The sequence below is a fragment of the Cavia porcellus genome, unplaced genomic scaffold (genome assembly GCF_034190915.1).
Source record: "Cavia porcellus strain 051 isolate PalLab524CR breed Dunkin Hartley unplaced genomic scaffold, mCavPor4.1 scaffold_24, whole genome shotgun sequence".
Taxonomy (NCBI): Eukaryota; Metazoa; Chordata; class Mammalia; order Rodentia; family Caviidae; genus Cavia; species Cavia porcellus.
The window spans coordinates 54,148,111-54,219,009 of NW_026947507.1; the positions used below are offsets into that span (position 1 = coordinate 54,148,111).

The 70,899-nt window shown below is 44.2% G+C and overlaps 2 protein-coding genes and 3 long non-coding RNA genes across 5 annotated transcripts in view; 2 read left to right on the forward strand and 3 right to left on the reverse strand.

Moving 5' to 3' along the window:
* LOC134472774 (uncharacterized) overlaps positions 1-11,115 on the forward strand; it is a 16,036-nt gene extending 4,921 nt beyond the window's left edge. The window contains exon 3 of the long non-coding RNA XR_010042744.1: positions 10,830-11,115. This is a non-coding gene — a long non-coding RNA (uncharacterized LOC134472774). The remainder of the gene's footprint in view (positions 1-10,829) is intronic.
* Positions 1-11,143, reverse strand: part of LOC134472773 (uncharacterized) — a 17,956-nt gene extending 6,813 nt beyond the window's left edge. The window contains exons 1-2 of the long non-coding RNA XR_010042743.1: positions 11,009-11,143; positions 10,248-10,342 (exon numbers count right to left, since the gene is read on the reverse strand). This is a non-coding gene — a long non-coding RNA (uncharacterized LOC134472773). The remainder of the gene's footprint in view (positions 1-10,247; positions 10,343-11,008) is intronic.
* Positions 11,144-31,605: 20,462 nt separating this feature from the next.
* On the reverse strand, positions 31,606-46,883 carry Smpdl3a (sphingomyelin phosphodiesterase acid like 3A). Its single transcript, XM_063235079.1, has 8 exons — positions 46,727-46,883; positions 40,212-40,425; positions 39,135-39,279; positions 37,492-37,588; positions 35,699-35,868; positions 34,720-34,900; positions 33,337-33,461; positions 31,606-32,238 (listed from the first exon to the last, which is right to left on the reverse strand). Exons 1-8 carry the CDS (start codon positions 46,797-46,799, stop codon positions 31,921-31,923), a joined length of 1,323 nt encoding a protein of 440 aa, XP_063091149.1. The 5' UTR covers positions 46,800-46,883; the 3' UTR covers positions 31,606-31,920.
* A 4,208-nt stretch (positions 46,884-51,091) lies between these two features.
* On the reverse strand, positions 51,092-54,983 carry Fabp7 (fatty acid binding protein 7). Its single transcript, XM_003479736.5, has 4 exons — positions 54,774-54,983; positions 54,203-54,375; positions 53,566-53,667; positions 51,092-51,399 (listed from the first exon to the last, which is right to left on the reverse strand). The coding sequence occupies exons 1-4, from the start codon at positions 54,844-54,846 to the stop codon at positions 51,349-51,351; spliced, it is 399 nt and encodes a 132-aa protein (XP_003479784.1). The 5' UTR covers positions 54,847-54,983; the 3' UTR covers positions 51,092-51,348.
* Positions 54,984-69,478: 14,495 nt separating this feature from the next.
* LOC134472627 (uncharacterized) overlaps positions 69,479-70,899 on the forward strand; it is a 3,208-nt gene continuing 1,787 nt past the window's right edge. Inside the window, exons 1-2 of the long non-coding RNA XR_010042513.1 lie at positions 69,479-69,839; positions 70,360-70,418. This is a non-coding gene — a long non-coding RNA (uncharacterized LOC134472627). The remainder of the gene's footprint in view (positions 69,840-70,359; positions 70,419-70,899) is intronic.

A 70,899-nucleotide genomic window follows, 5' to 3' on the forward strand; every position in this document is an offset into this window, starting at 1 on the left:
GGCTGGCGAACTGACAGAGCTGGCGTGCTGGGCCCACGCTTCGGGAAACTGGAAATTATCTCTTACCTGGAGTCCTGTCTCCTCCTCTCCCCTCCTGTCACAGAATCTCATTTAACAGCAGATGGCAAACAGCACTCAGTGATGCTCAGAGAAAGGCAGGCAGGGCTTGCTCTGTTCCCAGGCTGCCTTCTCCCTCATGAGAGATAAAAGTAAAAGCCAGCGGTGAGCTGGCTGAGCCACATGGCCATTGCAGGGCGACACTGATGCCAGGAGGGGGGCACTGACAGCCTGCCTCTGGGCTGGAACTGGCTGTGGTCACGAGGCACTCACACAGGAGCAGCAATCAGCTCATGGCCGCAGCCGTTCTGAGCAGGGCAGTGCCACACAGGAAAAGAGGCCGCTCTCAGAGGCCGGCAGAGCCTCGAGGAAAGGAACCTGAGCTTCGGAGGGAAGGCTGCCCGCTGCCACTGCCCAGCGGTCTGCACAGGATGCAGACAGCCCAGCTGCACTCCACAGGGAGAAGCTTCCCCTGTGGGACAAAATGTAGACAGACAAGCAGAGGGAGAGGAATAAGAAGGGAAGATCTGGGTTTGGTGGCACACACATGTAATCCTAGCACTCATGAGGCTGAGGCAGGAGGGTCATTGCAAGTTCCAGATCAGCCTGGGTTACAAAGTGAGCTCAGGGGCAGCCCGAACTGCATAGTGAGACACTGTCTCAAAAATAAAAATAAAATTAAAAAAAGAAGGGAAACACAGTACCATGCAGAGTGCCCAGAACTGACTGCAGCAGCTGGGTGTTTGCTCTCAGCAACCTAAGTGACTATCCCTGCACAGGAGCTGCATGACCTGCATCAGGCTGCTGTCACTCGCTGGTCTTTAGCATAAGCTTTAAGAAGAGAGCGGCATCTTGCAGTTGCAGTGTCTTCCTTTGGAAACATTTTTTAAAATGATAGTATCCAAAGGTCACCGAATGACATCTAAATTATTGACCCTAGGGTAAATCAATTATTTCTCAGTGTAGACTGTCAGTTAATACCTTAGAGATAATCCACATCGCCTCGCTGGAGCTCAGCACAGCCCCCGAGATCGGAGCCCCTTCTCTCACTGCTAACCTCGCCTCCCCATTGCCCACCTGTCCTTCCTTCGTCTTTCTGTCTAGTCAGGTGAGACCCGCCGCCGCTTGGCCATGTCTGCCTCATCCTTTTTGGGGGGGTGGATGGGGGAGGAGACTCAGACATTGCATGAAAGATCCAAGAGGCGCTGGTAGGACCTGTACATGGAGACTTGCTTAATTCCAACCCCTGAGGCACCAGTGTTCGCTTCCTCCTACGCCAGAAGGAGCGTGCAAACACTGCGCCTGCTAACAGTTAAAAGTGAGAGAGGTAAGGTTTTAGCTCTAAGACGAAAAGAAAGATAAGAGATAGTTTATCCAGGCGCAGCTTCCTTCATTTATTTAATCGTGCCCATGAGCAGTATTCTCGCTTGCCAGAATCTACATTATAGAGAAGGAAATTGAGGCCCAAAGACCTGTAGAAGTCTTATAACTAAACTATGTTGGATGCAGGGTTGGAAATGTAGCTCCAAGGTGGAGCTCTTGTGAAGATGTATAAAGCCAGGGGTTAGATTTCCAGTGGTACTAAAAAAACGCTATGAGTGGAACCTTGGAGATCCATATCTCAAAGTTCAGTTCTTATCCTCCACACTACCCAGCATTCTGGCTAAGATGTATTTAAATGATCGATCAGGCCCTTTCGACTTTTGACACCTTAGTGTTTTTTTACAATTAAAACTAAATGTCATTTTATAAACTTCCAAAAAAGAAATGGAAGCATTAAACAAATCCAGCTGTGATTCTAGCTAGCTGGGCAGTGGAACCAGTGGACAAATGCTGGATAAAGAAGGAATGAGGAGAAGAGGGTTAGCTACCAGACTCCAGCAGCGGACAGCTTTGAACCCCCACACCCTGCTCATCCCTCTCCACCCATGCTGAAGCAAAGCCTTTTTCTAAGAATGGGCCTTGAGAAGGCAAAACGCCCCCTACTGGATACGGGCATTTCACATACTCTCTCGTTTATATATCTCCCTGTGTCAGTCACACAACCAAAGAAGGCAGGACACAGAGGCAGGAGTGGCAGGCCAACCAGAAAGACAGCGCTGGGCAGTTTGTTTGTTTGTTTGTTTGTTTGTTTGTTTTAGACAAGGTCTCGCTATGCAATTCAGACTGGACTTGGGTTCACTTTGTAGCCCAGGCTGGTCTCCAACTTGCAAACAATTCTGGCTCAGCCTTCCAAGTGCTGATATTACAGGAGTGCGCCATCATGCCTACCTTTTTTTTTGAGAAAAAAAGAAAAACAGAAAAAGGGGTAGAAATAATATAGACTTTAAAAAAATATTAACACTAAGAAATTACTAGTTGATAAATTACATAGTAATCTTAGAAATAGTTGTTCAAGTTATAAAATCAAAGCATAAAAAGTGGACAAACAATGACAGTGCAACCATTCTGTTCAATGATCCAACAAAAACTTAGTAATATGGCCATCTATCTCACACATTCAAGCATACATACAGTTATATCCTTTAGAGCACTTGCCTTCCCTTTCATTTTTACATTATCTATTATACATTTTGGGTCTTACTACTCATTCAGGTTTATTATTTTTTACACTAGAGAGAAATATGATATTTACAACATGAGTCTTATTTATTTCACTTGTGAGGATAATCTCAAGTTGCCTCCATTTACCTATAAAGGCCTCAAGATCATCCCTTTTTATAGCTGAGTGATATTCCATTGTATAAAAATACCACATCTTTTTCATCTACTCTGCGGTTTGATGGGCATTTTGGTTGTTTCCAAGACTTAGCCATTATGAATTGTGCTGCTATAAATATGAGTGCACATATATCACTGTGACATGACCTTTTCAAATTTTCTGGGGAAATACCCAGGAGGGGAATAGCTGGGTTGAATGGGACTTGCAAGCCTAGTTTTTTGCGGAATCTCCTTACTGATTTCCACAGTGGTTGCACCAGTCTACACTCCCACCAACAGTGGAGAAGTGTTCCTTTTTCTCCACATCCTTGTCAACATTTGTTATTAGTTGATTTCTTGACAGCAACCATTCTTTCCAGAGTGAGATGAAATCTCAGTGCTATTTTAATGTGCATTTCTTGAATGACCAGTGATGGTGAACACTTCTTCATGTATTTACTTGCCATTAGTATATCTTCACCTGAGAAATGTGTTCATCTCAGATGCCCATATATGGAGACAGTCTTTGAATTTGGGGGGCTTGATATTTTTCAATTCTTTATATGTTCTGGATTTAAGTCCTTTATCTGAGGGGTTGCTGGCTAAAATTCTTTCCCATTCTGTGGGTTTTCTTTTTACTCTGTTGGTGATTTCTTTTGAAGTACAAAAACTTTTTAATAATATGAGATCCCAGTTGTGGGTTCTTTGAAGTATTTCCTATGTGGTTTGCATTTTGTTCATGAATTCTCTGCCCCATGTCGCCAAGATTTGTACCTACCTTGTCTTCCAGTAGATTTAGTGTTTCTGTTTTAATGTTTAGATCCTTGACCCATTTTGACTTCAGTTCAATGAATGCTGATAGGCATAGGTCTAGTTTCAGTATTCAGCATGTGGAAAGCCAAGTTTTCCAGCACCATTTATTATTTATCCTTCTTCCAGTGAATATGGTTAGCCCCTTTGTCAAATATCAGCTTGCTGAGTGTCTTTGTAGATATGTTTGCATCTTCTGATATGTTCTTTTGATCCTTAGATCTATATCTTTGCCAGTACCATGTTGATTTTTATCACTGTAGCTTTGTACTATAGTTTCAAGTCAGGAATTGAGATGCCTCCTGCCTTGCCTTTGTTGCCCAGAATTGTCTTTGCTATAGGTTTCTTCTATTTCCAAATGAATTTTAGGATTGTTTTCTCTTGATCTGTGAGGTATGTTAATGGTATTTTGATGGGGATTGCATTAAATCTGTATAACAGTTTTGGGAGTATGGTCGTTTTCACAATGTTGATTTTCCCTAACCAAGAGCTAGGAATATCCTTCCATTTTTAAAAATCCTCTTCAGTCTCCTTTTTTAGAATAGTATAATTTTCAGCATATAGATCTTTTACATTCTAGGTTAGATTGATTCCTAAGTATTTCATTTTTTTAGATGCTACTGTGATGCCATAATTTCTCTCTCAATGAGTTTTTTGTTTGTGTACAGGAATGCTATTGATTTGGGGGCATTGACTTTGTATTCAGCTATACTGCTGAATTTGTTTATTACTTCTAGTAGTCTTTTAATGGAGTTTTTTTGGGGGGGTCTTCTACATTAAGTATCATGTCATCTGCAAATAGTGATAATTTAACTTCTTCTTTCCTATCTTTATTCCTTTTATTTCTCTCTTTTGTCTGATTGCTCTGGTTAATATTTCCAGAACTATATTGAATAGGAGTGGCGATGGTGGACATCCTTGTCTTGTTCCTGATTTACAGGTAAAACTTTCAGTTTTTGTCCATTTAGTGTATTGTTGGCTGTTGGTTTTTCACAGATGGCTTTTATTAGATAGAGATAGATACCATCTATTCTGAGTTTCTGTGGGATTATTTAGCACACTCAAGTGTTGGCCTTTATCAAAAGCTTTTTCTGCGTCTATTGAGATGATCATATGGTTTTTGTTTTTGGCTCTGTTGATGTGGTGTTTTACATTTATTGATTTGTGTATGTTAAACCATCCCTGCATTCCTGGAATAAATCCAACTTGGTCATGATGTGTAGTCTTCTCGATGATTTGCTACATTCTATTTGCCAGTATTTGATTGAGAATCTTTGCATCCAATGCTTGTTAGTGAAATTGGCCTATAGTTCTCCTTTTTGGTTGGGTCTTTCTCTGGTTTTTGGTATCAGAGTGATACCTGCCTCCAGGAATAAGTTAAGAAGGATTGCTTTCCTTTCAATTTCATTGAAGAGTTTGAGGAGTATTGGCATCACATCTTCCCTAAATTTCTTGTAGAATTCAGCTGTGAATCTTTCAGGACCTGGGCTTTTCTTTGTTGGTAAGTTTTTAATCATGTTTTCAATTTCAGTTACTGTTATTGGCTTATTCAAAATTGTTATATCTGCTGGATTGAGCTTTGGTAGTTCATACATTTCTAAAAATCTATCCATTTCCTCTGTGTTTTCTACCCTATGTGAATAGAGATTTTCAAAGTAGGTATTCATGATCTTTTGAATTTCCAATGGATCTGTAGTAATTTCTCTTTTCAGTCCTTATTGCATGAATTTGATTTTTTTTCTTTCTTTTTCTTAATAAGATTGGCTAGAGCTTTATCAATTTTGTTTATTCTCTCAAAAAGACCAGCTTTTTGATTCATTAATTCTTTGTATTTTTTTTAGTTTCAATTTCTGATATTTTTACTATTTCTTCTCTTCTATGAGCTTTAGGCTTGACTTGCTGTTTCTTTTCTAGAAGCTTGAGATGTAGCACTAGGTTGTTTATTTGTGCTCATTACATTTTCTTGATATGACAATTTAGTGCTATATATTTCCCTCTTAAGACCACTTTCATTGCATCCCACAGATTACAGTATGTTGTATCCACATTGTCATGGTTTATGTCTGTGTCCCCCAGGCCTCATGAGTTTGCATTGTGTATTTGTGATGGTTCATTTTCTAGTGTTTGGATTGATGATGTCAGTGTGCAACCCACATAGGGATGGAGCCAGGATGTGATGTAATGGCAGGAAAAAGGTGTGTCTTGCTCTTTGCTGGTTCGAGTTTGTTGTCGGTGGCTGCCATGAACTGCGGTCCAGCCATGCCCGTCTGTCTTGGAGCCAACTGACCGTGGACTGAAACCTCCAAAAACTGCAAGAAATAAACCTTTCCTTTCCCAACTTTGGGCTTCAGGTATTTTGTCTCAGCGATGAGCATAAAGTAACTAAGACAGAATTTGGTACCAAGGAGTGGGGTCATTTGCTGTGACTATACCTGGCCATGTTTTTCAAGAGGCTTTGAAAATGGATTGTGGGCGGAGTTTGGAAAGGTTTGGACATGTTGCCTGGATGCATAGAGCTGGAGCAGCTTTAGGGTGTTCTGTAGAGGAGTTTCTGGTCAGAGCTCAGGAGACCAGAAGGCTGATGATAGAAAGCCTCATGGTAAAGACCAGGCTTGGGAGGTTTCTGCTGGGAAGAAAGACTGCATTGGTCATTGGACTCCACATGATGTGTGTTATGGCATGGCAGAAAGTTTGTCTGCATTGTGCTCCTGTCCAGAGACTTTGCCTGAGACTGAGACAAAGTGCAATGCACTGATTAATCTTGAAAAGGAAATTAAAAAGCAATCGAACATTGAGGCTGTGGCATGGCTATTGTTGGGGGCTTTCAGCCAGCCTTATGTTTCTAATCAGGAGCAAAGAGCCCAGCAGGATAATGTACCATGCTGTGAGTTTGGCCCGAAGGAAAATTCCAGGAAGGCTGTGGATTTTAAAGACAGAGTTGAGATTTTGATTCCTGAGAAAAACAGAGAGATAAGAAAGATGGCCCCGGGGCATCCCAGGAAGCGGGGTCCCCACCCTGTGCAGCCTCACAGCAAAGATGAAAAAATTTGCTCAGAAGGAAAAGCTGCAGAGTGCCATGTTCCAGAATGGTGACAGTGGCCACATGAAATTCCAGAATGGCAGCAACATAGAGAAGCTTTTTCTCACAATCAGTTAAACAGAGCCCTGCGATCCAGGCAACTGACCCCTACAGCCAAGAGAGAGAAAAGCCTGGCTACTGCTTCAGCTAGCAGCAAACCTTGGCGGCATCCACAAGGTGCTGATTTTAGGTGCAAGGAAAATGCACGAATTCTGAGTGTAAGACAGCTTCCACCTCGATTGCAAAGGGCCTGGGAGGTCAAGCAGTGTGCCCCTGAGAGGGCAATTTGTGAAGATGTAAAGGTGAAGCTGAAGGTGCAGTGGAGACCCCAGAAGTTTGGAAAAGCCAGGAACGTGGATGATCCAAGGGAAGCTGCAAAAAGCGAGCAGAGAAGATTTAAGAGAAAAGCTGCGGGAGTTGAAATCACTGGAAGTGCCCTGTGGGTGGAATCACCCAAGCTTTTTGGAGCTTGCAACCAGATTGCTTCAGATGCTGACTGTGGAACTCTAGGACTTAATGTTTGCCCTGCTGGATGTTGGACTTGCTTTGTTTCCAATGCTTTATATTCCCCTGTTTGTAACTTTTGGAATGGTAACATTTATCTTGTGCCTTTGCATTTCAGAAATGTTTAATCTTGTTTCATTTGTACAGGGGTTACATTTAACATCTTGCCATAGATCACGGAGGACACTTGGGACTTGGACTGCTCAGCAATGCTGAAACTGTTAGGACTTTGGCAACTCTGGGAGGTGGACTAAATGTCTTTTGTATAAAGGATGCACATGAGTCCTGGGGGCCAGGGGTGGAATGTCATGGTTTATGTCTGTGTCCCCCAGGCCTCATGAGTTTGCATTGTGTATTTGTGATGGTTCATTGTCTAGTGCTTGGATTGATGATGTCAGTGTGCTACCCACATAGGGGTGGAGCCAGGAGGTGATGTAATGGCAGGAAGAAGGTGTGTCTTGCTCTTTGCTGGTTTGAGTTTGCTGTCGGCGGCTGCCGTGAACTGGGGTCCAGCCATGCCCACCTGTCTTGGAGCCAACTGAGTGTGGACTGAAACCTCCAAAAACTGTAAAAAATAAGCCTTTCCTTTCCCAACTTTGGGCTTCAGGTATTTTGTCTCAGCAACAAGCATAAAGTAACTAAAACACACAATTTCACTGAATTGTAGGTATGGCTTTATTTCTTAATTTCACCTGTAACCCACTGCTTGTTCAGAAGGTTGTTATTTAATCTCCATGTATTTATGAAGGTTTTGCAATTTCTTTTGCCATTAATTTCTAATTTCAATGCACTATGGTCAAATAATATGCATGGGATAATTCCAGTCTCTTTGCATTTACTTAAGAACACTTTATGGGTTCGTGTATGATCTACTTTGGGGAATGTCCCTTGTGCAGCTGAGAAGAATTCATATTCTGATGTGGTTGGCTGGAACACTCTGTAAACATCTATAAGTCCATTTGTTCACAGGCATGATTCAGTTCTGTTATTTCTTTGCTAACTTTTTGTCTAGTTGATCTATTTCTTTGCAACAGTGGAGTATTAAGGTGCCCTATTACAATTGTGTTCTTATGTATTTGGTTTTTTCATATCCATTACTGTCTTATATAGTTGAGTGCCCCTTATTTGCTGCATAAATATTTATAATTGCTAGTTCTTCCTCTTGAAGTTCTCCACTAACAAGTATGTAGTGAACTTCTTTATCTCTTTTCATCATTTTAGGTTCTAAATTCACATTGTCTGCAAACACAGTAATTACCCCTGCTTTTTTCTGGGTTCCTGTTACATGGAATACTGTTTTCCATCCTTTGACTTTTAATCTATGAGTTTCCTTTTGGGTCAGATGTGATTCTTGTATACAGCATATTGTAGGATCATGTTTCTTGACCCATTCTGTCAGCCTATTTCTTTTGATAGGTGAATTGAGGCCATTTACATTGATGGATATAACTGGTATGTACGGGCTTGACTTTGTCATGTTACATTGCTGTTGTTGGTTTTCTGCTTTTCCTGCTTGTTTAATTGCTTGCCCTGGCTGGTGGCTTCTTTCTGTTGTTGTTCTGGGTATTGTGGTCATTTTTATCTCTATCTAGTATGTCTTTCAGTACTATTTCTAGGGCTGGTTTGGTGGACATGAATTTCTTCAGTTGTTCTTTATCATGGAAATATCTTGTTTCTCCATTAAATTTGAAAGACAGTTTTTCTGGGTACATCAATCTGGCCTAAAAGTTGTTTTCTTTCAGAGTTTGAAATACTTCTCTCCAAGCTCATCTTAACTTGAGGGTTTATGCTGAAAAGCCTGCTGTGATTCTAATGGGCTTTCCTTTATAGGTAAGTTGTGTCTTTAACAGCTTTTAGTATTCTCTTTTTATGCTGTATGTCTGAGATCTTCATTATTATATGTCTAGGTGTAGATTTATATTGGTTGTGGTGTTCTATATGCCTCACTTATCTGCATATCAGATTTTTCCCCATGTTTGTGAAATTTTCTGCTATTACTTCTGTGAATATTTTAGTTATGTCATTTGCATTGACTCCTGCATCTTCAGTGATGCCTATTAGTCTTATATTGTTTTTCTTGGCATTGTCTTGAAGCTGCTGGATTGTCATTTCATGCTGCTTTGTTATTTTTTAAGTTCTATCCTTTAATGATCACTAATTGCAATCCTCTCCTCAAGGTCCAAAATTGTATCCTCAGCTTTCTTTAAACAGTTTTGCAAGCTTTCAATAGAATTTTTTGTTTTTGGATGTCTCTTTGAATTTGATTCATGGATTCTGCTTGTTTTCTATATTGTTCATTCAAGGTTTCAATCAGTTTGCCATGCTCATGTACTTTTTTTTATCTATTTCTTCTCTAGCTACACTGAGCAGTTCCTTTTGTAAGGCTGTTATTTCTGTCTTTATGTGAGAAACTATTTCTAATTTGATTTCCTCTATGACCTCATGGATTTGTTTCTTTATTTCACTTGCTATCTTTTCAGAGACTTCTGGTGTATGACTTTTAAAGTCATATATTTCAGGGTCTCCTGTACTTTCTCCTGATGGACTAGATGTTTGAGATTTCATTTTGCTTTTTCATTTTGTCATTTTCACAATGTGGGCTATGTGTGGTCTTTCAATCCCAATATTCTCAACTGTTGGTGGTGTGTATCTTAGGGTCCTACTGTGTGGTTGATGTTTGTCCAGTTGTTGAGTACTACAATGAAGAAGAGGGTCAGTCACCTATATTTCTTCTGCAGGGCCTGTTGGGTGAGTCCTATATTCTTCCAGGCTGACTAGCCTAGGAGTATTTATGTAGGTCAACTCTTAGTTCCTGCTGTTGCTGTCTTCTGGTTGTTGCAGGTCACCAGATCTCCCTGTCTATAGTGTTTGTGTTGGCTGAGGCCCTACTGTGTCACAGGGTGTCTCATAAGCCCTTTTAATTTTCTCCAAGTTGGGGGAGGCCTTATTGGCACACTCCTCACCCTGCCTGATGTTCTCTGTGTGGAGGAGGGAATCACCCACACTCTTGCCACCTTGCCGAGGTCTTAGAGTTGGTTGGAGGTCCACTACTGCTCCTATTTACCCACTAAAGACCTCTATTTAGGGGCAAACTCACCACACTGACTGGAGCCGCATGAGGTCTTCTTTTGGGTAAGGTGTTACTGAGTCTCCCACCAATCCAACACAGTTAATCCACTGCAGTCCCAGGTTCTGGGAGGAGAAATGGGAGCCGAAAATCAATAGCAATTCTAGGTCTGGGGAGGGGGCAGGTCTGAGGGCAGCAGGTCAGGTGTGGTGCAGCAGGGAGCATGCTACAAAGGTGAGGCAGTCCAGGCCACTGCAGTCTGTATGCTGGGCACTCACTATTCAACCTGGGGGCCCTGCTTCTGCTGAGACGCAGAAAGGCACTCCTTGAAGCCAGGTCCAAGAAGACAAAGAGGTTCCTGTGGACACAGTCACCTCCCTCCATGTCTAGGAGTGCAGGGTCCTTTTACCCTAAGGAGGGGGACAGTGGGACAGATGATCTGGGCTTGTTTCCTAACTCCCCACCCTTGATATGTCCCTCCCTTGCTTACACAACCAAAAACTGGGCTCTGGCCTGTGGGAGTCCCTGTCTACCTATTTTGTCCTTGTGTCCACCTGCAGGAGGAGGGGTTTTGCATTTCACTTTTAAACTTTCATTTTTTGTTGGGAGCAGGAACCAGGGGTCCGGCAATGAACGGGTGTGAAAAACCACACACTGAAGCTGGACCTCAACCAGTTCCTTACCCTGCAGTAACCTCAGCCTTCTAGACAAAGCATCGCGCTAATATGAACCTGGGAATAGCTTCATGACATAAACAAAGAAGTTTCTCATGGGCCCAAGAACATGCTTACCTTGGCTGCATGCACAAAAAGTGTCCTGAAGTGACTTGTACTGCTCTTTGTTTTGAAACACTATAAAAACTCTGGAGTCCTTTAATAAATCGCCTTTTGCCTCCTGAGCAATCGGTCTCCCTGCGTCTTCAGTCTCTCGCCTGACTCCTTCCCCACGCTGGCCGCGGCAATTTTTCCCTACCAGTTGCTGTCGGGGCAAAGTCCAACAATCATTTCAAACTGACTACGCTTAAATCAAAACTAAGTTACATTATTTTAAAAATCTAGAGCACTTTCTTCCTCTTTCATTATCACAATATCTATTATACATTTTAGATCTTATTACTCTTTCAGTTTATTTTTTTATATTACAGAAACAATACAATATTTACAAATGTGAGTCTCATTTCACTTATGAGTATGGTCTCAACTTGCCTCCATTTACCTATAAAAGCCTCAAGATTAATCCATCAAATAGAATGGTTTGTACTGTCATTGTTTGATTGTCCAATTTTTATGCTTTGATTTTGTAACTTGAACAACTACTTCTAAGACAATGATATGTAAGTTATCAACTAGTGATTTCTTACTGTTTTTTAAATTCTGTACTATTTTTACCCTTTCTCCTGTTTTGCTTTTTTTCTCTAAATAAAAAACATCTACCTTTTGAAACAAGAAAAGAAATTATCAGTGATGTTATTACTGAGAAATAGCTCAGTAACATAAGTGCCTGCTTGGCAAATGCGAGGTTGTAAGTTCAATCCCCAGGACCAAAAAAAAAAAAAAAAAAAAGAAAGAAAGAAAGAAAGAAAGAGAGAGAAACTGAAATCTGGACAGTGATCTCTCTGCTCTTGGGATGTGACATGCATTCAGCCCAAGGTCAGACTGAACAGCCACATAGTTTAAGAATTGAGACCAAGCCTGTAGTTTATCATGCATGGCCAAGGACTCTATGGTGCTCTAGGGTTTGTTTCCTTTCAACTGTATACATACACCCCAGTAAGCAGCCGTGCCTTGAGTGAGTGGCAGGTGACCTAGGGAGAGAACCAGCCAACCAGCATCTCCCAAGATCCGAGTTATGTTGGAACTTAGGGTTCTGGGTAACAAAGGAACCTGCTCACCTCCCTGGTAGGCAGCCATGAGCCTACTGGTGCATGGGCTGAGAGTCAAACATCCCATGCTCGCCCCTCCCCATTAGCAAATGGGAGCCAGAGGTCTGAGCATCTCTTGGGAAGATGACCATATGTAAATATACGGGATTTCCTTTTACCATCTCTTTGAAGGCAAATATTGTTATCACTGTTTGCTTTGTTCTGATTAATTATATTGCTCTATTCAACACTCTGTTCTGACAGGTTTTATGATGTTCTTTATTTGGATTTTGCTATACCTATTGAAAGGACAACTATTGGAAGATAACAAGATATACTATAGTACCCATTACTGTTATCCAGTGAAGTCCTGTAACAACTTCACTGCATTGTCTCAATTGGCTTTGTTCTGTCTTGTTCTATTGTATTTTACTACCTTCAGAACAAACAAACAAAAAAGGATAGGGATCTGGGAACAAGAAGCAAACATTTTGCTAGTGGGTCACTGGGAGTAATGGTGAGCTGTGTCATTGTAATTTTCACCTTTGCCTCCTGTATCCTTGAATCCTGGCTATGGGAGAAACAGTGTCCTAAATATTAGATGTTTACTTAGAGCACATACAGCCATCTAGAGAATCTCCTCCCGGCCCTGCAAGCTATTGACATCTAGTTTGTGCTATAATTGCATCTTTGAAAGCCATTCTACCAATTGATGGATACAGCTGCTTCTGGAGGGTGGGAAACACAACAAGACCAGTGAATTCCATGAGCATGGGCCCACTGCTGCATTTGACTGAAAAATACATTCCTTAGAAGCAAGGCTGTGAAGAATACCATGATGGTAGATGACCGCAGGAAAGGCAAATTCACACTCAGAATATTCATACTCAAAGTGTCTATTCCCATAAGGACAAACACTGCCTTTTCCATAATAGCTGAAGTCCAATATAATCACCAGCCAGCTGTTATAGGCTGATTGCACCAGGGAATGCTGCCATATTGGGGACTCAGTGTTGATCACTGCTGCTGGGAGATCAAGCATTCAGCTTCACTGTGGTCGGGTCAGTCTCCGTGAGTGGAGATCCATATTGCTGAGAACATGACCAGTCTTCATCCCCACCACCATGGCCACTTTTTTCATTAGCCCATTGGGGCAATGTCTGAGATGCCTTAGGAAAGAGGTGCACTGCTACCCACGGAATTGGTCAGCCTGTCCATTTGATTATTTAAATCCTGCTCTTCTGAGTTTACCTTTTGGTGAGCATTTACATGAGGCACAAACACTCTCATATCTTTCAGCCCTATAAAGACAGCTACCTATACACCTCCTCCCCAAATGTCTATCACCAGTTTGCTGTGTTCCTTCCAAGTTCCTGACTGTCTGGTCAAATTGTGCTATATCCTATGAATTGGTATTTAAGTGTACATTTTGGGCCATGTTTCCTTCCAAGCAGAATGTAGGATGAGATGCTCTGCCAAAGTTCTGGTGGCTGCGACTTCCCTTCATCACTGCTTTCCGGGATGTCCCGGAGAAAGGTTGTGGTGCTACAGCTGTCCACCTTCAGGTCGTGCCTGATAACTTGGAGAAGCTTCTGTAAACCAGACCCTAGGCCTTTCTTCTTCTGTCAGCTGATCATAGTGTTATAGGCAGCTGAGTTAATTAGAAATATTTTAGGCAGTCAGATGGGGCTGGGACCTCAAAGGAACCAGGGCAGGAGACCAGATACCTTGGAACTGTCAAGGAGACAGACACCTCTGCTGCTGGCCAGATCTCAAGACAAAAGGAAAAACAAACTTACCTATACCCTAGGTATAAATATCAGGTATTGATATTGTGAATGTGTATCAGTCACCTTGAGGAATACAGAGGGAGCCACTAACCCAACCCTTTACCAGCAAAGACCCTGTTCTGTATTCATGCCCACTTGATATGTGATCTCAATTTAATCAATCTTTCCTGAGCAATTACACTTGTGATCTTATTGTTGACCACAGTTCTGTCCCACCTCATATCCACCTACATTATGAGTTCCTATTTTTCCCCATCTTGGACCTGCCTTGTCTCATGGTTTTGCTCCATAAAAGTCCCTAGAAAAGACAGAGTCCTTGGTAATTCACTCGGGACCGCTTCTGTCTCTATTTCTCAGACAAGCTTTCTTTCTCTCAATAAATGTACTCTGCTCTTAACCTCCATTGTTCCTAAAGTTCATTCTCCTATTTTAGAGAACAGGAACTATTACCAGAAATCTAATAGGTTGGGAGTTTCTTCCCCTGTGTCAGTAGTGTACACCCTATGAGGCCATAGATACATCTGAAGAACAGAAAGCTGCATAGCAAGAGTAGGAAGCATGGGTATTTGTGCCACTTCTCCATGTAACTCTCTTTTCCTGCCCAGGCCTATCATGTATATACCGCTTCCTTTTGGGTGACTGCTGGGACTCAGTATGGTTTATAGCTGGTTGTCCCCACAAAGTCCTTGAACTCAAAGATGATTGGATGGTGCCCGTGGTATAGGTGACTCGCTCTTAACAGGAGGGGTCTGGATGGAAAAGATGAGTCGCTGGCATTGTGACCTAGAAGACACATGCCTTCCTGCTCTCCCGTGATCTCTGCCACTATTCCATGAGCAGCTTTTCTCTGAAATTCCTTTGTGTCATGCTGTCCTGCCTTGCAGCCAGCTAATTATGGACTGAAATGTGAGCCAAGATGAACCTTCTTTTAAGCTGTAGATATTGTTTCATCCCAGGAACAAAAGAAGTAACTAAAACAGTGGGTCAGATACGCCCAATTCACGATGGGCAGCTCAAGTTGCATGGTGAACAGGTGTCCCATGACCAAGTGCTCACTTCCCATGAAGGCCCAGCAGAAGGTCAGGAGCTGTTTCTCAAAAGAAGGGAAGTTTTCTACAAAATATGATGAAGTTTTGCTACAAAACCATAAGGGCTTCCACTGTGACTCACCAATGGGAGCCTGCCAGAGGCCTCAAAGGGCACCCTGATCTTCCACTACCACCTCAGGTACCACTGGATCTGCTGGATTATGTGGCCTCCGTGTCAGAAAAACCTGACGGCAGCCTACAGAGCTCCGTTTGCTGTTGACCTCACTCATTAGCTCTTTAGGGATGGGGCAACCCCTCCCAGCTAAACTAAAATCACTAAGATTGAAAAACACTCCAGGGCAAGACCCTTCTTAACATAAAATCATGTCTCTTGAGCCATCCCAAATGATCAATTTCCCGATGAGTCACTGACCTCTGAGTCTTCTGCTGACTGTGAATCTTCTGCTAGCGCTCCTGTCATGGCACACAGCCAATAAATAGGGGCTGGTTTGGAGTATCTTTGCTCTGCCATTCTGAGACACTGACATCCCAGCCCCCCTTCATGTATTGCTAAATTTGTCTCTTTCTTGTTTCATCCTTTTGCCATATCCCTCATACAGGCATTTGGGGATCTTGGCCAGACCCCAGTATCTCCCACCATCAAAGTCCTGACACTCTAGGTTAGGGAACCAGTGTGAGAATTCTGTCAGGTCTGAGTATATCCCTACTACACATTCTAGAACTGGGTAAATGACCAGAGGATGGAGTCATGGATTACTGGAAACACTATGAGTTAGATCTTGGCTAAAATTCCATTGATCACCTGACCACAGGCCCTGACTTTTATTGGCGGGTCACATTGATCTTACAGATCTCCCAGAATCAGCAACAGTTCACAACCAGTGCCAGACAGGCTCCAAAACATCTGATCATGTGTCTCCCTCCACTGTATGTGTCTCTGTGAGGAAGGATGAACAATATAACTTTTGGAGAGGGCATCTAGCCTTCCTCAATGGCAGGCAGCCTCCTCAAGGCTGTTCAAGGGGTTCTGGGTCTACAAAGTACCTTACCTCTGGGGATTTGTTCAAGCTTATGATTGTCTTTTGCTCTTGTCCAAGGTAGATTTTTGTTCATTTGCCCTAAAATGTTTCTACTTACATAGATCCAGTGAAAATTTAGTAGGCTTTCTATATATTTCACATCTGGGAACACCATGTCTAATCAGCCAGTGCTGTAGGTCTGCATAGGTCAGGTGATTCTAATCACTGCTTTCCACTGCGGGCTGTACCTCCATCTTGCTTGGTAGCTGAGGGCTGTCACCTAGTCCTGTCACTGCATGATCCAATTATACTCACGATATTTGAGTTTCCCAATTGAATGATGGCTGTCTCCAGGGTAGAGAGTCCCACATAGAGCAATGACAGAACTCTTGAAAGATGCCGGAGCTCCCCTCACACATCCATTTCTCAACGTATTAGTGAAAATATGCTTTTTGGAGTTTCCTGGTGTGGAGCAGCATTCCCATAGCCCCTAAAGCTTTCAATACCTTCAGACCATGAACTAGGGTACCTTAGGTACCACTAGCTCATTCACCATGGGCCATCTTTTGATGCATATTTTAGCCAACCATAAGAATTATATTTGCACCTTTTTTTAATACACAAAGGGCAACATTAAATCCAGAATCTCCACTTAATGGACCATATCAAGAAATTCACCCTGATCCAGGTTTATATTTCTTGCACATCCTTAAAATCCATTTCCATAGTAAGTTGTAACACACAACTTTGCTTGTAACACCAAGAGAACCCTAGAAGTTCTCTGAAAGTACAGTGTGTCTCCCCCTGGGTCGGGCTGTGTCTGTCACCTCTAGGAGCTGATAGTGGGGCCTGGACACAGACCCGGAGATGAAGGCAGGAAGTGAGGGCAGGTCCTGCGGAGGGATGTAGCACCTTGCTCGGTGACTGCTGCATGGAGGTCATGTCTGTTTCCTCAGTCGGAGGCCAGCAACTCCGGAGGTCAGGTGGGGCTGCCTCTGCCACTGAGGACAGGGAAATCTCTCCCTCTGGCAAAACAATCTGATCATAATGCCCCCAACCCCACCAGCTTCCTCCTAGGGTCACTCTTCCCGTCAGTGCCCTCACACTACCTGCAGATGCCTTTCGAGGCTGGGCATTCATCTTGTTGATTCAGCCAGTTGTGTTAGAAAAGGAATCCTCTTTGGTTTTGGCAACTTCATCTCCATAGTGACAGGACAGTCGCTTCTCCTGAAGGATCCACTTAGAAGCCCTTTACTGTTCATGTCTGTCTGGTCTGGGGGTGAATCTGTGAGCTGATCACTTTCTTCTACTAGTGTGTCCAGAGTTGCTAAGAACACCAGCCTCCATCACGATAGCTCTTACTTTCCTGAAAATGTTCCAGCGTATTATACAAAGTGTAAATGAATTCCTTGCATCCACCCAGTGGCAAATTAGGGTAATCAAATAGATCTATGTTGCATAGTATTTTAAGCAGCGACACCATGGGCTATCTGTACATCATCATCAGAAGAGACCATGGCAATGTTAGGTCTCATCCACCAAGTTAGAGGTACAACTGCAGGGACCAGCAGCCTGATTAGAGTCTGTCCTTAGAGCTTTGTTTCTCTAGAGCCCTTGAATCATAATAGCAGGGAAAACTAATTTTAGCATAGAAATCCAACCCATTCCGTGAATTCATTCTCCACTGACTGCAATAATCTCAGACATTAATCACCAAGATTATTTTTAACAGTCTATCAGTGTATCCATGGCAAAGAATGAGCTGTCACATGGCTTGCAATGGGTTTGTTTTCCAGTCAGTACACATTTTAATTTTATTAACAGTGTAATTTTAAATGGTATTCTAGCCTGACTCTGAGGAATTTTTATATAGTAGGGTCATGGGTCATGAATGTATCCCATAGGCCTAAGAAAACAGATTTTTTTCATATAAAATCAAAAAGTGTTTATAAATGGTAAGTAGAAAACAAAACAACCTGAGACCTCTGTTTAAGTGCTTTGTTGTTAGGAAACCTGCACCTGGAAAATCCCTGTTATTACTCGCTGAGCTCAAAACTACAGTCTCCAGGCTTTAATAACTATTATCACATAGTTCTAGAGATAGAACAAGTGCTGGAAATTCCATCAAACCCTTTCATCCATATTCAAGCAAACAAACAAAAGTCATCCTAGATATTTTTAAAAAATAAAGCATTTCTACAGCACTTGGGAAATGCCAGATACTTACATAAATTTCACAGATGTTTTAGGTGATCATTTTTCCACACGGGAAGAGTTTCTCCATTTTGCAACAAAAGCCAGCTGTTCAAACCTTCCCTCTTCTAAATTCAGTAAACCAAATCACTATAAAGTTACAAATTTCAGATGCCTAAAAAACAAGGCAACCAAAGGAAAACCTGCATGCGGGTACCATGGATAACAGGAGAACACAGGAGGACTGGTCTGCAGCCTGAAAACCCTCTCTGGAAAGCAATGGAACAAAATGCCCTGCGGCTAAGTCTATTTTTTCCATGAGAATGCCTTAATGGCAGTAAGAAGCACGTGTAGATGATGAAAATCCTGGAGATGATGAAAATCCTGGTCGCTGCTGTTGTGAAAATGCTTTCTACAGCAGTGCGTGGTCTGTTTGGTTATTACAGCCTGCCAGATTTTATCAGCTTCAAAAATGTTGAAAATAGTGTATTGAATTAATTTTCAAGACCTGAGTTAACACAACCATGTTCACAAAGAAACCTTTATATTTTTTTCTCTTCCAAATTTCCAAGAAAACTGAGAGAAGCAGTCTTCTGTCCCAGGAAATTTTAGCTTATAGCTGTTTGCTTTGTGGTTCCTCATTGCTGAATTAATGTGTGAGGAGACAAATCAAATATTTCCTTCAAGACCATTTGTACGGAGAGACCAGAATGCCTTAAAGAGATGTAGAAATGAAAGGAAGCCACGCTGAACAAGGTTATAATTCCAAGAGCTCACAAAGTAACTGAAAACAGCTGTGGGAAGTAAAAAGAATGATCTAAGCAGAACTGTACTTGGCCTTTTGGGAGAGCAGAGATAATCTACCCTGTACTTCCAGCACCCAATCTCTGTTACCCTGCAAGAAAGACCCAACCAAAAACGGCAGGTGATTGCCTCAGGCCATGTCACCAGAAGGAATGAGCCCTGTCAACCCCATTGTTTATTGAGTCAGAAAGGTTAGCAGCCTCACTACAGCTCATGTAGATTGAATCACATAAAGCACCAGGATGGTGCATTGTAAAATCCAACACTTCCTTACTTCTTGGCTTTTTTTTTTTTTTTTTTTTTTTTTTTTTTTTGAGACAGGGTCTCACTATGCACCTCAGGCTGGCCTTGGGCTCACTTTGTAGCTCAGGTTGGTCTCCAACTCTCAAGGATCCTCCTGCCTCAGCCTCCCAAGTGCTGGAATTACAGGCATGTGCCACCACACCCAGCATACTTCCCTGTTTTATACAGAAAAAATGGTTTGCCTAAAACACTATACCAAGAAATGAAAAACCTCCAAGAAGACAGTTAAACTGCATCCTATGTGCAATTTTGTAAGTGACCTAAACCAAGAAATAAGACTTAAACTAAGAAATAGCTTATGACACCAAAGAAAAATTATGAGCATCTCAGAGAGTTTGCCATAGTGGAAGGAGTATAAATTTCGAAAGTCTCACAAATCTTGTTCCTGTTCCAAACCATGGACTAGAGAAAAACCAGCTATATTGCTTTAATGATTCCTGTTCTTTCCTACTTCAATTTGTTTCATTCTTTTTAGTATGCAAGTTTCTCTTAAATGAACTTTTCTGGATTTTAGCTTTTAAGATTTTGTCATAATAGATACCATTTGTATATGCATTGTTCATTGTGTATACACAATACACCAGAATGTGTTAGCTTTATTAAATCCAGCAGACTTAATGTAGTAATTACACAACTCATAGCATATTTACGATTTCCACTAATATCCTATTCCAGTCCAGGATTATACATTTATTTGTCAGATTTCTTAGTCTCCTTTAAGCCACAATAATTCCTTGATCTATCCTTTTTTCTTCTGTGCCATTAACCATTTTGAATATTGGAGCCCAGCTGTTTTGCAGGACTGTCCTCAGTGTACGAATCGTACATCTGCTGTTCCCTTAAACGCACATCTGATGCATCCGGGGAGGAGTGGTACATTATTTAGGTGTCACCAGAGCAGGTTCCGCTGTGTATTTTGCTGGTAGTGACATTAATTATATTTGATTCAGATGGTGTTAGGGCCGACGCCGCAGGGAAAGAGACCCCAAGGACTCAACTCTTGGTGAGGGAAAAAAGTTTATTTCCATGCGCATGGGGTCCCTCAGGCAAACGTGTGCGGAGGGGCCCCGAGGGGAATCTGTGCAGGGTTTTTAAAGGTACAAGCAGGAGGCAAGCAAGTTTACAGAAGCAAATCGCATTGGTTAATTTTGAACGGCACAGGACTTGGCTAACGCTGATTTGAGGGTCTGGGGCTGAGTAACCATGGAGACCGAGGGTCTTGGGTTGACCTTAGAGTGCCAGGTGCCCCCTGGTCCTGTTTATGCAGTACATTCTTTTGCTTATCTCTATCTTTACAGAGAACAGAACATCTAGTGGTTAATGACTAGCAGAGACATTCCTTTCTGCCCTGCTCTGATTATCTCCTGGGAAAGGTTTAGGGAGTGAAACATTCCTTATAGCTCTGTTCTATAGCTCGGGGGGGGGGGGGGGGTTACATTACAAACGGGGAGTCAATTCTCTCATTCCCCCCTTTTTCTTGTGGATGACTTTTAATCTTAAAGGTCCTGTATGGGTAAGGGATCATATTGTTGACGTAGCACCATAACTTTTACTTGAGAAATCTGGGCCCTCACAAACCGGGTTACTCGGTTAATGAGGCAAGGGGCTATAGCCATGACTATAATGAATCCGGCCAGGGGTCCCAATAAAGGGAGGATATAGGGCAGAATTGATTCCCGGAAAGAGAACATTTTGGTTTTACTTGAAGGGGGCTCTCATACAAAGATCTTTAACAATAGGTTTTTTTTGTTTACAGGGGGACCAAAGCCGCCGTGTAAGGTCGGCATCAATGTTATCAAAACAAGCAAGCTAAAACAGTTTATAACCAGCATAATCTATGTTTTAGTCAATTTTTAACTTTAAGGGTTACCAGTCTGTTGTGTAGTCCACTGAGTATGTCCCTCGTTGTTTGCTGTTTCCAGTGGCTTTACATGAGTGTAGTGAATCCGCGCAGTTTTTTTTTGCTACCTTGATGGCAGTGAGGGTACTGAGCACCACGGTGAAAGGTCCTTTTCAGCAGGGTTTAAGGGAGTCACGGTGGTGACATCGAACCAAGACTGGAGTCCCTGGGGCCTTGAGAGGCGTCTCTGAAGGCAGGTCCAGGTGTTTTTGTCTAAACAGCTGGTGGATCCAGGCCAACACAGGTTGGAGTGTCTGTAGGGACTTAAGATCTCGATTAGTAATTTTAGCTAATTTGTCTTCTGACAATCTTGGAACCAATGGCGGGGGCCTCCCAAACATGGTTTTAAAGGGGGAAATTTTGGAAACATATGGGGTATATCTAGCTCTTAACAGTGCAAAGGGAAGAAGGCTCATCCAATTATCGCCAGTTTTTGAAAACAGCTTAGCTAAAATGTCCTTGAGACTTTGGTTTATATGTTCTACTTGCCTTGAGCTTTGTGGCTGATAGGCACAGTGGAGTTTTAATTAATCTTTAATGCCTGGGCTAACTTTTGGGTGACTCGGGCTATGAAAGCCAGGCCATTATCGGACCCCATTGATAGTGGGAGGCCAAATCAAGGTATGATCTCATGCGATAGCCTTTTAATTACCACTAAGGCTGACTCAGACTTAGTAGGGAAAGCCTCTACCCAGCCAGTAAAAATGTTTATTAATACCAAGAGATAGCAGTGTCCCTGTAAATTAAGTTTTACCATGTCCATGAAGTCTATTTCCCAATGTTCTCCTGGAACAATTTTTTGATGTTGGGTGGTCTCCAACGCAGAGCTCTCGGCTGAGTTGACTAACAAGCACTGTGGGCATCTGGAGCTCGAAGAGGTGGTCAGTTTGTAGAGTTTTGGAATAAAATATTGAGTTTTGAACAATTCTGCAAGGTGAAACAGCTCCCGCCCTAGTGTCTTTAGTAACAGTACTTGTTTATCAGGTAACTGGTATCAGCTCCTTGGGGTGGGAGACTTTATTCCAAGTTGAGATGCCAACTGTAGGTCTTTTTTTGTGCAGACTGGTTCTGACAAGGTCAGAGGACTAGTATTAGAGCAGTTACTTTTTTGGTTGACCCCTCTGATGTGGTTGCTATTTTTTATCTCTGGTTGGGTGAGCCTTGTAAGGAATAGCAATCCATTGAGGCAGCCAGACAGCTGCCAGCAAATCTAGAATCTGTGGAGCATTTTTAGATGGCTTCCACGTATATGTACAGTAGCAAAGGGATATCTTTAGTAAAAAATGTTTACCCTCTTTTTCGTGGCTAGTTTTAGCCTCTCAGTCAAAGCAACAAGCTCCGCCTTTTGGGCAGAAGTGCCAGGCTCTACCCGCTTAACCCAGAGTACCTCCTTTTTGGTGGTCACTGCTGCCTCGGCCATTTGTTTGCCGTTTTGGATGAGGCTGCTTTCATCGAACAGTTGTCGGCATTTCCCAAAAGCTGGTCAGTAAGATCAGCCTGTAGGTTCTGCTGCAGTTCGAGGATGTCAGCGCACTCGTGGAGAGAGGTGTCCTTTGTTCCTCCAGATCATCATCAGGCATAAGGGTGGCTGGGTTTAAAGCTGAAGAAGTCTTGAATATCATTGACTGTGGGTCTAGAAGCAGGGCTTGACAGTAGAATTCTGGCATTTGAGAGCCTTTTTTTAGGAGGGGTTTTGATAAGAGTCTCTAAACTGTGAGAGGTTACCACAGAAATCACTTGCCCAAAGCATGTTTCTTCGCTTCCTTAAGTAACATTGTCACAGTAGCTAGTATTTTAAGGCAGGGAGGCCATACTCCTGTTACTGAATCAAGTCTTTTGGAGAGGTAGGCTATAGGCCTCTTTTAAGGGCCAATGTCCTGAGTTAGGACTCCTTTGGCAATGTCTCTGAGTTTATCTATGAACAAGGTGAAAGGCTTGGTAACGTCAGGGAGTCCCAGGGCTGTGGCCTCTGTCAAGGCCCGCTTGAGCTGCTGGAAGGCCTGTTTACATTTATCAGTCCAGTTCAGCGAATTTTGAGTTTCTCCCTTATGGGAGTCATATAGAGGCAAGCTTTTCAGTAAAATTTAGCCTACAGTATCCAACTGTCTCCAGAAAGTCTTGTCTGTTTTTTAAAAGTCTTCTCTCGTAGAGCAATTTTAACATCTTGGCTATCTTTTTGTAAATTTTTTAGTTCTCAAAGACCTTTTTGTGCTATCTCTATTAACTGGCTGAGGGGCATTTTCTTAAACCTCTTAAACCTTTGTAATTTTTGTCTAACATGTGGGGCCCACTGAGTTACAAAGAGAACAACTGGCAATATTGGGAAACCTTCTTACCTCTGGATGTCCAGTCAGGGTGGCACAAAAGGAGAACATGGTTTTGGCATTCCGGATCAGAGAGCCGGCTTCATCTGGATGGCACACTGCTTCTTGTCCAAGGGTGTCACGTGACAGGCCATCATTTTACTAAAATTATATTCTTAACAAAAAGGGCTTTTTTACAGGTAACAAAATTGTGCTGCATAATCTCCCAGATGTTCACAGCACATGTAAGAACTTGTATCTTATTTTTAGTATCACCTATAATCTCATTTTAATGAAAACATTTTGCAGCAAAGTACAATCTTATGTATACTTCTACCAAAACTGATCTAATACTGTCAAATTCTGAACACATTTACTTCTTGTCAAACCTGTTATTTGTAGTACTATAAACCAAGACAAATAAAATTTACATCCTCTTGAGCCTTCTACAACTTACAATAATACCTCTCAAACTAAGCTTTAATCTTTTTCCACATTCTGGCATAGCCAGACACCTTTACTTGAAGACCACTCTCTTTGTCCCTCTTTTTACTATTACCAGTCAATTACCTTTTCTCTCACTTTTCAGACAACATCAAAACTCTCAACAAAACCCTTGAAGTCACCTTTTAGTAGTCCAAAACATACTTATTTACCACATAAAAATGTTGTATTTTAAAAACAAAACTATAGCCTTTTAACTGGCTCAAATAGAGTACCGCCTGGTTTTTACTTGGCAAAGTTGACATGACTCTTAACAACCATAGATATACATATATATGTGCACATGTTTACATTTTCACCAGAGAGAAAAAATACTCCTTTTAAAAGGCATGCCGAGGTTGAAAGCAATCAATTGAAGTCTTACATATTAAACAAGGTGCCACAACATTAAAGACACAAACAAAGGGAGCTTCTTGCACAGTTTGGTGAGCTAAAGGAAGTAATTGAATCTAATAAGCCATATGGATCCTGCAACAGAAATGGGCAACAAGCCCCTAAGTTAGTAACAAGTTTAAACAGGCAACCAAGGAGAGGGCGGAGGAAGGAAGGGTTTTACCCACGGTGGGGGCTCCTCCCTGATGTCCTGCCATACCAAGATGTAGGTGACCTGGTTGAGATGGCCCTCTCGTCCGGGGCAGAAGATGATGTTCTTAACTGCTAAGATGAGGGGAAGGTGAAAAGTCCCCTCCGGTGGCCAACCCATGGAGAATGTGGGCCACTCAGACGAGCAGAAAGTCTGCCATTTACTTTTTTAACCTGTAAGGAGAGATTGTGAGCCCTCTCTCGAACCTCCAACCAATGGTCGAGGGTGAGGGACAATGGGGACGATGTCATTTGTCCCATGGTGTTCTGAAGACAAAGAGTGGTTAGCGTACGCGCGACACAACAAATAACCGTTCACAACAGTCACAACACACAGGACAAACAGGCCGGCCACCTCACTCTCACGCATTAGTTTCACACCAAACGAGTCACCTTAGGGGGTGCCTCCAGATTGGCCCGGACGGACCACAGATTGGGAATGAAATTCCCCGAACGAGTCACCTCAGAGGGTGTCTCCGAATTGGCCCTGACGGGCCACAGATTGGGCCCCAAACCGATAGGAAAATCCTATCGCAGACGGTGAGCCACGGAAAACCGTGTGGGGCGTCCCCCGGTCACCAGAGAACAGAGAACAGATAACAAAAACAGGTAACAAAAATTGCCCCTAGACCGGAGCCGTTTGGCTCGGGGCGTAAAATACCGGTAGATTGATCCTCAGAGTAAAAATAAGAAGCGACCGGTCGTACTCACCCACCGCAGAGCCGTTGAGGTCACCTTCCGTGAGACGTGCTATCTCGCTAGGGCCTCCAAGATGTTAGGGCTGACGCCGCAGGGAAAGAGACCCCAAGGACTCAACTCTTGGTGAGGGAAAAAAGTTTATTTCCATGCGCATGGGGTCCCTCAGGCAAACGTGTGCGGAGGGGCCCCGAGGGGAATCTGTGCAGGGTTTTTAAAGGTACAAGCAGGAGGCAAGCAAGTTTACAGAAGCAAATCGCATTGGTTAATTTTGAACGGCACAGGACTTGGCTAACGCTGATTTGAGGGTCTGGGGCTGAGTAACCATGGAGACCGAGGGTCTTGGGTTGACCTTAGAGTGCCAGGTGCCCCCTGGTCCTGTTTATGCAGTACATTCTTTTGCTTATCTCTATCTTTACAGAGAACAGAACATCTAGTGGTTAATGACTAGCAGAGACATTCCTTTCTGCCCTGCTCTGATTATCTCCTGGGAAAGGTTTAGGGAGTGAAACATTCCTTATAGCTCTGTTCTATAGCTCGGGGGGGGGGGGGGGGGGGGTTACATTACAAACGGGGAGTCGATTCTCTCAATGGCATCTCGCACATTTCTCTACCTCAGTTACATTTTCATTTTTGCAATAATGCACTTTATTGTTCAAGACTTTTACCTGATAGTTTATCTAATATCCATTTATGATATTTACTCAAAATAATTATTGATGCATTGGCTAAAAAAATCAGGTTAATAGCTTTTGAAAAAACTATGTTGCTAGAAACTTTGAAAAGAATTTTGGATATTTGTCTTTTTTTACTTTTATGCCTTTGAGAATTACTTATGCAATTTGATCAAATATACAACTTATTGATGTATTGGTAAATACATCTTTCCCACTTTAATGTCTTTGAATGAAAAGTCTTTCTTCTCAGGAGCGTACTCTACTGGGTGTTGTGGTAGCAGTAGTTACTATTATTTAAGTTTTCTAAGAAAGTTCTGAGACACAATATAAACTACAAATGTTTATATTTTCTCAGTACAATCATTTTTTATTCCTGACACAGTTGTAAGACTTTTTTTTCCCTTCGTGAACAAAGGGAATGGTGGACGTTTGTCCACAAGGTGAATCTTTTTAAAATCATACGCTCTGGGGTCCCTTAATCATTTACTACTGGTTCAGAAACATGAAAACTCTTCCACGAATTGGAGTGACCAGGTTTGTTGGAAATATCTGTGTACCTTATATAAAATAGATGTCTAATAGACAATGCTAAGCAAATAATTACTGAGCCTCGTTAAGTATATAGTAGATATCAGAAGATAATCTTTCTAGCAACATATTTGAAAATTATGCATTTCATATATCAAAATCAAGGTTATAAAAAAGTTAGTATTTCACATTTCAAAAGTTACATTTTTACCCAAAAATAATGGGAAGAGGACAGACTGCCTCTTGGATTACTCCTAAGTTATATCTTGATCAGGAGGAAAAGAAACTAAAACATAAAGCAAAAGTTGTATGAAGCAGGTCACAAAACACTCTGCAGGCTTAGTACTGTGGTTTCCAATCACCTCCAACAGAAAGTGAGCGCCCCCCCCCACGGGGAGGCCAGTGGGTGGGGCAGCGTTGGTAATGAACGCTGGGCACTTCTCATTCTAACAGGAAACACGGTGGTGCAAGTAGTGACAGGCACTCTGGGAAAAAAATCCATTGGCTAAATCAACTGTGAACATGTAACTGAACTGGGCTCCGTAGAATTTAGTGAACCCTGCCCTGTGCATTTCATGAATGCTGCATCTGGGTGGAAAATACTGCAAACTATGACTTTCACACACACAATGCAAGTAGTTCTGGACCTGAAGTCAGAAGACGTGGGTGCGAGCTCAGCTTCTTCACTTAATTAGGTGTTTCCCTCGAGCAGCTCACTTCATCTGTCTGAGCCAACTCCGCTCATTCATAATGTGGAAGATAGACCAAAATGCTTCTGAAATACTAAAGTGCTAACGGGATCACTTTGAATTCCATGTAGGAAATTCGTAAAATACTATGTGGTTTTATTTAACAGTTTGAATTTCCTCAATGAGTCACTGATGGATATTATAATACACCAAACTAATAATGACACTAACATTTGAAATTAATATTGAGGAAGACAAATAGCATCTTTTTTTTTTTTTTTTGTCTTTTGAGACAAGGTCTCTCTATGCAGTTCAGACTGAGCTCACTTTGTAGCCAAGGCTGGTCTCAAACTCCCAACGATTCTCCTGCCTCAGTCTCCTGAGTGCTGGGATTACAGATGTGCGCCACCATATCTGGCTGACAAATACCATCTTAAATGTGCTTTTTCTGGAGGTTGTATCCCTTTTGCTTCTAATCAGTGAAGATTCCAAATGAAAGATGTTAGTTCTTTCTGGTAAAGTAATCAGCTCTACTAAAATATAAATAATCCCTCAATGCTATTTTGAATTTTATAACTTTTTATCTTGAAATGATTTTAATATCCAAATATTCTAAAATAATTGCTACTAAGCCTCCCCCAGATTTTTTTTTTTTTTTTATGTACTGGGGATCAAACTCACAACTTCACACTTGTCAGGCAGTGCTTATGCTGCAGAGCTAAATTCCTGGCCCTGCCCAGATTAATTTTAAAAGCCACATAGAATTCAGCTAAAATTCTAGCTAGACTGGAAGGGGAACAGTGATAAATGAATCTGCAGTTAAGGGGAAACTACCTCAGGTTAAAGCCAGTTGGTAGCAAGGCGAGACCCTACTAGGAAAGAAGCATCACGGGAAATGATGCCTGTCACCCCACCACTGTTTCCAGTGTCACCCACTGTGGCCTCCGTGATCAGAGAATGAATGCCCAAGGTTCACTCACAAAGGGTTTGAAGCATCAGACCCCTCAACACTGATCAACAAAATAAAATCTGCCACAGACTCATCAGAATAGGGAGTTTTCTTCTGTGCTCTGATAATTAGCTCCACGTTTATATAATTACATGATTTTAGACAAAGCAGTCACTTAAGTGGACACCTTCATAAAAGAGCTGTCAATATTCCTGATGCTTTTGTTTGTGATATGACAATCAAAACTCCCATTAATTCCCTCAGAATGAAATCTAGTGGAACTATTACAGGGCGCTCAAGAAACTCACCCACAGGACACTGAGATTCGAGAAACAAGTGAGGTTTATTGAAACTGCAAAGGTCAGGGCAGGCCGTTGGCATTGCTGGCTGCTGGCTGGCTGGCACCAGTTCGTTTGCTCTCTTTTCTTATGGTCCCCTGTGTGAGTTTACAAGGTCAGGGGTTACCATCGTTACCACCCTCTTCCGGTACTATCACTGCTTTGAAATGACCTTCCTACGAGACCTTCCTACACATCTGATTAATGACATGTACAATGTGGGCACCGGGCAGTTTGGTCACCTTGAGATAAAGCCATTTGTTCCCCTTTTCATAACTTTTATGGCCAATTAAGGAAGAGGAGGAAGCCTTTTGAGGATTTGGCCCAAGTTTACTTGCTGTTTGAAATTTGCCAGCTGACTAAGCTATAATCTATAGGCCATGAAATAAGTGAAGTTCTCAAGACTAGGGTTTGGGGGTTTACAAAGAGAGAAAAGGGCAAACAAAAAGCAGCAAATAGTGGTGGGGTTACAGATGCCTCACAGAATCACAGTGGCTCTGTAAAACATACGGATTAATACATCAGCTTCTGTTGTGTGTGATGCGGCTCAAATGCAATCAGTGTTGTCTTCACACCACACACGCACACACACACACACACATTCACACTGCTGTGCAGACTCCCACTGCTGTCTCACTAGTACTGAGGCTGGAACATCACACAAACTTGCTGATTACTGGTGAGACACCCTACCACCATGGTACAGAAACATGAACGTCCTCTCTTTAGGACCACTGCAGTGGCGAAACATTCAGTGAACCGGAGGCATTCCACAGCCAGCCGGGTGACACAGTGAATTCTCCATCTGTCCTGCTGCCTCCCTTCCCATCTGCCTCTCCCCCCATCCACAGTTGCTCCAGCCACAAGCCTCTCTACTCCATCTCTTTCTTCCACACCATCAACAAACTCTGCTTCTTCTACTTCCAAAATACACCAAGAAGCGGGCTATTCCCCTCCCGTGAGACCCCTCAGTCTGGTGGCCAGGTCCTGGCCTGCCCAGCTAGACAATGGCAAGCCCAGGAAGCCACTATACTTCCCCACAGCCCAATCTCACCAAGTGCTGAAGCCACCGCTTTAAAGGGTGGGTCCCTAACCACCCTAATGTCATATTTAGGATGTGCGGAGCGTACAAAGAGAGCCAGACCAACATTCATGGCCACAGCTGTGCCGGAGCTCCCCGGCTATCTCCTCCCAACAACTGTCCAGTTTGCCACCCCATCAACCTGTGTTTGACATTTATTTTACCAGTGCAGGTCTTTTGGGTTTACTTCATTATCTTTATGCAAAAAACAATGCTATTTTTGCATTTTTTTCTTTATATCAACTTGTAAAAATGGATATTTTTGCATTTTAAAGTCTGATTTAAATGGCATTATTATATGCTATATTTAACATCATCATTAAGCTTATGACACTCATTCATGTTCATGCTCACTTCTGTACAATATCCCACATTCTGAACAAACCATGTTATTTATCCAACTTCTTGTCGGTGTATATTTAAGATATTTACACCTTTTGTTATTACTTTTAAACAGCGCCTCTGTGGATACTTTACACATCGCATCAGTGTTACTCCATATTTTACTGTATGTCTCAAAGGACTGCTCTAGAACTCAACTGCCGTAAACAACAGTTTTATCTTCAGTTCGGAGTTAGAGAATGGGCCTGAGGTGGTCCCTTGATTTGCTCAGTTCTCACAGAACTTCGGGGCGCACCCATGGTTTAGGAATGAGCAGGCCACTGCCCCTCCCCAGGACTGGTCAGATGAGAGGGTCAGCCAGGACAGCCAGTCTCATAGACTCTGCTTAGCGAGGTGTTATGGATTAAGAACTGGTGGTCAACTTAATGCCAGCTGGATTACATCAGCATGGCATTGAGTAAAGATGCTCCACCTGAGGAAAGTTGCCAGGACAAATAGGTGGAGAAGAAGGGAGGCATTGAGGTGTGGTAGCATTGTGGGTTCTCCTACATGTTGCTGTTTGGAGCTGTTGGTTCTCCTGGAGAAGTTTTGGTCCTCACATGGAGCGTTGCTTCCTGGCTCTGGAGGGGAAGACATGTGCTGCTTGGTCTCCAGGATGAACTCGTCATGCTGCTTCCTGGCATGTACCCGACTGTGCTTGTCATCGGAGGAACTCGGGGCCTCCGTGTCACTGAGGATGGCTCTGGTGCCTTTCAGGATAGCCCTGGTCTTTGTTGTGATTGTGACTTCTCGGCTCCTGTGTAGAACCCTCATCCCACCAGCACAGCTCCTTCACCCCGCTAGCATGGACTTTCTGGCTTTCACCACTGACCTTTGGGTCTTCCCAGCACAGATCCGTAAAAGAGACTGGCATGAGTCGTTCTTGTGAGCTCTGGACCTCCAGTTGGACTCGTGAGAGGCATTGTCCTGAGCTCTAGGTTTTTGTCTGGACTCATGTGAGACATTGCTTATGGGATTTAGGCCTTGACTAAATATTCTATGTCTTTGGTGTTGCGGATAGATTTCTTGCGCTTTCCTGTGTTAATTCCCAGTGACCATTATAAAAATATTATAAACTCCATGTCTTGATCCTAATTGTCCTCTGTGTACAACCTTTGACTACAACACGAGGAGATCCAGAAATGTCACAGAGGCCTCCTGCAAGCCCTGGAATACCCCGGCCTTCCATCTCTGACATGAAGCTCAGGCCCTGGAGAGCCTAGCAGGCAGGTGTGAGGACCAGAGGGCACCCGGCCCCAGCACCAGTCCAGAGCGTGGGTCCTGGAGTCGAACCATGTGCAGCCTGCAACATTCTCATCCCTCAGAGCAGCAGAGTGACAAAGGCTGGGCAGGGCTCCCCCAGGATGGTCTGTACGCACAGATGAGGCTGATGCCCCCAGAGTAGACAGCATGCAGAGACAATGCTAACCTCACTCACACCTGAGGTGGCAGCAGACTGAACCTCAACTTACACAGAAGGTGGTCTCTGGGTTTTTTGAGGCAAGGTCTGGCTATGTAGATCAGGCTGGTCCTAAACTCACTATATAGACCAGGATGACCTTGCACTCAAAGCAAACTCCCTGCCTCAGCCTGCAGAGCACTGGGATTACAGGTGTGCATCACTGAGCCTGGCCTACACTGAGGTTTTAACAAGCCTGAGTTAAAAGCCTGAGAATTATCACATCAAAAATACTCTGTCACTTCCCACTCGGGAAAAGAAAAAAAAAAATCTCTGTCACACTTAAAGGGGGAAAGTCTTTTGCTTTATTGTATGAGTAACAATTTCAACAAAAGTATAAATTAGGTACGATGATATAAACTGGAAGGTGGGGTGTTGACATCCAATTATAATTCTATGGATGGCAGCCCAAGTATATGCAGTAGAAGAAAAATTTAGAATGGTATCTGTAGCCACATCCGGGCATGATTAGAAAACAAATCAATGACAGTGATTCTGTGTGCTCCTCAGTAATTTGCAAAGATTTCACCTAACAACTCCCCCAAACTGGCCTGAGAAACAGTCGCATTACATTTGCCACCAACACGAGCCAAGGCACTAGTGGCTGTGCTTTATATAATACCGTTTGAGGCAGTCTGTGTAGGAAGCCTGATCAAGATACATAATTGCACAGATCTGCAAGGCCTTGCATTTCTTATCACAAACCATGCTGCTGTCGTAACTCACAAAGAAATAATTGTAGTATTTTAGGAACTGCTTACTGCCGAGGGCTGCAAACTGCTTAACCAGCCCGTATAAATTCCGAGGCTGCAGATCTCCAACGCCATAGGTCTGCGTCAGGACATACTCCAGCTGCCAGTCAGATTCTCCCTTCAGATTTGCTTCCGTCAGGTTCAGATAGTACTGCAGCATATCCTGCAGGTAAAAACAGTCAGGACTCTGCTTCGTTATCTGGCACAGAAAGCATTGTACAATGTGGAGTGTGCTCATTAATATTTAAATGATATGCTTAATTTAAAACCATTATTAAAATTGGTTATAGAGAAAAAGTTTCAGTAACATCTCTCTCACTTCTTCTACTATCACAAGGACTAACACAACCATCATTTAAATTTGTTTTGGAAAATGCAATTAAATCAATAATTGCTTTAACTGAGGCAAAATGTTTCCAAATTATATCTGGCTGGGTTTTTTTGCCGGGGTGGGGGGGGCTTTTTGAGACAGGCTGTCACAATGCACTTTAGGCTGGCACTGAGATCACTTTGTAAGCTAGGCTGGTCTCAAACTTGCAATGATCCTCCTGCCTCAGCCTCCCAAGTGCTGGGATTACAGGTATGCACCACCACTCCCAGTTCAAATTGTATCTGCACAACAGAGGATTAAAGTTCTTGTAACCCACGTGGTCAGTCTCTTGATGCCACATTATTCTAAAGCACAGATCCCTGAATGAGCTCCAGAAAACTTTTGTCTCAAAGGCAAGGGTCCATTTTTTTCTTTAAATTTTTTTTCAAATATTTATTAAGCACTTAGTATGGGTCAAGCATTTTTCTAAATGCAATACATAGACTCACTGAAGGAATTCTCACAGTGACTCACCAAATTCAGGTCTATTTTGGTTCACATTTCAGGAAAGAATACACTGAGAAATAGCAACATTGGTTACTATAGCTCAAGACCATGCAGCCCCAGAGGAGAGTTAGTCTTTGAAGGAGACCAATTACAATGACTTAGTAAAGGTTTCAGTCCCTATGCAGTTCACCCACAAGATGCCGTGGAGTGAAGGCTTTGTCTAAGTCAATCTGAAGTCCTCAGAGGGTCAGCAAAGCCCCCAAGGCCAGTCTCACCAGCCCAACCGGGGAAAGTACTGACAGACACTCCCGCCAGAAAAGAAGGGCGTCACACGACTTCTGCAGAATGCAGTCCACACAGCTACGCTGAGAAGTTTCCACTAACCTCATAAAAACCACAAAGGCATGCATGCACAAGAAGCCAACCCAAACGGTGCCCACTTACCAATAACGTGTAATTGTGAGGCTCATACTGAAAGAGGCGGACCCCGGGGTTGTTGGTCTGCTTTTCAAACACATTCCTCACAGGTGTAACAGCGGGAGACACAAACAAGGAGCTCAACGGACGGCCTGGAAGACATACATGCAGAAGTGTACTCTTTCAAATTGAGTTTAATTATACTAAAAATATAAACAGCTTCCGGGTTGAAAGGTTAACAGACATAACCAGGTGACACATGACCATTGAAGGGTACTGACTCGAAGCCATTATGGAGACCATGCTGACAATACAGGAGAATTTCTAATATTAGTGCCGAGGAATTACTGTTGGTTTTATTAGGGAAGGAAATGTCATTGTGCTGTGTAAATCATTCACACACTTTCACAATGAGAACACAACTATGCAGAGCTGAGACAGACCTGACGTTTGAGATTCACTTTTATAACTGCTCCAGATGTATGTACGTATGACATAGAAACACGTCACACATCTATGACAGGCAATGTGGCAAAGTCATGGTATTAATACTGAATATGAATAATGAGAACATATGGGTTTATTGTACCATTACCTCTGCTTATATATATATATATTTATATGTATATATATATGTTTAGCTGTACCCATATATATGTGTGTGTATATATACATATATATATTTGAAATTTTTCATAATTAAAAACATTCCAAGTCTATCACAAGTACACACACACAAATAAAAACCTGGTTTGCTCTACATCTACAAGAACACCATCCCAGATAGCACATAATAAGAATTTGGTGACAGTATCACCATATGATATAAAGATCCATTGCAATGTATATTTTTCTATGATAAAGAAATTATCAAATGGTAAAAAGCTGTCATTTTTGTCAAATCATGAGTAAATATTTCAGAAAGTTTGTCCAATTACTGAAGAAAATACACATTTCTCTCTACGTACTATAAAGCCAGAATTGCTCTTTTGCAAACTGTTTCTTGCCAGAACTTCTAGTCGCTTTTCTGTGGCTGCCTAGCGGTGGCAATGGAGAATGGGCAGGGGTTAATGTTTCTAAAGGCCTGGGCAGGGCATGCTCTGTCAAACTAGGAGAGCTCCAGCACCTCGAACCCACAGCAGCAGGACTGTTGGAGTCTACAGAACAGCCGCAGCAAGCCCGGGTTCCAGTCTTTGGTGTGGACAAAAGGCAGGGCTGGCCAGTGCAGCCAGGGGCTCCTGCGGAAGGGGCAGGTTCCAGGCCACATCTCGGGATAAGGACATCGTCATTCAGCAGTGTAGGGCGATTCCGGAGAGGCGAGGCTGACAAGTCTGGAAAGCTTTTTGTCTCCTGCACCTATAAACCCCCTGGACAGTCAGGGCACTCCCCAGCCCCTGGACCCCATCCTACCATCTCCGTCGGCAAGAACCATGATGCTGTCCCTGTGTGTGTGACCGTAGAACTGTCCCTCAATGATGGCGCTGTACCTCCTGAAGAGCTCCACCAGCTTCTCGTTATAATACTGTCTCATCGCCGTGATGCCGCTGGAGTAAGGCAGGTACCCCACGGGCACGTGCGCGATGATGTACACCTGGGACAGGGCACGGGGCTCTGTGAGGACCCTGGCACACAGCTGCCATGGCTAAATGACTTGCTGACACCAGAGACTGAAACTGTGGGAACACGCTGTCGTTTTGTTCCGTTGTTCTTCCTGATTAGCAGCGTGCTCCCCATAGAATGTCTACACCCTCTTGAGAAGTGGGTACAGGGAACACAGCTCAGTGCTTTTTATTCCCCTTCCCCCTCGCCCCCATCTCTAGATCCCTCCCATTTGCACAGAAAGCTGTCTCCCTTTCCTGCTGTTCTTCTTCGTGCTGTGTTTTAAAATAGTACTTTGGCTTTCTCAGAGGAGAGAAGCCATCCAACATTCCAGCTTTGCATCAGGTTTATTTTACTTAACAGTGTGGTCTCACACTGCACCCACTGCAATTGCATTAACTAAAATTTAATAGGCAAATACACCACCTCCGCTATTTGTGATGAGAGGAGAGATGAAACTAAGAAACTGAAGTCACTAGAGTGGTACTAGTTTCATTTATACTACTCTTTCATTGATATAAGGTAACAGATCTTGGTCACAACTTTTTTAGATCTTCAAATTTTATTATTTTTCTTTGGGAGGGGCCTTTTTGAGACAGGGTCTCCCTATGCAGTTCAGGCTGGTTCTAAGCTCACTATGTAGCCCAGGCTGGTCTCAAACTTGCAACAACCCTCCTGCCTCCGCCTCCCAATTGCCTGGATTACAGGGATGCACCACCACACTTGGGAAGTTGGTTTTTCTTTTCTTAGTACTGATTCTACCCCATTGGCATTTGTCTAAGGGACCTACCTTCTCTTTATTTTGCTGAGAGCTGTTCAGGGTACTCTCCAGCCATTCAAACTGACTGGCCGGGTCAGTCTGGTTCAGGGTCACGATGTTGGGGCCGTAGTACAAGTTTGTGTTTAGACTGATGATCCTCAGGTTTGGGTTATGTGGGACTTTCTGGGAGTAAAATCCTCCTGTGAAGAGAATTTTAAAACACATTTAAAAACCTACACATACATGTATGCAGACATTGTTAAAGCAAATCCTTAAGGTTTAAAAACATTCACTAACACGTGCCGGCTCTGGAGGTGGGCCCTGAGAGATGACAGCTGTACCCATAGTCAGATGGAAAGCAAATAAAATACTCAGGCAGTAAGCGATGAGACTAAGACAGAAAACAAGGATGCACACAGCAAGCTGAACTTCTGTGACTGGAGAGTTGATAAGCAGAGCCTGGAGCACAGGCACACACACCGATCCCATCAGAGACACTGAGGAAAGGACATCAGAGCACCTGAGCTGTTGCAGCCCGCTCAGGAAAGAGTCTACAAACCCGACCCGGCTAACACCCCTGGCCTGAGGTGACGCACACCCAAGGGTCCACTGCCTTAGGAATCTTGCAGCCGGCCCCTGACACCTGGCCTTAGACATCGATTACAACAGGCCACTAACTTGTTTGACTTCTTTCTTCTTTGCCACCATCGCTGCCCCTGCTGAGCGCCTGCTGTGCTGTACGCAGGGCTACGTCCGCAAAGCTGGCCCTTCTGTCCCAGTGGTAGGTGACAAATGCCAGAGCAGGAGAAGACAGCAAGGTCGGGGCCTGTACTCTGCGCTCAAAACTGCCTTTGCTTTTAAGAGCTTAATGGAAAACCCTCCAAGTCTCCAGGGTTAACGGGAAAATGGCGGACTTCATGGGCAAGGCCTTGGGGAACTCCTAGGGCTGCTTTGCAGGCCCAGCTCCCCTCTCAGTGCTTCCTGTCGGTCGCTCTCTGCACTGAGTGGAGCCTCTCTAAAATTCACGGTGATGCCTCCGGAATCTAGACTGCACTTTGTGGTTCTTCCTTCCATGTACAGAAGTTCTCCATGTACATTTCTGCCCAGGCTGGGCAGGACCAGATAAGGTTCCCTAGATTAATCAGAACCATGGCCTACTTCTAAGACAGCAGATCTCAAATTCACATACACTCTCATCTGCTCAGTGTTAGCAAAACCCATGACATAACAGTGGCAAAAGCCAAAGGTGAGGGAAAAGAGTGAAAGAAGAGTTTTGAGTGGAGAGAATCTAGGCATTAACTTAAATGTCTCAAAGCTTCAAAAGCACCAAAGTCTTACTGACCAGCTGCCTTCCCCAGGTAAGCTGATACTAGCTAAGACTACACATCAATGGGCCCAGAGGCACAGGAGAAGGGGCTTTAGACAGCACCCAGAAAAGGCAGCAACTCTGTATGCTTTTCATGCATCGCCAGGTCAGTGTTAAAAGCTTAACTGTTCTTACTTACAAACTTGTGCAGGCTTGGTTCAAAGTTAATGTACATTCAATCTGTTTTCCAGCTAAAAACATACACTTTCATTCACATTTGAATCTGTTGTCAGTTTTAGCTTGGTGAGGAATGTCCTGATAGGGAGAGAAAAGGAAGGGAAAGGGCTCCCTAAAGACGACCAGGTTCATGACACAGACCGCAAGATGATGTCACTACTCACTGACCTCCAGGAAAACAGGTGCAGAGGCGCTTGACAAACACCAGGCCCAGAAAATGCTGAAGAGCTAAACTCACACAGTAAAGTAGGAAAGGAGGCTGAGGAGGTCTCTCGCATACCTTTCCTCAGAGTACTCAGGGCGTCTTCATCCAGCCATGCTTTCCAGAGGTTGGCCACTGCGTCATACACTTGACTGGTGGCTACAGGCAACTGATCCTGACCACAAACAAGAGAACCCACCATTGAAACTTTAAAGACTAGTGCATTGGTTAACTTAAATATTCCTTTATGCATTACACTTAGCATCTGTAGGCACAAGCATCACTGCTTAGTCTGCAAGGAATTTTTAACTCAGTAGGAGAAGTGGGGACAGAACATAATCAAATGTAACAGACACTGTTCCAGGGCTACCACAGAGGTTCTAGGGCATGGAAGCAGGAACAGTCAAGTCAGGGGGAGAGTGAAGAGAGCATTGAAACCAGACCTTTGGCAAGGATTTCATCAGGCTGATGAGAAAGGCCATCAAAGCAGAGGAAACGGCCCAGCACCAACACAGGCCGGAAGGTGTATGCCACCTGCAAAGAAAAGGCCCAGTGTCTGTAAGGACAGACGTGGGATCTCACACATGCCGAGGGCAAGCGAAACGGTGTGGCTGTGACTGAATGCAATCTGGAATGAAGGCTCTGCCCCTGCGTGTCTGTGAGCACTGCACAAGGAACTCAGCATTTCCGGGTCTTGGTTTTCCTATGTCCAAGTGGAGGGCTGGCCCAGACCGGGGCAGCAGGCTTGTCCCCAGAGAGAAGGCTGGTCTATCCGTCAGGCTCTCGGCCACATGGTCTTTGGGACAACCCTGCTAATACAGCACACATGCAGCCACGGGATGGAAACACGCTGTCTTCCAAGGAACCTTTCTTACAATCACAGGCCATAGGCCAGATTTGAATCAAAAGTCAGGCTGCCAAGCCGTGGACTAAAGAGCACCCTCTGGGATCTCTTGAATCTGCACAAATCTAAGATTCTACACTACGGAAGCAGGACCCCTGTCACTACTGGAGTCCAGCTTTATGTACCAGTGGCTTAACGAAGGGCCACACTGCCTGGCGGGAGCCGGGACCTTGTCAGGCATTAAATATTCTCAGCAGTTTCTGCCTGGAATAACGTCTTATCAGATCAACTGTGTGTGAACATTCACCTTCCTCTTTGATTCCTATTGTAATCTGTCAGTTTTTGTTGTTAATTGAATTTAACTTTCACAGAGTATGCAGTTCTTTGTGTGCCTCAGACACTCTGGAAAATGTAGACACGTCAGCACTGATAGTCCTTGCTGACACTTGTCACAGAAATGCACTGGGGATTTAGCTAAGTGGCATAAGTACCTGCTTGGCAAGTGCAAACTCCTGAGTTCGATCCCCAGTACCACACACACACACACACACACACACACACACACACACACAGAAATGCAGTCAGCAAGAAGATCCTGAAGAGAAAGGAGAACTCGGAGATTGCAAAGGGAAACAGGAATTAACTCTGGCAAAGGAATGATCTGCTTCCAAAAACTCACTGACGTGATTTTTTATTGATTACTTAAAGTACGTTTCTAAAGTCCCCAGGGCATTTGTCTTTCTGTCCTCAATGGTCATCTTTAAGAATATATTCTACCTTCACAAGACTGGATGGTGCCCCCCACTTAGCTGCTGTCATGTGACACCCCTAAGGAGAACAGTTCTCTCAGGATTCCAGAAGGTGACGTCTAGCCTACCTGTGGCCAGTAGTCATGATTGCCCAGCGTAGGGAACACCTGGAGATCGGGAAAGACACTCTGGATGGTTGTTGTCATGTTAGTGATCACCTTTATAACAGTGTCTGTGGAGAGTTCAGGAACAGGAACGTGAGGTGGGCTGTCGCTGGAAAGAAGACAGAACTGTTAGGAACAAAATCCATCTTTATAAAGCACCCTGGCCTTAGACCCTGCTTCACCTACCACTGCACACCTGCGCTGCTAAACAGCAAACACAGCTAGCGTAGATGAACAGCAGGGTACAGGGCTCATGCCGCCTGTCTGTCTCAGTTTCAGTCAGGAAACTGAGGCAGGAGAATCACTTGAGCCCAGCTTAGGCAATGCAGTGAGACCTCGTCTCAACAACAACAACAACAATACATACATCTATATAGATACATACATGTATACATATATATATAATTCAAAAAATACACTGGGAATCCCAGTCAATCTCATTGTCTGACTAAAGATTTCTGTGTAACAAACAGGTTCTGCATTAGTAAAGCTCAGGTCCCAGCTTAGCCAGCTGTTCCTTAGCTGTGTGTACTTGGACCATTTAGATGCTCAGGGCCTCCTATAAAATGAGAGCACTAACAACAGTAATACTTGTTGCAGGGCATAAACTGACTAAAAGAACACACAGCACGAAGCGAACCCTCTACAAGAATGGACCATGGTACTGAAAATATAAGCTTCTCCCTGCTCTTAGGATGGGTGGAACTGGCTAATGAGTGCACAAGAAAGTGACAGTGTACATCACAGGCCAACCCCATTGTCACCTTTTGTCCCTGATCCTTTAATCAAGATCAACTATCACATTAATCAATACATCAAGACATTGATGCAAGGGTGCTGTTAATGGAATCATGCCGCAATTAACACGACAAGTTTCTAAAGTCTGCATTACAAAAAAATAAAGCCAGGACCTTGAAAGCTGACCTAATAGTTTTTAACCAAGTAATTCTTAAAACACAAACCACTCTTCTCACAGAGGTCAGCCTCAGGCGTGGTGGGTAAGTGCTAAAAAAAAATCACACTATCTGCAGAATGACGTACCCCGTCCATATCATGAAAGACGCTTCTTGCCCCGAATTCTTAATAAAGTCGAATGCTGACAGAATGAGTCGATAAGGAGCATCGCATAGGACGTCCCCGAAAGGGCCCGGGTTGGAGGCATTGGCACCTTTGGACGAGGAGCACACCTTGGTGTGGTCATCGGTGACATGGTAGGTAGGGTCTAAATGCAAGTCGGTCACGTGCCAAAACTGTCCTGTGGGAGAATAGCAGGTAAAAACATGTGACACCTAGACACAGCAGAGGACGCTGGGCCACAAAGAAGCGCGCGCTTAAGTCCTGTAGGACACGGGCGCCCCCTGAGGCCGTAACATCAAGCGAAATAAATCAGACAAACAAGCTTGGATACCCCAGGGTGTCTTGTATGAGAAACCTAACGTACAAATAAAAAAGAGCAAAATAAAAGATGGGTAATGGGAATTTCCATTTCCTTTGCAAATGGAAAAAACGTACCAAAAGATGCAGAGGAGGAAGGAGGAAAGAGGTGGAGATGAGGAAAGAGGGAGGACGAGTGTGGTGTGCACGCAACTCCCACTGCGAATGCAAGCACTGCGGGCTACAAACACACACTGCCGAGAAGTTTGAAAATGACAAAGCTGTCCTGATTGTAAAAAAAGTCAATCATCTACTTCTGTTTTGGAATTCCCCTATAGATATTTATAGTAGGACCAGAACCAATCTTCTTCCCTGCAGTGGAGGAAATCCTGAGTAATTTACATGTGTCTGTACCCTGGAGCTAAACTCAACCCTCCCTTGTGAAAGATGAAAATTCAAGGAACAGCAGAAAGAATAGAGGAGTGAGTTACAGTGAGTTCAGTATCACCATAACCACTGACCACAGATGACAAAACAGAGGCCAGTTTGCATACTGAAACACACCACAGCCTTCTGAAAGGTCATAATGCCATATTATGTCATAATAGTGTATCTCCATGCAGAATTGAAAAGTTGGGAAACTACGGACATTCCTCTTACAGGGAAAAATGGTATGAAAATACAGCGTTGTTTGTCAAAATCACACAGACTGCAAAACCAGCAAATGAGAATCTCATTTAATTTTTTATAGAACCTCACCTCTCAGAAAGAACATAAATCTTTAAAAGCTAGAGTCCAAAAATAAGAATTCCCCAAGGTTCTCAAAAGCTATTTATTAGATATGTACCTTCCAACATACACTCAAACAAAGCATTAATCACATTACAGGAAGCAGTTGTTAAAGATGCTTCCAATGGCTTTCAAGGAGAAGCCAAACCCATTTAATAGCATCCTTGCTTATTAATCATCTTAAGAAAGGTTTCTTCATTGAGGTAAATACTAAAACAAACAGTTGTGGTCACACCTGTCTTTATTAAGTATGTATTAGATGCTGGGCACTGTGATGAGCAGTGTAAATACAGTCCCTCATTTCATCCTAGAAGTACTCCGTCAAATTGGAGGCATGGTTCTGACTGTAAGTTGACAGATTAAAGCTGGACCAAGTTGGAAATCTGCTCAAGTGTGCAGAATGAGCCTCCCCTGGGGAAGGGCCTGAGTTTGCTTATCTATAATCTACATAACAGTTCAGTGATCCTGATGCCTCTTCAGAAATAATTTCTAAACATGTTTTAACATTGAGAAATCTTCATTCTTTCTTATAAGTTTACATGATTGGGGCACAGATTTAGTCACTATTATTTATCCACCCCTTTTCAGAAGTATGAGAGGCTCCAGGACCACGGAACTAATTTCCAGAGTGCAAAAGAGAACACATTTCCTTTATTTTCAATTAATCACTACGCTTATTTCAGCAGCGTATTCTGTACTTTTTTAGGTGACTTTCAAGACAAACTGTTAAAACACACACGGGTTTAATTCACTATGAAACTTTAGCAGCATGTACTACACCAGAAGGAACAAGCACAGTACGGATGTCTCTCCATGCAAAGATGATAAAACTTAGTGAGTCCTACAGCCAGAAAAGTAAAGTGAAAAGAATCTATTCGTTAAGATGGAAAAATGAGTTATCTTTTTGGCTGTTCTTTGCAATGCTGTTATGATTTTAAAACACAAATTCACATCCAGGAAGTGGTTGCCAAAAGGTGGAGATGGGCGGAGATTTTAAAAAGTCGTTAAGAGTCAGTTAGTCACCACTGAATTCATTGCAAAGAGCAACTTACTACATTCCACGGTTCAGAAAATATCCTTTTACTTCCAGCTTAGTATCCAGGACACAGAGATGATGAACAGCTCAGAATCGCCCCAGAAGCCACCCTTCCTGGGTTGTAAGCATACTGTACAGGGCACATCACTCTCCAGTACACATGTGATTGTACTTCTGGAGGAAGCAGCACCTAAAACATCTATGGTGAGTGGAAGTGGAGACCAGCTGGCTCCCCGTGGGCACTCCACCACCTTCTAAGCTAGCTGTGAGGTGCTGGACTCCCTCCTCTACAACACAGGGACAACAGTATTGCCTAGTCCAGGGATAAATGATGGCCGTAAAAGTAAAGAAAGCCCCAGAAGGGTAAGGTAAGCAGCTCCACTTTAGTGTCAGTGTTACTGCCTTGTGCTATGGCTTATCACTAGACGTCCCTCCAAAGCCTCATATGCTGGTAGACAGTGCTTTGGGGAGGTGACCGGGTTGTGGCGGAGGACACTGCACCACCAAACAAGAGCACAGCATGGAAGTCCAGCGATGGGTTTACAGCTAGCTAACTGTGCTGTTGGGAGGTGAAGCTTGGAGGGAGGAAGTGGTCACTGAGGGTGTGGCCTGGAAAGGCCGCCCCCTCCTCCTCCCTTGGTTTCTCTTGCTTCCTGCTGCTACACTATTAGAGACAGCTAAGTTAGGTAGAGGGGCCGGGAATTTAGCTGGATGGCATAAGCCGGTACCAAAAAAAAAAAAAAAGGTATAGGCAGTCAGATAGGGCTGAACACTCCAGGGAGTTAGTGCAGAAGATGAGACTACATTCGAACTGTGGCTGAAGGGGGATCAAATATGGAATGACATACCACCCTCAGGGATAAGCAATATACTATAATTGGTATCACCTGGTCCAATAAAGTCTAGGCAGGCATTAGGCACCCAAGTGGGTGACCAGGACTTCCTGACTCTTCTCTTCCAAAAAAAGGTCCTTGTCCTCTCCATGTATGCCTGCTACATGAGTTGCTTCCTCTAGCAGCTAGAGGGACATTACCTAAGCAACTATACACTACTTGTAATCTTATTGGTCTATTGGTTTTGCCCCACGTTATAACCACCGCATGATTTTGGACCCACCTCATGAGTTTGCTCTATAAAACTTCCTTTGAGAAGTGGGCTTGTCAGCAACTCAATCGGGATCCCTCCTCTCTCTCTCAGGAGCTATTTCTACTCCCCAATAAATATCTCCTATTCTTAACCTCCATCATTCTTCAATTTTGGAGAACATGAATTTGCTGTGTATGGCATCTAGCAGTTGGGAGTTAGAATATTTCTCCTATAGCATTTGGAGGTTCTATAACACCACCATGAGCTGCTTCTCCTCTGCCATGCTGCCCTACCTTGGAGCCAGATGGCCACTCTACAAACTGTGAGCCAAAATAGACCCCTCCACCTGAGGGTGTACCGTGCTGTGTCTTATAACGAGAAAGTAACGAAGACATCCTGTAACTCAAACCTTGAATTTGCAATGGAACGTCCCCATTTCCCAATGACAGTTCACACATTTTCAGCACACGGAGATAAGTCCAAGTCCCGGACATCAGACCCAGCAGAGCTGGACCTGAGGTCAGGCATCTCACCCCACGGGCCAGGCTACCCTAAGCCAGGCACGCACAGCTGGCCTGAGTGCCTCTCAGCTGAATATCCTGCCTCACCCATACCCCAAAGAAACAAGGTGATCACGTCACCAGGAGGACGCTGTGAACACGAAGGATGTGTGATGATGAACCAGTTAGATTTGTGTAACTCGGGACCTGAGTTGAATCCAGATCATTCCCTCTGCTGACCTCTATCTACATCCAGCATCTGGAACATGTCTGTCTACCAGCACCAGCCTTCTACAAACACTAATCTACACCTGGTGTCGTTCAGGCCTTGCTGGATTCCAGGGTCTCCTCCAGGTTGGGGCCGAGTCACTAAAGAAAGGTGGCCGGAACCAGTCCCTCTCGATGTGTGCTGGACCAAGAAGGGCGATGACTTACACCCAGGATGTCCTAAAATAGAAGCCAACAGCAGAGCTCTGGCAGGCTGGAACCTGAGCTCCCCAGACAACGCATCTGTGTGGGGCCCAGTGTCACTCGTAAGACACGGTATATAAAATGCTGTGTACACACGTGTGTGTGTGTGTGTGTGTGTGTAATGTGCGTGCATGCGTACCTACATGTGGGTGTTTCCAAGGCCACAGACCTCGATGGTAGCACAGCCCACAGCACACACACACCCAGGTTCCCTGGATCAAAGTTCTTTACACCACAAAGTATTTTAGCATTCTACAGAAAACCCCAAAGAGGATTCTCAGAAATGGGGGAGGGGGCGCTGCGTGTGTGAGCACAGCATATCTAGATAAATGCTCAAAATGATACAAGACCATGAAGTCGAAGGAAGCACTGCACCTGACCCTAAAGAACCTGCTTACCCACAGCTCAGAAGTCGGGGCCCTGCAAGCTACTCTAGGCAGGTGCCGCTCCGCTCACACCATCAGTGTCCATACACTGAATAAACCAGCAAAACGCAGTTCGCTCAGGTGAGGCCGCCCAGGCGCTGACCTCTGCCACCTGCACTTCACCCAAGCACAACACAAGTGGCCCGAGGCCAGGCCTGGAGGAAGCTGTTAATGAAGTCCTGACAGCTAAGTTAGGTGAAAAGATGACAGGCAGTCAGACAGGACCGGACCTGGAGGGATCGGGCCTGGAGGGGTCTGGCAAAACGAATCACAACTGCTGCAGCTGAAGGGCATTCATCCAGGCCTTGCAGTAACTGAGATAAAAGACAATGACCAGGACTGCCTGCCTTCTCACTGAGGGACAGACAATATGCTATAATTGGTGTCACCTGGTCCAATAAGACCTAGACAGACATCAGTCAGCCAGGTGGGAGACCAGGACCTCCTGACTCAACTCTTCCATAAAAGGCCCTTGTTCTTCACACTGGATTGACACTCCCTAAGCAGCTATGCTTGTAATCTTACTGATCCTAGTTCTGAGCCAGATGGTACCCACCTCGTCATTCTGCCCTACAAAACTTCCTCCGCAAAGCTGTGTTCAAGGCGAGCCACTGGGCCCCTCCTACCTCCCGGGAGCCGGATCTCTCGGTAACTGTTTCCTACTTGGTCTCTGGTCTTTCAAATTTGTTCTTTGACTCTGGGGAACACGCACGCTCGGCCTGTGTGAGGTATAACGGGTGGGGGGTTGAAATCCTTCCCTGTGTCATCTGGCGGTCCTGTGCCACCCAGAGGCCCGAGGTGGGAACAGGAAGTCATGCAAAACAAAACAGGTAGCCTGAAACCAAGAGTCAGAACCGGCTTTGAACTTTGGTCACGTCTTCCTTCCTCTGCAGGCGGAAAGGATTTATTTGGCAGGCTCCCCGCACCCCTCCCCGACACTGGAGTTGGTGCGGACTCCCACGTCCTCAAGGGCAATTAGGACACTGAAACCCAAGGCACGGTGCCACTGGCCTGGTTAGGGCAACCTGAGCCTCAGAACCTGCCCCAGTCACGTGACCCAAGGGCACAGCGGTCAGGGAAGCACAAGCTAGCAGCACGGTGCACCGTACCGCTGACCTCCACAGATGGGAAACCAGGTGCATAGCTCTGGCTTTCAGCTACCCAGCAGCTGTGTCCCGCGTGCTAGGGTCCTCAGGGGACCTTCATTCCCTGAGGTCCTGCGATCCAGGACGGACACAGCGAGCGAGAGGGTGAGAAGTCTGCAGGAAAACGGACGCAACTTGCAAAGGATTCGGACACAGGAGCTCTGTGTACTCTGAGCACCGCTCCTGTTGCAGGAGAACCCCAGGGCAGAAACAGAGTCCAGAACGAGATAACAGGAAACGGGGCGACAGAGCTCCTGCAGATGGGAAGGGGCCCACGGCACCAGGGAGAGGGAAACGCCGCGAACGCGGACGCGCACTCGTGACAGCGCCAGGGTCACGGACGTCGCGCGCGTTCCCACTGCAAGGGGTGCAAAAAGTACGCGCAAGAAAAAGCAGCGGGCTCCCTGCCCAGCGCGGCTGTGAGCTCCGCCAGCCCCCGCTCCGGTGCCGGTGCCGGCGACGGCGCCGTTCAGTTCCGGTTCCGGTTCTGTCCGCGGGACCGAAAGGGGACCCTATGCGCCAGGGCGAAGGGGCCGCGGCGTCCTGTCGGCCCCGCCGTCCGCGCAGCACCGCACTGCGAGGGACCCCAGCGCCGCCGGCTCGCTCTGCGCGTACCGGGGCAACAGGGACCCGGCCGGACCGCGCTGGAAACCAGGGTCCCGGAGCCCCAGGGCGCCGCCCTCCCCCCGCCGGCTCCCCGCCCCGCTCCCCCGGCCAGCTCCCCGCTCACCCGCCGGCGCCCCGCGCAGCGCCGAGCCGAGCCCCAACAGCAGACAGCCGAGCAGCGCGCGCGCTCGCGCCATGGAGCCGTCGCCGAGGCCGCGGGGTGGACGCGCCGGTCACGTGCGCGCGGGGAGCCCGATCCGCCCTTTATAAACAGCTGCGGCGGGGCCAGGCCGGCTCAGGCGGGAGCGGCGTGGGCTGTGGGCTGTGGGCAGGGCAGGGCAGGGCTGGGCTGAGCTGTTCGCGTCCGCAGACACCCCCATCCATCCGCCCCCGAGCTCGCTGAGAAGTGTGGGCCCCTGGGCCGCGCCCCAAGATCCCTGGGGGGCCGTCGAGGCGGGTGGCGCCTGAGGATGTGGACGTGGACGGGGACCGGGCCGGGTGGGGTGGAGTAGAGTGGGGCTCTACCCGCATGGTGAGCTAGACTCAGGTTCCCGAGCCGGCGCGCATCCCGCGTCCTTCCTGCTGTGCAGGGGATGCTGAGCTCCTGAGGTGCACCGTCTGCTTCCGTTTGGAAGCTTGGGGTGCCTTTGAAGACCAAACACCTTCCAGGCTGACGCATTGCCTGCAGACAAGGCTGCCAACCCAGGAGGCCCTCGGTTCCTGTCCGCAGCAGAGGGAGCTTCCCAAGCAGTTTGCAGACGGCCAGGGCTCCTTCCCTCGCCTCCCTGGAGCCAGCAGTGCAAACCCGAAGACCTCCGGAGAAAGTGCGTTCAAGGGTGGATGCGGTCCTGCAGCCCCCATGCCCTAGGTAGAGTAGTGTGAGTGTACAGAGTGGAACGCAGCGGGTCACCAACTGGCTGCCTTTTGTGCTTTCTACGGAGGCATCTGACCTGACTTTCACTTAATGAGTGAGAGCAGCAACGACGTCCCAAAGTCCACCACCACCCTGGAGACTTAAGGGATTCCCTGGGTTGGTGTCACTGACAGCCCGCTCCAACGTGTTGATTTCCGGCTTTCTTTCCCTCTGGCTACACAGCTATAAGTTGAATCTGTATTCCTGGGTCATGATCACTCGTGTTCAGCACAGAGCAAACTACTTTCTTCTTTCCTGTAGAGCAGTTGGTATCTTAGGTCAGCGCCATAAGAAGTGATGTGCATATTCTGAACCTAAAAGACAGGCTATTAAAATGAATGAGAAGGGCTGGAGATTTAGCTCAGCAGCACACACACCTGCTGGGCAAGCACGAGGTCTTGAGTTCGATCCCTGGTACCAAAACACAAAATAAAAATAAATACAATGCAGGTAGAAGCACCAGCCTCTCTCCACTGCTGTTTCTTTAGTTCTCCTTTATCCTGGCTTAGAACTTCAGTATCCCCAGCATCTCAGGTACAGCTCCATCCTGTGTTTGGGGGTCTCTGTCCCGATGAGTGTGTCTGGGGCAGGGAAAACAAGGGGAAGGCAGCAGCCGCCCGTGGATGTACTCAGTAGCTGGTGACTGCATTTTGCAAAACAGCTTTTAGCCCAGTTTGTTTCTTCCGGGCCTCAGAATTTGCAGAAACGCCCCTGCCTGAAGTGTTGTTCCTACCCCTCTCTGCCTTGGCTACCTTTCCTTCCCACTCAGAGACTGTGTTGTGGGAGGTGACACAGAAATGAGAGACATAAGGAAGACCCCTGTGAGACACAGAATATGAGAGAAATAATTGGCAGCTTGCCCTGTAAAAACGTAGGAAGCAGAAACATCTGAGTCATCTCTGGAAGCGTGCATGCAGACGTGGCCCCACCCTTAATCTTCAGGTGCTCAGTGACATTGCTTCTGTTTAACTCATCCCAATACCTGTTTTGTTGGGTCTCTGTGGGCAGTTATTACCACCAGGGAGTGACTGGCCTCGTTCTAGAGCTGGGAACCAATCCCGAGTTGGTACCCCTTTAGTGGTAGGCCAGGCTCCCTGGTCCTAGAGCTGGGCTAAGGGTGGCAGGTAGAGGGTGGTTTGCACTTCTAAAGGCAGGCCAGTGGGGACCACTGGCCTCAGCTTGTTACAGGCAGCTGAGTTAGTTAGAAATACAGGCAAGCAGACGGGGCAGGTTTCTTGAAAGAGCTAGTACAGAAGCCCACATACCTTACAACCTTGGAAGAGACTGATGCCTCCCACTGTGGGCCAGCCTTCAAGACAAAAGTAAAACAAGTGTACTCACAAACTTTCTAAGGATGAGTATCAGAGATTGATATTCTAATAGGTCTCTATTACCTCCAAAGAAGCCAGGAGCTGCTAGCCCAACCCCTACAGGCAAAGGCCCTGTTCTGTATTCATGCCCGCTTACAACATGACTCACTTTCCTATTTGTCCCTGATTTAATCAATCTTACCCGAGCAATTATATTCGTGATCTTATTGGTTGACCATAGTTCTGCCCCACCTCCTATCTACCTTGCTAGTTCCCATGTTCTCTCCACCTTAGACCTGCCTCACCTTGGGGTTTTGCTCTATAAAAGTCTCTAGAAAAGGCAGGGTCCTTGGCAACCCACTTGGGATCCTACTATGTCTCTCCAAAGCTTTCTTTCTCTTAACAAATGTATTCTGCTCTTAACCTCTGTTGTTCCTAACATTCGTTCTTCAACTTCAGAGAATACAAACTCATACCGGACACATAGAAGGTTGGGAGTTTCACCCCCCAGGTGCTCATTAGCTTGTTCCACAATATGGTACAGGGGAGTACGTATTCAGCACCCCTAATCCATGTCCAGAATGCAGAATGCACTCTGAGCACCGATGTGACACTGCAGGGGAAATGCCACCCCTGACCTCCTGTGACAGAGCCCAGCCAAAGACAGGCCTTTAAAAACACTGTCAAATTGCCTTCAGGTGGCACAGAACAAGTGTCAGTGTGTGACAAGGTGTGCTGGCACTTGCTGTAACCTCAGCACCCTGGGAGCCTGGAGCAGAAAAATCCCAAGTTCCAGGCCAACCTGGAAAACTTGGTGACTCACTGAGACTCTGTTTCAAAATAAAAAATACAAAAGAACTGGGGACATAGCTGAGTGCTAAGGTCCTGGGTTCAATCCCCAGTACAGGTCCTAAAGAATGTATATGAAATATAAGTGAGGTTCATAGTCAGACTTAGGTCCCAGCCCTAGACTACTTCTTTGTTTATGTGTGAATGTTCTGAAACCCAAAAATCTGGAAACTCCAAAGCATTTCTGCTTCAGGCATTTTGGATTAAGGATATTTACCTTGTCCTGCAATGATCAGGTAAGAGCATCATTGTAGTGAGCTATGCAAGTTAAGGGGACTTCCCCTCTACTTTATATCTGTAAGTTACTTGGATCTTGAATTAACTTACAAACGTTGACTGAAATCACTGGGTTAACTGAAAATGAATATTGCAATATTTGCCAGGAAAAATGTTACCATGCCCCTCCCTCCAGAGGCTAACAAAGAATTTTCTCCTAGCCAGGTGTGGTGGCTCACGCCTATAATCCCAGCAGTCCGGAGGCTGAGGCAGGAGGATCGTTGTGAGTTTGAGATAAGCCGAGGCTACAAAGTGAGCTCAAGTCCTGCCCGAACTGCATAGTGAGACCCTGGCTCAAAAAGACCAAAAAAAAAGAAAAAAGAAAGAAAGAAAGAAAAGAAAAGAATTGTTTCCTAACCAATAACCAGGAAAAAGAAAACCTGTTCCTTCATTTCAGAAGCAGAGTTGCATTTCTCAGTATTGTTCACTGGTCATGAGGACTTGGGTGTGCAAATCTAACCTTCAATTTCTTCATCAGTAAAATAAAAATGGTAACACCTGTCTTACTTGCTTTACATTTCAGGACTGAAAAAATGTGCATAACGCTTTTTTAAACAGCAAAACACAAAAAAGTACTTGTACTTTACAGAGTAGAACCCAGAGCCCATGACACACATTCTCTTTGGTTTGGGAAACTCAGTCCCACGCACTGGCTTCTTCCTCTGTGCCTACTCTTGACACCCAGTGTTAGCACTTTGGTTCATCCTGCCAGTGGTGTTACCTGGAGACTCATTTTAATAAACCAGGGTACAGCCCATTTCCTGTTTACTTTAGTAAGAATTGTCATTAAATGAGTATCAATTGTATGCCATTTCCATTATACTTACCTTTCAACAAGAAATTTTGAAGCGCATCGTATTTCTTCAGAGTGTCTGTGTCTAGCAGCAAACAGTCATTTCTGTAGCCCAACCCAGCATGACAAGACTGCCTTGGATTCTGGGCAGATTTGATCATCACAAATCCTTCATGGACATCTCAAAAATGCACCATGTCCCATTCCCTGAGGCTAACTGTTTAACAATGGATTCTACATGACGTGCCAACTTTTTTAGTCTGACTCTGGCTGTTCTCTGAAAGACTATTTTATGTAAAACTGTCTCCTGTGCAATCCCAAGACAAATAAATGACATGAAAAATAACATGAGTATATAAGATTTTTATTCCAATTTGATTTGTATTCCAAAGGAAATCATAAATGCGTTCTTTTTTATTAAAAAATTGTGATAAAATTTTTAAAAACATGATAAACTTGCATATCGAAATTGAGCTAGCTGTTTGGAGTTACACGGTTTTCAGTCCCCATTCTCTGCCTCCTCCTGGGGATGACCTTCACCACTGTTGATGCAGGTGACGGAGAGGATAATCCCAGGGCGTCTCCAGCCCGACCCAGGAATTTCCTTACACTTTCTCATACTGGCGAACACAGACAACGTCACCAAAAGTCAGAGTCTGAAAGAGTCCAAAGATAATCAAGCCATTTTATGTGGGAATGTTTGTGGCTGAATTTTGCAAAATTCTCACAGATGTAAGTATATGGTTTATACCTGTATGCAAAAGAATAGTGACATTTGTGTGCGCTAAAGGCCGCACCAGCTCTCCACTTCTGAGGGTGAATTAAGGAAACACCCTGCCGGAGGAGTGAATGGCATGAGTAACTCTGGGCTCAGGAGCTGAATTCTGTGATTTTCCACCAGCTGGGCCACTGGGCGAAGCTGGTGTGAGGAGCGAGAACTCCACTCACATTTTTCTCAGCTCTCTGCTGCGAAAGTGAGGGTGATTTGTAATAAATAGGTGCTCACGACCATTTCCCATAGGTAATCTAGAGGGATTTCTTTAGGAAACCTAGTCATTTGAGTTAATGATGTTTGAAAGGACTTGTTCAAACACCACAGGCAAACGTGATCATGCGAAGGCTCTCATCATTTCCACTGCCATGCTTTAGCCTGTGAGCCTGGAGGCTGAGTGTGGGGCACAGGGAGTCTGGCCATGCTACTGTGTGCTCAAGGACAAGGGCAGAAGGGCCATGGAATCTCCTAACCAAATTCAGGGTCAGGAAGTGCAGGTTCCTGGGGGGGGTGTGGTGTTCACGGAAGTAGGGTACCTTTGCCATCCAGGGCTTTCCTCTCATCATACATGCAGAGCTGAGCTCTCTACTCCTCTGAACTCCAGACTGAATCTTTTAAAAAGACATCCTTTCTTTTGCTGATGATTGAAGAGAAATAAAGGCAAGCATTCTTTTAGACAAAAGGAAAACTATCACCCTACTTTGCACCCTTACTTCCACATGTGAAAAGAAGTAAGGGAACTTCTGTCTGGGAATATTCAAAGAGAGAACAGCCAGTTACCTTAGACAACAAAAAACCCTTCCTTAGCACTAGGATTTAAAGCAGCACCCCCAGAAAAGAACAAATCAATTTGGCTATGTCGGTATCATCGAAGTACCATTAGTTTACAGAAAAAGTTAGATCGTAGTCTTTTACCAGTTTGTGATGCTGCTGCATCATTTAAGAAGTTATTTGTGAATTATTTTCCTTTTTTATAATGTCCACATGCCTACCTAGTTTTAAACGTATATGTTGTAAAAGCACACAGTTAATCTGGAAAAGAACTAGAAGGAAATTGAAGAGATCTTTTTTATATTTTTTGCTATTCTTTTTGGTTACTTTCATAACCTTAATAAATTAACACAGAAAATGTTTAAAGATTTCTTGTTTGTTATAGGGACCATTAAGTAACTTTTCTAAGATTCAGTATGAAAGAGTTTTGGCCCAGACAGGACACTGTAGCCAGTAAAGCCTCAGGCAGAACCAAGGAGCTCCATCTTCCCCACCCCTAGGAATTTACCTATGGTGCCAAAAGAATACCAGTGGGCCACCTGTGCATCACTAATGCCCCTTAGGTTCCACCCCAAACCTAAGCTACATGTATGACTCAACTCCACACGGAGAGATCACTGGCGGGGGGGATGCCACGCCCCAGGGGATGGGGGGTGTCTCTCCCCGCATTCTCAAAATAAAGGTCAGTTATATTTCATACTTCTTATCTTTTCAGCCGCTGCCAGTCCCCCACAGTTCTATCACAGTAAGCTTGCTGTTATTATATGAATCTTTTTATATGTTTGTAATTACTGGTTTTACATTTAAATTTTACTTGAAAGTTACAGCAATGCCACAAAAATTGTTTTGACACAGTTTTGGGTGAACCAATAGTACACTGAAAAGAAACTATACTAGACTTTTTTCTGTGATCAAAGACTCTCAGGTAAGAAACCAATAGGCTAGGTTCATTTGATTTATTGCATTATTATTATTATTACTTGGTTTATTGAGACAGAGTCTCACCGTATAGTTCAAGCTACCCCTGAACTCACTTTAGCCCAGTCTGGCCTGGACTTGGTGGCAATCCTCCTGCCTCAGCCTCCAAAGTACTGAGATTACAGGTATGTGCCACCATGTCCAGCTATGTATGTATTGTTAGAGAACCTTGCTAGTAACATAAAATTATTCTGAAAGAAAAATAAAAGAGGGAAGGAAAGAAGGAAAAGAAAAAGAAAGAGGAGAGAAGCGGGAGGAGGACAGAGTGGAAACAGAAGGTGAACCGCCACTTGCCACTTACCATAACCATTTTGTCATCTTTAATTTCTCTCACAAACTTTGTCTCCTTGCCGTCCCATTTCTGTATGTGCACAAGTTTGCCTCCGTCCAGGCTAACAACAGACTGAAACCAACACAGGATGTTACAAGTTGGATTTCTGATGTGGAAGGCAAACCACTTGAGCTGTGCAGGAATTGTGCACTAGAATCAACTGTATCCTGTTAGTTCTCCCATCTTCTGTGACTCCTGGATTACCATGTAAACTCCACCCCTAACTTGGTTGGAATAGGTCCGTCCAGATGCAAAGGCCTCACCCAGAAAGACAAGACTTTGACTAGTGCTGTCGGATTAGCCACCGTTCTTGGTTTAAGCAAAGTCTTAGAAGGAGGCAGACTTGTTAGTCAGGGGAGGGTGGGGGAGGGTGAAAGGGTGCGATCTTTCTATCACATGGACTCAGGTACCTCCTGCAATGCAAGCTGGGTGTGAAAAGCGAGACATGACAAGAAACAAATGGGTTTGAATTCAAGTTCTAGCCATGATCGCTGTTCAGACCATAACACAGGCGCCAGAGTTTCTCTACCACCCAACTTCGAGAAAAAGAGGCCCGGGCCACCTCCCCCCCCCCCTCCCTTATTCCCGCAGAGGTCACTTTTCTCACCTTACACTTTCGGTCGTCCACACTGATTTCATCAAACTCCTCCCCCAGAAAGAAGCTGATCTCCGTGTTCTTGAACGTGCACTGGGTCCTGATCACCACCCGGCCAGCCTCCTGACTAATAATCACTGTGGGCTTGGTCACGTTCCCCACCTGCCTCGTGGCAAAGCCCACGCCTGAAACAGCAGAAGAGGAATAGGTACCGTCAACAGCCCCTTCCAAGGGCGCTCACTGCACACACACTCGCTGCCCGGTCCAGAGACCGGGCCCCGAGTCCAAGCCCTGCAGGACAGGGTTACTGGTTAACTGTCGGTCCGGGAACACTGCCACTCCTGAGCACGCCTGTGAGAGCGCCGAGGAGAAGCTGCTAAAGTCACAGCGGCTTCAGGAGCTGTGCAGGACAGCAGGTGCCCAGTCCCCGGGCCCTGGGCAGGAAGCAGGCAGCTGCTGCAGGAAGATCCATCTGGCTTCCACTGGGCAGTGCGATCACCTGCTGACCTGACAGGTGTACAGAGACCTGCAAGGTCGGAAACTGGGGGACACAAAGCACCGGGCCTGGCTTACACCTGCGCACCTAGAGCCTTCATGTACTCGTCAAAGTTCTGACTGTCCGTCAGCTTCCAAGTAGCACAGAAAGCCTCCACCATCCTTGCCTTTCTCCCTTCTAGCTTGGAAAACGGATGATACCAGGGAGCCCAGGTCTCTGCTTCTGACACGCCACAGCACCCTGTGCACCCCACAGCCTCTGGGCCTCTTATTTGGAAAAGAAGCTGGCCCAGAGCCAGGGATTGCACTACAGCCCCCTCCTCCCCCAAGAGTCCCTCTCTCCAGTAGGCTGTCACAGTGCGGAGGGGTGCGAGCAGAGTGCCTGTCGCTCTGTGATTGGCTCAGGCCACTGGGTTAGCAGAGCAGATCAGTTCCACCCTGTCAGCACTGCAGCCCTGCTGCCTGAGAAGGTTCTGAGGGCTCAGAGGGGCTGGAGGCGGGCACAGCAAAATGAGAGAGGGTCTTTCAGCTCCTGTGAAAAAACTTGGCAGAGGTCACCCCAAAACGTGGAGACAAAGGAGAGGCACAATAGCACATTGAGGCTGACTTCCGTTCATGGCAGAGCTGGTTACAGATGAGGACCCCCTTAAAGAAAACCCCTGACACGACAGCCTGGCACACAAGGAATTCTGAACAGTGGTTCATTCTCTTCCACTCACAGGACATGCGCAGGCAGGCGAGACCAGGCCAGGCTGGGAAGAGGCCCTGAGGATGGGCAGCCTGGAAGCCTCGCTGGGTGTCAGTGGACTCCCACTGATTTGGGCCCTTTGTCCACACACATAGAGTGAAGCCAAAGAGTCATTGTTCTCTCTGAGCAGTGAGAACCAGACCAGGGGGCAGGGCTCCTCAGGGAGAGGGAGGTAGGATCCGGTGATGAGGGGCCAAGAGGAAGAAGAAGGTGTTCTTCCCCACTCCTTCTAGCGGGTCACAGAGTGCCTCTGGAAAAGCTGGACAGAAGATCAATTAGTGAGACTTCAAATGCCCTGCACAATGAGAATTTTTTATTTCCCAAGACTGTGTGCAAGCCCCCAGTCTGTGGGCAGGTCTGGGGCTGCGGGAGGGAAGAAGCTGGAGGAGCCACAGGAATGGGGAGAGCTTCGGCTTCCTTAGTCCTAGCTCACATCTTCCCAAGAATGGCCAAACACGTGGAGGCTCTGGTGGCACCATAAACTCCTTTTCCTGCGGACGTTCTCTCCACTTCGTGAGTGCAGGCCACCATGGAAAGCAGCCCCCAGCTTCACAAGGACTGACGCTGTCTCAGATCCCCTAATCCCTGCTCTTCTCTGTCCTTCCCACCTAAAACTCCTGCTTCTGCCCACACCAGGTGCAGCAGACAAGGCTCCGAATGCATCCGTTGCTGGCTGCGTGATTCTACTCGAGCATGAACTCATGGGCTTTTCCTTACTTGCTCCTCCAGTGTGCGTTAGAGGCAGGCGAGATGTCAACATCTACCCGACTGGGCCGTGAATCTGTGAATCACTTCTAATATTTCACACTCCAAAATCAGCTCAATGCCACGGCCTCTCATTCTTGCCATTCTAAATTTTGGGAGTAAACGTCCCAAGTACCGATTTACCTATGCAAGCCAGTTTATATTATCATCATGAAGTATCCTTACATTTTTCTCCTAATAAGATACTTTCAGAGTGGCTCAGGGTCTAAGTGTTTTTCTGAGATGTGATGTCATTTCTTTTCAAATTACAAGAAGGTAAGACCAGTGAGGACGAGGGACAGGTGTTCAACATCTCCATCTTAGCTCTTTCCCCGTCGCGGTGCTGAAGTGTTTGCCAAACCAATTTATTTTTCTATTCTTTGATAGAAATATGAGATCATGATATATTTAGTCTAGTGGTGTTGAACTTACATCACATGTTTTATTTTTCAAGACAAAAATGTTAACATATGAATTGTTTTTCTAACCTCAGTATTCTAAGCTCCACCCAGTATTCAGGTTTAATTGCAGTGCTGACACTTTGCAATAAATAAGCGGATTTTGGATTGCATTTTGGGCACTTGTCTCTACCAGGTTTGGCATCACTAATTTAACTGAAAGTGTATATTCCTATGAATCTTTTATACTATCTACAGTATAAAATGTAAAAGTTCCACAATTCATAAGCAGATTTTTCCATTGCAGGCAAATCAGCAGCAGAGAGTGTTGTTGTAAAGATGTCTGCCACAGAAATTCTAGGAAAAACTGCCTCACTACTACATGACTCCCTAAACTGATGCAGTGAATCTCATTAAGTTATTCAGAGTGAAATGTATTTATGCCAACAAAAGATTGCTTTCAGACAGAGCTTATTTGCTCTGATTACTGAGGGTTTTGATAGAAGAGAACGCAAAAAAAAAAAAAAAAATAGAGATATGTGGTCCTAGAAGAATTAAAAAAATAAATATTCCTTCCAAGTTTGCTGCACCTGGGAGCAGAACGTGATCTTGCTAAGGCTTTCCTAGTACACACGCACCCACAGGCTTAGAAAGACCGCAGCTGTGACAGGCTGACTGCTCTCTGAGAGACTGCTCTGCATGCTAGCTAACAGCAAGGAGGCTCTGAAGAATCCATTAAAAAGATTTATTTTTTCCCAAAAACAAAAGGGAAAGATTTATTTTTAAGCAGTGACATGAAAGGAACAGAGGGAGAGAAGATGCTTTGAAAGATCTTGGCAGAATCTCCACATGCAGCTGAGTCTCCTGGCGCCTGCTTTGTTAGAGAGTTTGTTCCTTCTTAAGGAAACAGAGCATTATGAAGTTTTACCATTATTTTTAAGCTAAATAAGCCAACCAAGATCATGACACTTTCCTGTAAGATCCCCAAGTGTACACATCAAGAGAAGTTAAATGACACTTAAAGACCTTGCTTGAGGCTCTTTTGGTTACCAGATTATGCAAAATAAAATGCTGATGGAAAAGGCAGCAACTGGGAACGAAATGCAGTCATGCAGTGAAACTGACACTGATCCACTGTGTCTCCCAGGGCAGGAAATAGGTGAGAGCAGACCCCTTTGTGGACAAGTGAGACATCCCAGAGGCGCACCTGTCTCCGGGCATGAGTAGACCTCTCATCCTCCCCTCCCTGCAGCCAACCAGCTCCACCAGCTCAGCCAGAAGTGATGGGGGGAGGGGGGTCTGGTCCCCAAGCAGGGGTGACTGCAACCCTTGTGATAGACTCCAATGGTGGGAGGGAGTAAGGAGGGAGCGAAAACCAGCAGTTTATCAATCTGTCCCTCAGCGATGTGAAAGTTTTATTGATCTGTTCTTTAACAGATCAACATAGCCCAGATCAGAAAGGAAGTGGAGCCCCAGGCGTGTCATGGCTGGGAAGGAAGAATTTTTAGATAAATAATCTCATTATTTTCCTGATTCATAGCTTTTCCTACACGTTTCCCTCCTTTTACTTAACACTGACTGTTCCATTCTCTGTGTTTTCTTAAACATGAAGTCCTTTTTTTTTTTTTTTTTTTTTTTTTCTGGTCTTTTTGAGACGGGGTCTCGCTATGTTCAGTTCAGGCTGGCCTCGAGCTCACTTTATAGCCCAGGCTGGTCTTGAACTCGCACCGACCCTCCCACCTCGGCCTCCCGAGTGCTGGGATTACAGGTGTGAGCCACCACGCCTGGCATGAAGTCCTTATTTTGCTTCTGATAGAGTGGAAAGAGAACTTTTCCTACCACAGGCTTATTTTTTAACAGAATATCAGGATTTCTCTCCTCTGGCCACTTAGACACTACAACTTGGCCAAGAAAACTCTCCTCTCCAGCCCCTTCATTACTTTCCACTTGTCTTGTAGAGATGAGCTCAAATGTTATTTGCTGCAGGAAATTTGGTCTGGAATCCCCAATGATCTCGTACCCCCATGTTTTCATTTATGTCTTTTGCACATATAATAATTTCAATTAAACAGTTCAACAGTTAGTGTAATATCTTCCTTCCCCATAGGGAAGTAAGTAATGGATTTGACCGCTTATTCTGTGAGGTGCTCCATACCACTGTGTAAACACAGTTTCAAGTACACAGAGTCTGGCCAACAAGTATTCAGTGTAGGAACAAGCACAGAGTATGCAAGCTGAGAAATGAATGTAAAACTGTAAGAATTTAAACTATTATCCGTGTGGTCCACTTGGAAGAATACTTATTCTTTCCCAAGTGTTTATCCAAGCTTTTGCTCTATGCAGATGGTCTGATCCCCGGGGTAGACTAAGCTTCTTCCTTGTCTCTACCGTGTTAATGCTTGGGAAAAACCCAGGCTTGTTGTTTTTAGCCCCACCCGCCCCACCTTAGAAGTAAAAGCACGTAGACTAGTCTAGGAGTGTTAAAATGTGGTGTGTTAAGTTAGAGTTCTCCAGCGCAATAAAGGAGCAGATTATAAGAAAAAGTAAAAGTGGCCTTTTTATTTAAAGGACATGGAGAGGAGCCCACAACCAGCCAAGGTTTGGCTTCTCCTCTACCTGGATATGGGGGTGTGGGGTACGTGTGACCCTTGACTGAATGTGGTACTTGGGGCGGGCATTGATGACATGTGAGGAACTGACTGGAATTTTCTTCGAGCGCACTGGGAAAGGAAGGAGGAAGTTGTAATCAGGGAAGAAAGAGGACGGGGCTGGCAGGGCAAGCGCTCCTATTTGGCTTTCCACCACGCTGAACTACTGCCATAATGTCCTGTAATTTATCTTAGGGCAAAACTCTTGCAGCGAGCATTTGTTAATGTAAGAAGAAGAGTATTCTTCCATGTCAGTGCGGAAGCCTGACCCCAAGGGATGTGCAGGGGCATTGTCCTTGAGTGACTCCTCTGACCTGTTTATGATGGGCTATTATCATGCTTTGTTTTGGTTCTCTTGTGTTTGATGATTTTTGTTGTTTAGTCTGAACATGAAATACTAGAATAAACTTCAAGCAATAATTACCAGAAAGGTAGCCATTAAAAACATTGCTCTAGGAGTGGCTAAAGATTAAAGAACCCCCTCCGCCCATTTTTCACCTGCACTGGACTAAATGGAGGGGAAGAGATGCTTACAGAACTCTGACAGTGCTAAAAGCACAGGTGCTAGGCTGAGAGGTGTTGCCAGGAATATTCACAGGACGCTGCTAGGAGACCACTGTGGAGGTTCAGGCTGCCATCGGCAATGTGGCACATGAGTGCAAAAGAAAGACAAGGAAAGTTCTGCAGATGCCCAGCTCTGGGATGACCAGCTCTGGGATGACCAGAGGCTCTCTACTGCACAAAGGGCCACGAGGCCCGAGGCTCACGAGTTTGACTGGTGGCAATCGGGGAGGTGGGTGTGGGGGGCCACCCCACCCTGAGACTCTCCTTGCAAAGAGCATCTTCTCCATATCAGACAAACTTGGCCCTGTCTCCATGGACTGATATGTGCAGATTGGCTGGGCCATTTCTTTGTCCTTCAACTGGCTTTAAGCAGTGTAAACTGGGCTGGCTGAGGAGCTGATGTGTAATCTTTGAAGCAAGATGACAGTCCCTGATCAGTGGGCTGGAGGGAGAGCCATGCTCCACTCGCCAGCTGGGACCCAGCCTTGAGAAAACAGGCTGTGACTTCCCAGGGCAAACAGGACTGTACATCACAGCTGAAGCACCGACCCCAAAATATTAGACATCGCCTCAGTCGTGTTCCTCAGACTACTCTCTCTGCATTCTTGCCTCCATGTATCTCAGAGATGACCTTAGGCCTCGTACCTGGCCCAGCTCCCACTAGTCAGGTATTTCCCACCCCTCTCACTGTCACTCACCCCTGAACCACTCCCCTCGTGGAGCATTAATAAAACCTGGGATGGGCCATGGGTCGTGGTCCATCTTGGCTGGGCTTAGGAGCCCCTTGGCTCCCTGTAACTGTAGGGTATGTCTTAGTGTATTTATTCTCACCTTGGTTTGCACTGGAAGTGATAGACTTGAATTAACTCACTAGAATTCCAATAACTTCTCCATGAGATTACAAATATAAACATTTTCAGACCAAGATGAGATCTGGGAAAGGGCTCTCTGTAGGTGGACGTTGCTGTAGGATGCTAGAGAAGAGAAAATTTGTAACCTATCTTTCTTTCTTTCTTTCTTTCTTTCTTTCTTTCTTTCTTTCTTTCTCTTCCTAACTTTCTTTCTCTTCCTTTCTTCCTTCCTTTCTTTCTTTCTTTCTCTTCCTTTCTTTCTTTCTTTCTTTTTCTTTTTCTCTTGAACTAGCCACTGGATCCACAAACTGGTGCTTAGCAGACAAGCACTTGAACTAGTGAGCTAAATCCCCGGCCCAGGAAGAGAAACTTTGTAAGGAGAGACAGGACACTCTTGCACCAGGCACAGGGGCCCTCCAGTTAGCAGTGCAAGCCTGATGAATGCAAGCCTGGCACCTTCACTGCTAGGATGGCATAACCCCTCCTGAGTCTGTGACCTCAGCTGAGATGTGATCTTATGTCTTAGCCCTGGAGTCTCAGGCTCTTGCTCAAACCCCCGTTCCAGCCGTGGGGTGAGGCAGGGAGGAGAAGGAGGCATTTTGGGGCTGCACACTGCAGTGAGATATATTGGCATCTTAGCCAGACTTGGCCACATTCTTTTGGCCACATTCTTAACGGAACATCTACTTCTATATAGTTCTTTGGATTTTCTTCCTCCACAAGCACGTGTACCGTGCAGACCTGAGTTAAGGAGGAGATATGTGTCAGGAGGGGGTGAGGTGTTGTTCTGTGCGGAGCACAGAGGATCAAAGAAAGCAGTGGGAGGACAGGTCAGAAGACCAGTCCACCTGTCTCCACTCAGCATAGAGAGAACCGGGCGTGTTTCAAATGTGTTTGTTAAAAGAGAAGAACCGAGAAAAGTAGAGATCTTCTATGTCTGCAAATAACATAGAATAACAGTGGTTACAATCGTCAGAAACCCCTGTCGAGAAGTATAATCAATCAGACTCTAAATTTTCCCAGAAATATTTTCATATAGGCCCAAAGTTCAACTCTACATTAAAAAACAAAATCTCAAGTTGAAATTCTGTGCATATAGTGGGTTGAATGACTTATAATTTATAAACTAGTTCACTCAGTAGAACAATGCTATAAATCCGAATTGTAACGTGTCTTCATGCTAAGTATGAAGGAAGACCACAAAACCAGAAACGCTACTGGTTCCCAGACTGCTGATGATCCCAAAAATAGAGTGTGATTTATACCAAGGTTTCTTTTCTAGGAGACAGAGTCACACATGACATTCAGCAAGGAAGTAATGTGACCCAGGACTCTCCTAAATAAATGTTAACCTGGAAAGGCTGACCTGGCAAAGCAGGGTGTGGTGGTGCACACCTATAATCCCAGCACTCTGGAGGCTGAGGCAGGAGGACCTGTGGGAGGTAAAACCAGCCTGGCCTACAAAGACACCCAAAAGAAAAAAAAAAAGCTTGACATTGCAATGGTGGTTATCCCTAGCCATAATACAGATTTCCAGGGTCACAAATTATAATTTGCTCTTTACTAATTTCTTTTTTCTTTCTTTCTTTCTTTCTTTCTTTTTTTTTTTTTTTTTTTTTGACTTTTTGAGACAAGGTCTCACTATACAGTTCAGGCTGGCCTTCAACTCACTTTGTAGGCCAGGTTGGTCTCGAACTTGCAACAATCCACCTGCCTCAGCCTCCTAAGTGATGGGATTATAAGTGTGTACGACCACACTTGGCCTGACAACACATTATTGTCAAAATGGCTTATTAGAGCAGCTAATATAGTTTGATGAGTAACATCACTGTAATTACTAAGTAGGTCATTTAAGGTGTGAATTCTTTTCATCTGCTAGCTGATAGGAGAGCATAATATTAGTAGGTATCTAAATATTAGTGATATAAAGTTATAATAAAATAAAATGGGACATTAACTTACATCTCTTCATTTAAAAGCAACTTTTTAAACTAAAAACATCAATTGGTGATTCTGTTGTTGTTGTTTTTAAGCACCTAGAATGTCTTCACAAACATTTACAAATTCAGAAATTCAGTGAAGGGTGAGCTGTATTGAAGATCAGGAAGGAAAGAGTCACATTTCATAGGATGTCTGCCTATACTGTTATTTATTCACTGAGAAATACTTAATACCTTAACAATGACAATTTTAGACCTGGATAAATGAACGGCGAGCTTATGAAGGAACATGGTTTACTGAAGCATTCCTGGAACTCAAATGAGTCACTACATCTATTTTCTGCCTGTCCCGAAGAGACAGAAAGGTCCTGAGCACAGAAGGAAACGGTTTTTGGTGTAAAATATTAAGAGATATGATTGAAACTTAGAGTGAGAGTTTCTATTTTTAAAACTATTACAGTAAAAGACACATTGCCTTTAATGCCCTCCACATGCTTTCCGTGGCTTCAAACTCATCTCACTGTTCCTGTGGCTTTCTGAAGAAGCTCTGAAGTCCTTTTGAGAGCGTCTTCAGTTTTGTGAATCAATTCAAAATTTTACCTTTCAAATTTTATCTTGTTGACTTTGGGGAAGAACCAGAAATCACACGGCGCCTGGTCCAGTGCAACAGGTGGCGCAGGACCCACTGGCGTGTTTTTACAGCTGCTTCCCACTGCTTTCCCGCCACCTGGAACTTGGTTGCAGTTTTATCAGGCACTGTAAGGCGCCCAGGAAAGAGACCTCCAGCGCTGCTTCAAAAAGTGGCAAGCAGGGTGGAATGTTTTGAGGGGAATTAACCGTAGCGTATTTTCTGCTGTAATATTGGGGTGAGGTGGTACCAGGAATTCAACTCCGGACCTTGCATTTACCAGGCAGGCACTGTAGCGCCGAGCTATATCCCTGGTCTTGCAATAAAAAATTTAATTTAAACAGTCACTGTTAAAAAATAAATAAATAGTCACTGTATATTTTCATCACACATCATGTGCAACTACATTTTTGTGGTTTTATGTACATTTAGAAACAGATTGCAATGAAATGTTCCCATAAATTAAAGACAGTGATTCATATTATAAAATATATAATTTATTTATTATAAATAAGCAGTGATTTGGGGGGACTACTGAGTCTTGAAGTGTGCATGCTACTTTTCTCCCTATTTAATTCACAATACAGCAAACAAAGTTGGAACTGGACAGCCAGCACCATTCAGAATCCTCTTGGAGGCCCCTAAGATAACCATGTTATCCTTAAATCCCTTGAGGTGAGTTTTCAAGAGTCACTCCTGCCAGCAGCTCCTCCAGCGGAAATCGCACGGCTGTGGTTTTCCTTGTGATCCTCCTGCTCAGCCTGCTTTGAATTGTATCATAAGTATCTTTGTTTTCACAGAGAAACCAACTGACAGAAGGCATCTGTGTGGCTGGCGTGTTTTTGTGATATTTTAGGAAGACAAAGTTGAAACCATAAAAACATCAACACCCTATGTCTGAAAAGTGACATCCTCTATCCTTTCTACAAAGTTTCCTGCTGCTAAATTCCTTCTGGCTTTTAAACCAGGGAAACATAGTCATCTCTTTTACTTCCATGACTCATGTTAATCTATGACCTCAATCTCAGTTACTTAATAAAGCATTTCCAAATAAAAGATAGCTCCTTTTCTAAGAGAAAATTCTGATACAATCTAATGTCTGGAGTAAAAAGATAGGTTTGCCATGCTCTTTGGCTACTATAATCTTATCCTCAAAGAGTCAGTTCTCATTTACCCTATTAAGTACATAATTAATTTCAATTTTATTTTTTTTAGTGCATCTGCACATTTTCCTAAAACATATGTACAGCTCTGTTTTCGTGGTTTTAAAATGTTTTACACAACTACTTCCTGTTCTGCGAATTAAGCGTTACTGTGCAGGATTTCCCTTTGCATTCTTAGCTTGAATGCAGGTGGCTGTCACAGGTTAGCCTGCAGCTTCCGAAGGCAGCGCTTGGTTGTTTTCCTGTTGAACACAGCAGGTTAAACCATTAGAGGACTCCTGTCCTCTCAGGTACTTAGCCACGGCAGTTTGCTGATGTGGCCAATCAGACGCGCACATGTACAGTGACATCTGACGTCTCCTCCATTTGTCGCCTGTGAGGTGAACATCTTGCCATGCGTTCAATGGTCTGTGCTTTCCTCCTCAGCAGCATTTCGGCTCCTCTTTTCTCTATGCATTGGTTGTATTTTTCTTATTTTTTATTCTTGATCCTGGCCCTTATAGAATATGAGTGTCATAACTATCTTCCAATTTGTGATGTCTTTTCATTTTCTTTACTGTAGTTTTGATAACTAAATGTTCTTTTGATGTTATCAAATGTATTAATATTTTTACTTTATGATTAATGTATTTTGTGTATTTTCCTTTAAGGAAATAGCCACTCTAAATCCAAAGGATAGTCACTTATATTTTCTATTGAGAATTTCAAACTTTCAATTTTTGAGTCCTTAACGATTTCTGTGTGTCATGAAAAGTAGAGATCAAGATCCCTTTTTAACATGTAAATCATCATTTTGCCTTCCATTTATGGAACAGCGACAATTTTGCCAAGTGAAATGGGAAGCCACCTCTGGGATGTACTAAAATTTCATATATACAGTACATTAATCTACTTCGCTGACCTTTATTTAGGTGAACTGATCAGTTTTTACAGTCCCTCTACTGTTACTAAAGTGCCTTACTTTTGACTTCTTTGTGACAATCCTCATGATAATTAGAGGAAAATACTGATAATAATTAGACCAATTCTCCTAACCTGTTATTCTTCTTCAGGAAATACACTGGCCATTTGTGGTCCTATAATCACAACTACATAATAAATCCTTTTATCCATGAAAAATTCTGCTTTTTAAAATTAAAATTACATCTATATTTAGCCAAGCACCTGTTTCCCAGCACTTGGGAGGCTGAGGCAGGAGGATCACTGTGAGTCCGAGGTCTGCCTGGACTACGTGGTGATTTCAAGACCAGCTTGAATTACAGAGTGATACATTAGTATATAGACAAATAAATAAAAAAGCAAACTTGGAAGAATTGACAACTTCATAGTATCTTCTCATCATACAAATGATATTCTAGCCAGGGATTTAGCTCAGCGACATAATCACCTGCCTGGCAAGTGCAAGGTCATGAACTCAATCCTTGGTACAGAAAGAAGAAAGAGAGAGAGAGAGAGAGAGAGAGAGAGAGAGAGAGAGAGAGAGAGAAAGGAAGGAAGGATATTCTATTCACACCCATTGTCTTTAATCATGTCTAATAATGTTTTATAATTTCCTCTGTAGGCTTTTGCACATATTTTGTAGGTTGATTCCTGGAAAACTGAGGCATCCCTAAAACCGGGACTAACTCCTATTAGAAATACCTTTTCTGGTAGTTTGGCACTGGTACCTTAGTAAAAATATATGGTTCTCTGCTTGGTACTCTCTCATACTGTTTTTAATAATTCAATTAATGTTGCTCGATGTAAGTGATCATAACATATGCAGTCAATGGTATTTTAATTCCCTCCTCCCTAACTTAATTTTTCTTATATTATTGCACTAAACTCTTCAACATAAGGTTAAATATTGTTATTCTAGCCATTGTCTTAGTACTTATTTTTAAAGAACTGCTTTTGACATTCACTTACCTGTGTTACCTCCAGCTATTTGAGAGTTAAATTTTTATATCAAACCACTGTTTCCCTAATCATTTTGTCATAAGTGTACATGCTGACAAGTTCCAGGTCCTCTGCCATCTAGTGTAATGTGGACTCTAAAAGCATTAGGATAGAGCAGCCTTTGATCTATCTCACCAACTGTCTCCTGACTATGGGGTGGTGGGTCGGGATCAACCAGAAGGCCCACAGGATGCCCTTCCTTTGATACAGGACACAGGAGCATTGCGTCTTGGATGGAGGCACCTTTCCTATTTCCCATTTAGCCTGAGAATTCGTTTTCTTTAATCAGAGGATGACTGGCTATAGCATGTTGCACACTAGGAAGTGTGATGGCTGTGTAAAAGTGTTACTGTCTTGAGCAAATACTTACAAGTCACTATAAGCAGTAAACAGTAAGTACAAGGAATGATATGTCAGAAAGGCTCAGAGAACTGGCACTGGGGACAGAAGACCACCCCCGTTTATTTCACAGTTGATTCCTACCTGTTCTCTGACTCTTAACTCTTCTCTGTTTAAGAGGAAGACTGCAGTCACTATTTCAGCAGCAAGTTGAATAAACGAGTGAAGGGGCAGGAGAAGCCCCCTGCATTGTTTGTAACAAATTCCACACATAGAGGAGTATTTCTCTTTATTTAAAGAGGTAGAAAAGAAAAAAATCTGGTCCAGCATGAAATTATTGAGCATGTATCCAAAGAAGAAAAGTAGAGAACACACTACCTTGAAAGCAGAATAAAAGGACTCCTTCAAAAAATGATTTATGAAAGCAATTAGGAAGGAAAGCAAATCTCTTTGGTGTATCACCGGGTACAAGTGTCTCCCAGAACTGGAGCAAGAAGCCATCAGAAGAGAACAGATTGAAATACAGAAATGAGCAGATAACAGGGGCAGGGAATGGTAGAGATTGGGAAGTGATCTAATCTGATGTGACCGAGGCACAAAAGAATTAATAATTAAGTGGAAAGAACCAGATAAACACAGACAGTAATGAATGGAACACAGCTGGAGAGAAGGTCCCAAGCACAAAGACCCTTGTGGCAAAAATGGTGGGTGTGAGAGAATGAAGAACAGTTTAGGAAGCTCAGTGTTACCAAGAACACACCAAAAGAATAGGAGTAATATATATTAAAATTATAATTGGTCTGGAGTGTCATAATGTGAAACCCAGCAATAGTATTATTCTTTGCTCAGAGTGATATTAGCCTGCTTGGGTTTATTCAGTCTCAACATAATTGAAGATATGGATAACTGCATGTATGTTTAAGTGTATAGGATTGACAACCATATTTCTAAGTTTTTGTTGGATAGTTGAACAGAACTGTTTGCAGTCTCACTGTTTGAATCCGCACTTTATATGCTCCACTTTAGTATCTTGAATTTGTAAGAGGACAATCTGTAATCATCAACAAGTGATTTCTTACTGTTTATTTTTTCTTTGAAACTATGTATTATTTCTACCCATTTTCTGTTTTTTTTTTAGTCTTTCTTTAAATAAAATTTTTTTTAAAAAGACACTACAGTACCCAGTGCTGATCCCAGAGTGTCATGATGTGAAATCCAGCAATACTATTATTCTTTGTTCAGAATGACTTTAGCCTGCTTTAGTTTGTTTAATCCCACCATAAGTGAAGATATGGATAAATGCATGTATGTTTAAGAATATCAGATTCACAACCATGTTACTAAGTTTTTGTTAGATAGTTGAACAGAACTGTTTGCAGTCTCACTGTCTGTAATTCCCACTTTATATGTTCCACTTTTGTATCTTGAACAACTATTTGTAAAAGGACATAGTAAACATTAACTAGTGATTTCTTACTGTTTATTTTTTCTCTGAACATATGTATTATTTCTACCCATTTTGTTTTGTTTAGTCTTTCTTTAAATAAAAAAATTAGAATTGGGAAAATGTTTTATACTAAAAGCAGGTATTACTCTATAATCAAAATGCCACATTGATAAAATAAATGAAAGGAAAACCCAAACTTGCTACTCTAGAAATTTTGAACCAAATATAGTTCAAACCAGTGGAAAAAAATTAAGGTAAAAGCCAATAAATATTAATTCAGAGAAAACAACATATAAGACCTATAAGAATTATTGGACTGGCCATAGCCTTTTCCTCAGTAGTGTTTAGACACCCAATAGACAGGAAGCAGTGTTATGGAGATTTTGAAGGCACTAACTTTTCTTCAAAACCTCAGTAACATTGCTCCTATGGCATGAATAAAAAAAAGCTGTAATCCACTTTGTATCATGTGCAAAGGTAAAAGAGGTTTTCTCTTTGAAAATCTATCAATTTTCCCTCTCTGTTTAAAGTTTAATGTGTAATACTCCCCTGCAAGAATAAACTACATCCAGCAATGGATTTCATAAACCAACTGACTCTACCATTGAATCCCTCGCAATTTATTAAAGCCCCATTGTTTGACAGTCTAACTGGAGTCTAGCTCTGAGATAAGATGGTGGTTTATAATCATGTTGTGTTTCAAAACCCTCAGGGCTGAGTCCAGAGTCTGAACAGTGCCAAAGTCTGCATGGCAGTGACTTTCACCTTCCAGGAAAGAGACACCACACACACCCCTTCCTGAGGGGGAGGACTGGGGCTCTGGAGGGAGAGTGTGCTTGGCTTGAGAGAAACTGCTCAGAGCTGTGGTTGACGTGAGTAACAGCACCCAGCCAAAGTACAGGGTTTTTATCAAAGAGGAGACGGGAGGTAAACAATGCAGAGGTGCCTCGGTTCAAGGCTGCCTTTGAAAATCTTCTTTCCAAACTTTTAGGAGATCATAACTGAGTTAAAACCTACACATTTTTCCAGGAAGCCCTGGGTCATTATTTACATAGCGTTCCAGTTTAGCAACTATAAGTTTGTGCTTCCATTTACTGCAAAGCTGGATAGCTTTTTCTGAATCACATTTATTTTCTACATGTAAGTCAGTATTCTCAGTCTTCAAAGAGCCTTAGGTTGCAAACATAATGACAACAAAAAGTAGCATGGATCAGTACTCCACACTCAGAGATTAGTGTTCGTAATCTGAATTCTATTCAGATCTGTTACTTAGATTCACTAGTCTAATAATCTCTGGCTGCCCTGTATTAAAATCCCCCTATGAGAAGATTCTCTCCTTTTAATTTGGAAAGATCCCTGACTGGTTCAGAGCAGGGGACACGCCCTCAGAAGGCCATGTGACCGCTGTAACTCATGATGCCAGCCGGGCCACAGTGAGTTTACTCTAGATCAGCTCTTGGTTTCTGCTTTCCTGAATGTCCTAACATTCTTTGGTGCTTTTCCACTACTGAGCCAACTTTCGAATTTAATTTCATGGAAGTCCTCCTGGATGTGTTAAGAGCCCTTCGGCGTGTGTAAACTGACGGCACCCTTGCAGGAGAGCATTACCTAGCCCTTCATGAAGCCACCTCCGGCTCGCAGGATTGTAACTCAAGGCGCCAGAGCAGGAACGCAGCCCAACAGAAAGCACCTGTAATCTCTGAGAGAAGGAGAAAGACCGCGCGGCTGTGTTTGAATGAGTCTCAGGTAAAGCCAAGCTACCTTCAGCCTGGAATCTTATCCATGCAATCAGTTCAGTCTATGTTAAAAAAGATTTGCTGTTTCCTCAAAAAATCCACTTACACAAGGCCAGTTGCTCAATCGGCCAACTGAACAATGAAAGTCAGGTCTCCTCCACCCTTGGTTTTCAGAGTGAAAGTGAAATAAAAGCAAACAAGTCAAATGTGGCTATAAAATAAAAGCTGAAAATTCAGTTCATCCAAAAGAAGGCACAAACCACAGACAGGCCGAAGGGCAAATGAAGAGGAAAATGTCCGACTAAAAGCACAGGAGTCTAAGTAGATGTAGTCCATGAGGTGTAATTTAAATATAAAGAAGAATTTCTAGAAAACATACCACACACATGCGCCTGAAGAAAGGGAAGGGCCTTTCTGGAGGGGCTGTAGCACCCCAAGACAAAGGGGTCTGCTGAGCAACGAACCTCATGGGGGGCAGGACGCCTTAAAAAAAATGAGATGGCAAATGCTCAAGGGTTATTTCTTGACAGGGACCTGGGGTCATGAAAGTCTTCTCCGTCTTGATTGACTTTTTGACACCTTTGTCTAGGTAAGTCAGAACTACCACACTGGATGCTGTCGGTGTGTTCATGAGCTGTGTTATATGAAAGGGTTTTGGCCCAGACAGGACACTGTAGCCAGGAAAGCCTCAACCGGAAGCAGGAAGCCCCATCTCCCCTGCCCCTAGGAAGTTATCTGTGACGCCATCTTCCCGCCCCTGGAAATTTACATATGGCGCCATACCTAGGACCAATGGGCTACCTGTGCATCCCTAATGCCCGCCTTAGGTTCCACCCCAAACCGAGGCTATTTACATGCCCCCACGCCACATGTCCACCAGAGAGATCGATGGATGCCAGTGGTGGGGGTGCCGGTCATCTCTCTCCGTGTTCGCAGAATAAAGGCCGCTTTTTATTTTATACTTCTCATCTTTTGGAAATATTTTTCATCTTTTGGAAATAATCCTAGCATTAATGGAGACCCAATTTTGGTGCATAAGGATCAGCCCCAAAGGGTGCTGAGACTAAAGA

Excerpts from the sequence above, each read along its gene's own strand:
- Fabp7 (XM_003479736.5), bottom strand. The coding sequence starts at position 54,846 with ATGGTGGAGGCTTTCTGTGCTACTTGGAAGCTGACGGACAGTCAGAAC. Across the intron at positions 54,376-54,773 it reads CGAGTACATGAAGGCTCTAG|GCGTGGGCTTTGCCACGAGG; the intron begins GTGCGCAGGTGT and ends CTGCTGTTTCAG. Across the intron at positions 53,668-54,202 it reads TGGACGACCGAAAGTGTAAG|TCTGTTGTTAGCCTGGACGG; the intron begins GTGAGAAAAGTG and ends TGTTGGTTTCAG.
- Smpdl3a (XM_063235079.1), bottom strand. The coding sequence starts at position 46,799 with ATGGCGCGAGCGCGCGCGCTGCTCGGCTGTCTGCTGTTGGGGCTCGGC. Across the intron at positions 39,280-40,211 it reads TCTTTCATGATATGGACGGG|CGACAGCCCACCTCACGTTC; the intron begins GTACGTCATTCT and ends TCTTCTTTCCAG. Across the intron at positions 33,462-34,719 it reads GGTTCTTGCCGACGGAGATG|GCCGTCCGTTGAGCTCCTTG; the intron begins GTAGGATGGGGT and ends TATGTCTTCCAG.